General features: G+C 47.4%; 3 protein-coding genes across 3 annotated transcripts; all 3 read right to left on the bottom strand.

The window, feature by feature from the left end:
• Positions 1 to 41466: 41466 nt before the first annotated feature.
• Positions 41467 to 43610, bottom strand: LOC124707070 (aspartic proteinase nepenthesin-1-like). The gene has a single exon (XM_047238725.1). It carries the CDS (start codon positions 43299 to 43301, stop codon positions 41646 to 41648), a length of 1656 nt encoding a protein of 551 aa, XP_047094681.1. The 5' UTR covers positions 43302 to 43610; the 3' UTR covers positions 41467 to 41645.
• A 4265-nt stretch (positions 43611 to 47875) lies between these two features.
• LOC124648278 (uncharacterized protein C1450.15-like) lies at positions 47876 to 50543 on the bottom strand. Its single transcript, XM_047188069.1, has 9 exons — positions 50493 to 50543; positions 49956 to 50126; positions 49813 to 49878; positions 49682 to 49724; positions 49320 to 49374; positions 49080 to 49128; positions 48810 to 48877; positions 48592 to 48709; positions 47876 to 48144 (listed from the first exon to the last, which is right to left on the bottom strand). Exons 1-9 carry the CDS (start codon positions 50541 to 50543, stop codon positions 48031 to 48033), a joined length of 735 nt encoding a protein of 244 aa, XP_047044025.1. The 3' UTR covers positions 47876 to 48030.
• A 4298-nt stretch (positions 50544 to 54841) lies between these two features.
• LOC124648276 (protein phosphatase 2C 51-like) lies at positions 54842 to 56612 on the bottom strand. Its single transcript, XM_047188068.1, has 3 exons — positions 55869 to 56612; positions 55344 to 55449; positions 54842 to 55191 (listed from the first exon to the last, which is right to left on the bottom strand). Exons 1-3 carry the CDS (start codon positions 56610 to 56612, stop codon positions 54842 to 54844), a joined length of 1200 nt encoding a protein of 399 aa, XP_047044024.1.
• Positions 56613 to 72089: the final 15477 nt, after the last annotated feature.

Here is a 72089-nt window from a genome sequence, read left to right as displayed (position 1 = left end):
AGCTAGGGAGAGGTCGGAACGGAAAGAAACAGATGACGAGCTGCTCATGCATGGGTGATCACAGCTATGAAGAAGAACCCAAAAGCTAACTTTTGGCATTTATGGGGATTAGTTGCGGTGACAGACAGTAGCGTCCTCACAGCGCCACCGTGATCGATAGCCTGACACGTCCTCGGCCCCGCGTATCGCGCCGGAATGATTTTCTTCCCGGGGAAAACGGGCACATGTGCTGTGACGTTAACCCGTTGCCATGTTTCGTGCTCGGGGAAGGACGTACGGTTCTTGCTTGCACAGTTGGGGCAGAGCGGTGCAAGGCTTTGTCAAGCATTTGCATGGCGCCATGTGCCTAGTCGTAGTCAGTTCCCTCCTTTGAACCGTTGATTTTTTCTACTCCCTCCATCTCAAAACTTAAGATTCTTTAAATTTTGCTAATGAGTAACTTAGAATTTTCACCATAATTTATACGTAAACCATGGCCACAAAATTTGTATGAAAATAATTCTAGAGGTTCATAAATACGAACATCACATGATTGCTTCTCACATGACTATGACAAATTTCCGCAAAAATAAAATGATATGACATTGAACTCAAAATTTCACAAGCTTAGAGAACATAACTTTTCTATCATGAACGTATTTGTTTCAAAATTTGCGAGTGCTTCCAAACTTGATTTTCGTTGGCATCTCATCGTAACTTGACTTCCACCGGACATTTTCTCGTGTGTCGGTGATGGAACGTCTGCCGATCGTTAGACGGTGGTGCCAAAAAATAGCGTGATGGTATATAGGTGTGCACTGAGAAGATATGTTTTATTTGCGAGGACACCATGATGACACCGTCCGATTTGATAAGTTGAAAATGAAGCAACATAGGAGAAAATAGAGCATGTGCGTGGCCAAAGATTGTGATTTTCTAGTCAATATACATGAAGTATGGCCTACTTTGAGTACAAAGCTCTTGAAGATAATAATACAGACAAATATAACTTTCAGAAACTAGGTACTCTTGATCGCCGGGTGAACAATAAATTTGAAAAAAATGATAAATAACATCAGAAACAAAAGAACACAGAATAAATACTTTCGTGTTGGGGATATAGAAAGCATGTGTGTGCAAAGTTTGAAAACTTAAAAACAGAACTCTGTATGTGCAAAAAAGACAAAGTGATCAAGGAACACGCAAGAACTTAGTAGTTCACTACGCAAGTTCCATTTCTCTTTTTTGTGTGTAGGTTATACGATCTTATTGTTTCTTGAAAATTTACAAAAGGAATTATCAAGACAATATGTAAGTGTACGATTTATCTTAAATTCCCCTGAAACTTAGAAATACGATTTTGGGCATGTTTTGTACAAGGGTTCACGAGTACCCGAGACTATCTGAGTACTTTACCCACGGAAGTGTGGTTATTGGAAAAACGTGTCTTCCATTTTTTGGGACTAAATTGGCTCTAATTTTAAATATCTTAGATGTACTTGATAATTGTGCGATGAGAAAATTCTTATCGCATTTGGTCTTCTATGAATTTCGTGTTTAGACCAGACAGTTCGTATCGGTGACTTTTTTGAAATGTTGTTTTTGGAAACGGAAAGTTGATAGACAATATATATGACTATTTTCTTTCACGCCATATATTGGCCTGTGAAAATATGCGTGTAGACATGTCTACAAATCGCGTGCGCATGTAATCATGAAAGAACAGGTCAGCGCGTTCTAAGCCAAAATTGTACCTTGGTTTTACTTATAGGTTGTTTCTTACTCAAATGAATTGAAAGGTCTAGATCACAATTGATGGTTGTTCCGGCCACCTCATCTCATGGTCCCGTGGAAAGCATGGCGCAGAAGCAACTCGAAAGTACCCGTTTGTGGCCTAGGCATGAAGTCTGTTCACACTTATCCTGTTTCTTATTCGATTTTCATGCTCGGATATTTTTTGTGTGCCACAGAGAGACAAGATTACCTTTTTTTGAACAGGAGAGGTCCCGAAGGACCTAGAGCTTCATTAACAGCGGTGGGGTTACAATTACACAGAGGGTCAAAAAGAAAAGAGAAATTACAAACAGACCCCAACAAATTGCAACCAGGCCCTTTGACCAGCGCGAGAAAACGCGATCAAGGACAGCTCCTAAACCACTACCGACGAACTCGTCGGAGCCAATCTTCATGCCGCCGGGGACGAAGCCACTTGGGGCATGGAGACGGGAGCTAACTTCGACGATGCTGATGAGCCTCCGATTAGTTGATTGGAGGTTGAAGAGAACCATCAGACGACGAACGAGCGCAGCCGGCAGGAGGGGTCGCCCTACGACCATGAGCAACTGCGACTGTGGCGCAGTAGAAAACCTCCTAGGGTGGATGGGCCGCCCTTCGGCCATTAGATCCGGCGACAGCGGCGCCGTGAGGAACCTCCGGTGAGAAGCTTGCAAACTCCCCTGCGGTGGACGCAGCGGGCAGACACGAGCAGTGCATGACTCGGCCTCTCCTCCACCACCACCATGATGACTGGAGAAGAGAGAGCCAGCACTCCCTCGGCTGACGCCAGATCCACCAACTGCAGCCATGACTCCGAATCCGAGATCCAGAGCCCTGGCCACATCTTCAAGCTTATTCGCGAGACGGGGAGAGGAAGATCTTGAGCGGCGACCACCGGCACCACGCCGGCTGTCACCCATCTGGATCTTCATCACCGGCCACCCGGCGCCGCTTGGAAGCGCGGGCAGATCTCCATCCGTCGGCATATCGCCAAACTCCACTAGGGAGACGAAACGAAACCTAAGCTACTATCTACAAGGAGGGACCGGTCTCCCTCTCCCGATCCTCCGGCCGGCGAGGCCGCCGGAGGAGAGGGAGAGGGGAGCCGGCGGAGAGCAGGAGACTCTCAAGGTACTGTTTACACACGAGAGAGAGGGAGGGGGGAGAATAATAGAATTGTGCTGAGTTTCAGTCTAGCTAGCAGAGACAAGATTACCTGTATGAGCAGTGCACAAGTGCCACGTAGCCACCCAGCAACAAGATAATTGTAGTAGGAAAAATTTCTAGTAAATCAATGTCATAGCCAAACCACAGTCACATCAAGCATCTCTAACCTATCCCTTATAATCCGATTTTACTCCTCTAACCAATACCTAACCGTTCCTTATAAGTATTAGAGGAGTAAAAATTATACTCTAGCGCACCGTTACTCGACCGACCGGCGGTTGAATATAATTTGGGCTTTCATCCATCCACCGGCCTTCTTCCCCCAAAACCCTGCTACACCACCGGCGATGCCTCCGACGACCACCAAAACCCTCCGTTGGCTCCCCACACCCTCCCACACCATGCCGCCCCTCGTCGTCGCCGCTTCATCGATTTTTGCAAACCTGAACTGCAACTACCTTTTTTTTTGTCCAAAATGGAGCCGACGGTGGACGGAGATGCCGTAGTTGGGCACAACCGAGCTCGTGTCGCTGGAATCAAAGGCGAGATCAGTGAAATCCCTACTGACGTATTTCAGCCGCAACAAGTTTTTATGCGATCGGCCACCGAAATATTCATCCACCTACCGCCTCGATGGTCATGTGCTCTACCGCGGACAGTGCCATCGGCGGATTCACCACCAACGTTGAGTACAACTCGAACAAGGTAAAGTGCCTAGGTTTTTGCTGATTTAGGATTGTTTCCCCAAATTGAACCAATTTGATTTTGATATTTTGAAACTATTAGATACAATGTGTGACGGCATGTGGTGCCCGTGGTTGGCAATCGTTGTTGAATCATTGTGAAAATGGCAAGATGACTATTTTAGAAGATTTGTTGTTCATAAATGACCCAAAGAAAAAGGTGGAAGATGAGCTCAAGCTAGCTCGTGAGAAGATGGATGAGTCCTTGAAAAACATTGAAGAGGCCAAGAAGAAAATAGAAGATGAAAAGATGCAATTGGAGTTACACATGGTCGATATTATTGATGACTAAAAGAAGAAGAAGACCCAAAAAAAATCAAGATAAGGAGAATAAAAAAGACATGCCATAGAGAAATAAATGTTCCTTCAATACGCATGTGGCGCAATTGTGATCATAGTCGTGATTGTAATCACAATGATAGGTTTCTTTCGTTCTTTGAAGTAGTGTTGTAGGTGAGTTTGTCGCTGGACCAAATGTGTTCGACGGAATGTATGAGCCAAATGCAAGTTTTGGAAAGTTAAGTTTAGGGGTTCGAGTTGAAACTGTTGTTCTTTACAGGGGCAAATATACCCCTCTAAAGATAGGGAGGCGTTTACTCCTCTAAATTACGAGGGATTGGTTAGAGATGCTCTACACCTTTTGCTAATTAATTTACTCCTTGAAGAAAATGACATCTATTATTCAGAATAAAATTGTGATAAAAGTAATTGAAGGAAAAGGACCATGATTGCCAATTATGCATCTGGATTGCACACACTTGTCTGTAGGCCCATTGGTAGCGAAATGGCAGTGCTTGCCAGCCAGCTGAACGGATGATAGGTTGCCAAGTCAAAGGGGTGGCCATGTACTGTGCACGGCCGGGTCCAACACTGCCACACATGAGCCGACATCGCTGTACGCTACAGCAATCCTTCGACCGACCACAACCTACCTCCCATGTCATCTTGTGAAGAACGTCAAGCTCCCCATAGTGACATGCACCATGCATGGTGTCCACCCATGACTGACCCATCTAGAGAACATGCCTGGCTCGGGTCATGACTCATGAGATCGATCGGATCTGATGATCCCTTGCCCATTCTTGATTCTTCTATATGTTCACATGGTGTTTAGCTTGTAGCATCTGTTATGTGAAGTGTTAGCATCAGACATCAACTCAATTTCACATTCGCAAGAGGTGTAATATATTGGCTTCTTTTCGATTGTCTGCCTTTTGTTTTAGTAAGAAATGCTGAATTTTATTGAAGGGCGTATGAACCAGTCATGCATGCATGCACCGGTACCATGCAGTTCTCTGGTTACTCAAGAAAACAAGCTCATCTTCATCGGAGGTGTTGTTGGCTTCCTCTTCCATAAAATAATATATTATTATCTTGTTTTCGCTATCCATAGTCTAAGAATAAAATTGTGAAGCAATCAATCAAGTGAACGGGGACGAAAGCAAAACAAAATCAGGGAAGAAAAAGTTGAACGTGCGAGCTCGCTGCGAGTACATGATCGGCGAGAGGGGCAGCCAAGGCTATGGGAGCCGGTGGGGGATTGATGTAGGCGATGTTGAACTATCGGCATCGAAAGAAGGGCGGCCCTGGGGGCAGCTATGGTGGCGGTTTGGCCGGTGTGGGAGGAATCTCGAGTCAAGAAGAAGGCCAGTTAGCATGGATAAATATGCCGGATCGCTGGTTGGTGGCATCCATCTGTCGGTGTCCTATGTGGCATGAGCAACACCTTTTGTTTGATGCCCCCTATAAGTTGTTGCCCTGGGGACGGCAGACAGTTTTTTTGAACCGCGCTAGATCCAAGGCTTCTTTGGGGGTTCGCGGTAAGGTAGCGAAAGGTAGCTGATGACACTTACATCACACAACGAATTGTATATATATGCTTGTGAGTTGTGCATCACTTGAACCTTCACACCTGTTAGATTAACCACCACCGTCCTATTAAGAAGACTAAGGAGGAATTAGTTTGAAATGCATGTTAGCAGAAGCGAAACTTGTATCTTTTGTTTTGACCCGACTTTGAGCGAATAAATGACGAGCATTTTATTAACATCTCCCCCCCCCCCCCCCATTTTATTCCTCATCTCCTTTCTTTGATCCCGGATTCAATTCTATAAAAATTCCCTGATAGAAGTGCGGGATGTTTAAAGATAGGGTTGCGTTCGTGCCTCTTTGCTTAAGAAAGGGGTTTTTTTCTCCGTCTTCTTTTATCTTGGCATGTTTCTTCTACTTGAACAGACCCACTTTTAGAGTGGGCTTCACACTCACACCTTCAAAGAAAGATCGGAAAATGGCCTCTGAGTGAGTCAATGTTCTCGCTACTAAAGATAGAGTTTCCGTGGATGTTCTTTCTTTTCGATTGGTCTTTCCGAGTGCTTCACCTCGTAAACTCGGGCCTTCATCCGTAGGGCAAGAATCGGTTTCACTGCTGGTCTATAAATCAGATAGGGAGAATGTAATCTACTCCCTCAACATTAGCAAAATTGGAAGATAAAGCAAATTAAGAGAATGTAAGCGCTTTAACTTTGCTATTTTTTTTTTCAAGCGATCCATCCCCTCAGGGAGATCGATTTTGATTACCATGAGATAACGAAAACATCAGTAGTACCACGGCAGAGCAGGGGGGAAGGGGGGAGCGCCGCCTAATGCTAGCGTTTAAAGAGTTATATATTACATGCCAGTCGACAGAAACAAAAGCTAAGAAAATCTGATCATGCAAAACAAAAAGGCCTTCTCTCTCCAGGAGCATCAGGAGCTTGCCAAAAGCAAATCTTTCCAACATTTGTTCAAAGGGATCAGAGCCTGTCGACATTGTCGATTTGAAGGCAGGAAAATCCCTCATTTTCCTGCATCATCAGTCTCCATATTGTCTTCTTCTTCACGATCAGCTGTCACAGTGTTGGTAATTGCCAGAATTCTTCGACCAGTCCTTCCTCCTTAACTTTGCTATGTTGGCACGCCAGGGCGTTGTGACGCGGAGATGAGTCTCAGTCCTGGAGTAAAAGGCCATTGAAACGCAAAAGGCAGCATCTACAAGAACCGTGCGTGAACGGAGACAGATAGGGAGACGGAGATATAGGAGGTGGATGAGGCAGCGGAGCGATCGACGTGGAAGTCAAATGGCGACTGCGAACGCGAGGGTGGCACGGCGACCACGTAACGCAATGGACGTCCTTCCTCTTCATGTGATGCAGCGCCCGAGTGAACCCTTTCTGTTTCTGCTGTTGTTTCGTGCCGTTGTGCCGTCGCTGTGTGATGCAGCGATCCTGTCTGGAATTCTTTGACTTGTAGGCCGGCGCAGTACCATAGTTCCTAGTTTGCCATGAACTCCTGTATTCAAGTCTGTCATTCATGTACAGTTTCCAGTTGAGTCGTGTTGCTCAAGTTGTGTTTTGTGCTACTACGGATTCGTGGGTTGTGAGAAGACACTCGTCGATTCCAGGTCGAGCGTTCTCCCCGTTACCTAGTTAGACGGGCTCGATGCATAGGCCAAGTTGGCATGGTGCGGTCAGCGAGGTGTCATCTCTGACACGGCCACGAAACAAAGCCACGACACGGATGAACTGACCATTCATCTCTTCGTGGACACCCAGCCTGTGCTGGGGATTAGCAAGTAGCTAGCGACAGTAGTTCAGGGCGGTCAAAAGCGATCGAGCCGACCGACGGGGATGCGCCAGAGCGCAACCGCACAACGTCGCCGTCGCGCCGCGCGTACGTGTCCGTCCGGGCAACCGCCCACGGCCGCCCCGGCGAGCGCGCCGTGATCAGCGAAGCGGTCGTGGCGCAGTGTCGCCGTCGGTTGCGTCGCGGTCGGGCCAGCAGCGGCGCCCGACACAGCCAAAAGATAGCTTTTCCCAAACAAGCCACGATCCCCGACACCAGCCCACATGGACAAAGCCGCATTTACAGCCTCATTTCCCGATCAGGGCGACGACGACACAGCCGAGACGAGGCGGCGAACGGACCACCGGCGGCACCCAACAGGTGTCAGAGCAAGTACAATAGAGTCCAGTCAGCTGACTATAAGACATTAAATAATATATTTTAGATGAGTTGGAGGAAAGAGAAGAGGAGAGAGAAGGGAGGTGGGCTACTATGCGATAGTATAGCTCTCGCGACGTGCTTCCTAGACGACTTTGTGAGAGTGAACGGTGGGCCATATGTTAGTAAAGTGCTTCATTCTTATAGCCAACTATTATACATATTAGCTATAAGATGACTACAAATGATATGGCATCTTGTTATAGCCAGCACTTGGCTATACTATTGGAATTGCTCTCAGGTGCTCGCCCGAGAGGTCGGCTCCATCCCGCCGCTAGCTGTGGCATGGCGCTTTTTGTCAAAACAGGAGAAAACGGTGGCGCCGATGGATGCCGACGCCGATGCTAGTCGATAGCCATCGGGGCATGCCACGTTGCCGGTACACTGCCTCGATCGGCCGTCCCGTCTCAATGATGCACGTCAATACAAGTTTGTTGAGAGAGCTGGGGCCGACAATTAAGTCAGCGAGTGATGTGTGTGCGCGCTGCGAGTCTTATCGGCCGCGGCAGCATGCGTACGTGGCGTCCCGGAGCCGGAGGGGAAGAAGAGGAAGCTGGCGGCAAGCTCAACGATTGGACCTGTGTGTTGCCTGAAAGACGTTCTGTTCTGTGAGCGCACGCAATACGAGTACGATCACATATATGCTGTCTCTGTGTCTCGAAATATGTCAAGGGGGTCTGCTCCAGTACAACCCCCCCCCCCCAAACTCGGTTTGGGCTCCTAAAGCCCAAATCCAAACCCATTATACGTCTACGTATGGATATACCGTATATTTGCCAGTTGACACCAAGAACTCCGCGATCTCCACGTTCGGCCGATCTCCACCTCCACCTTCCTAGACGTCGGCCGCCGTCCAACCGATCCCCATGTTCGCATCTCCAAACCCTCGCAAACCACGTCCAGCCGTCTACCAGTGTCACCTCCGGTCATCTTCGTAACTAAATGGCCGGACAGGCCGGCTACATGTGTGGTGTAGACCAAACACATCTGCTAAGTTCCACCACTTCCCAGGACTAGCTATCTTGCGTTCGTGGCCAGACCCATGGACTGTTGTGCTTAATTAAACATGTAATGTAATGTACACTGATGACATAGACCGCGTAGAGCAATGAGCAATCGTATGTGCTAACACTTTTCTTGACTGTCCGTCAGTATAAACACAAGGCTGGCCAGCAGCCTTCTTTCTCAACAGCCAGACTGTCCGGCGAGTGGGTGGCCGGACAGTCCGTCGGACCACCGCGCCACCGCCGTTTCTGCACACCACCATGCCATCATTACTGTATGCCGTCGGCCATCACCGCATCACCCCTAATACACGCCGTCGTACGGCCTGATCGTGCTGGCCATCACCGCTAGCCGTGTCTACTGGCCGGCACGCCGCTGCGTTGCCGTGGCTCCCGCCGGCCATGAATGCCATCGCCCGTCAAAGCCACCTTGGATGAGATGACGACGGTGTGCTACTCGTACCTATATGTACCTCACAGATTGTACAGTTTATTTGGGCCATACGGGTTTTGTACAGGGTAACGTATATCCGTTGTGTTTTAATAACGAAGGGGTATCGTGCGATCTTAGCCGTTCTTGTGTTTAAGTTTGCTCTGAGTTTGGGGGAGGGGGTTGTACTGGAGCAGATGCCTATGTCAAGATAGCTCAATCACCTTTGCCTGTTCGAACCCTGTCGAGCAGGGAAAATGGATTACACTTAGGTTATCCTTCGCGTTAGTGAACTTCGTGTATAGATGGCTCAGTGTGAGTCATTCTATGGCGTGCACCATCAACATATATATGATAATATGACGGCTGATGACAACTGAATAAGTACTACCTAGATACTATCATGCCATTTGTTCTCGTGATCCCCGAGTCGCTCCCCTCCTGAGCGACTCCGGGGGACCCCGCCGCCAAACCCTAGAAGCCGCCCTCCGCCGTCCTCCTGGCCTGGCGGCACCCACCCGATGGTGGAAAGCGGAGGCGCATCCTGGGGGCCTCTCACGGAAGGAGGTGGGAGTCCGGCTCCGGGGCGCAGGGCGGCGCGGCTGCTCCTGGCCGGCGCTTGAGGTTCTCCGGCGGGAGGCGTCGAGGAGGAGGGGTGAGGCGCCCGTGGCGGTGCCCTGATCCACGAGATCTGGTGGAGGGTTGCGGTCCAATCCAGTGTGACGTGGGCACTACCCTTCGGGTAACCGACGTTGCTCTACCCTATACGGTCCAGCTGGAGGCCCATGAAGGTACTCGATGGCAAGATGGGCCACTAGGACGGTGCAACGGAAGATTCCTTGAAGTACAAGACACGCAAGGAGCCGAACAAGGAAAGTTTAGAGATAGATCTACTGTAAACCTAGTCGTACTCGATTAGACCTCTTGAGACCTGGCCTCCTATATAAAGGCCAGGAGAGGGGCTGTCGAGGGACACAATCAATCTTAGCGATCTTAGCCAACAGAAGCTTAGAGCTAGGTTACCCTAGTACTTAGCCATCTCGACGAGATCTCAGCCGAACTATTCGACACCCCATTGTAACCCATTATCATCATAATCAAGAACAAACAGGCATGACGTAAGGGTTTACCTCATCGAGGGCCCCGAACCTGGGTAAATCGCTCTTCCTGCTTGTCTGTGAACCGATGTCTCGAGTCAGCTTGCAGGATTCCATCAACCCTAAGCCCCTATCGGAGGGCATTGCCGAGGAGCACCCTCGACAATAACCGCGTTGGCAATGGCAAGCAGATTTGCTGAGGGATAACGTGCAAGCACAAGGGCAAGTGTAAACCTGGCCCCTGCAAAATCTTGAGCTCGCACCAAGTCTCGAATCTTCTTGGCATTTCCGAACTCAGACATCAAAGTCAGCAGCGTAGGAGGAATTGCGTTTAAAGGGAACATCGTCTTCCAAACCACCCTCATAGCTTTGTAGCACTTGTCGAAGAAATGGTGGACTTGCTGAACCCGATCCTGAAATTGTGCGACAGCCGAAGCCTTCGAGTGTTCCCGCCAGAAAATCTCTTCGGCTGAGGACAGCTGGGTTAAAGCATGCACACGCTCGTGAATCCGTTTCTTCTCTTCCGCACGGTTCAAAGCTATGACTGGCAAAGGAATAAATAGAGGATAGACAAGGCGTTGTTGACAAAAGGGCGCAGGGATCAAGAAACTTACAGTTCAAACTCTCGGTAGCTTTATGCAGCTCAGTAAGAGCGTACCGCTCCACATCGGCTGCAATCTCGCTCTTCTTATTGACCATAGCAGCTAAGGCATAAGTACTGCGCAGGTCCTTTTCCATCTGAGTGATCCGATCTTTCATACGCTGGATCCGATCACCTTCAGGAAGAGCACCCGAAGAGTCATCGACAAATGAGGGCACTGGGAAAACCTGCAGGAAACAGCGTTGAAAAGGATGACGGATATGGTTAAATTGAGCATCCAAAAAACTCTCATCGGGAGAAGTGCAAGTAAAAATATCATAATAAAGGTGTGCTAGCAATATTGCCAGCACGGAGTTTATTACAAACATAAGTTTTGCAACAGAACAATGTTTCACATCAGCTCGAAGATAAGTTTGTTACAAAAATCAAGGAGCTTGGGTCTGAGTCGATAGACTGGGTCCAGCCGATGTCTTTCTTGACGAAACTAGTTCAAGGAGCTGGCGAGCGCAAGTAAGGGCAGACGTTTTAAAGACGCTTAAGTCAACGAAGTGCCCATCTTGCTCTTTCGGCAGCTCCTTAGTCATTTCTTCGATGTCAGCCTTAAAGCCGTGACCCATCATAAGTTGGAAGGCAAGGAGGGCACCATAGGTACGCGAAGTACGCTTGAATACCTCGATAACCTCCTTGGTGTCAACCGCGAAGGCATCGATCAACTGCCCAGAGTTTTGTCCTGCTTGATCTTGGGGAAAATCATCAAGTGCATCCGCGCCAGGGCACCTTTTCCCTTTTCAAGAAGCTCCCGTGTAAGCTGGTGGGAGGCGAGAGCCATCGACACACCATTTGCAGGAGAGTTGTTTGGAACCTTGTCCAAGGCAGCAGCAGGAATGTTGGCGGCTTCTACAAGAAAATGAATTGGAAAAGATCATTGATAAAGGTACGAATCCATAAGAGTAATAATCGACAGAGGTGTATAAAAGAGCTTACCAAGTAGAGCCAAAGAAGACTAACGAAGGAGCTCATCCTTTTCAGCTGCCCGAGCTTCCTCCTCTTTCAGCCTCTCCTTCAGTTTGCCCAGCTCCTCTTTCAGGGAGTCGACGTCCTGGCGAGCCGTGGCAGCCTTTTTAATGGCGCCGTCCAACTTCGAAGAGGAAGATTTAACTTCCTCCTGCAGTCGAACTTTGTCCGCTTCCAGAGAGGTAAATTGAGAGGCAAAGGCCTCCAAAGAAGATATAACACCTCGCATATCCTTAAGGAAAAAAGGATGTTTTACAAAGAATCGTTAGACAAGGCATATTTCAAGAAATTCGCGTTGTATTCAAAAAGGACTTACAGAAGGAGGAGTCGTGGTGGCGGCAGGAACATCTTTCCCCTTGGAAAGGGAAGAAGCAGTCGATGCCTGAGCCGCGGGAGCTGCTTTAGGAGCCGAAGCTTCGGAAGCTGCAACGGCCGGCGGAACAGCATCAGATCTGGCTTTCTTAGACGGAGGCTCAGCGAAACCCTCGTCACTACAAAAAGGAAATGATCGACGGAAGTTATGAAAAGAATGCGAGAAACAAGGGGACAAAATATAGCAAAAAGGAAGAAGGTACTTACATATCGAGGAGATCATCTTCGTCGGCAAAGCCGCCGGTTGATCTCTTCACGGGTGAAGCCCTGGTCTCCTCCACAGCTGCATTAACAAAGACATCACGATCAGCGTCATCATCACGCACTGATCCCTCTGTGTCGCAAGCGTCATCGGCTGAGGGAGGAAGATCGGTGTGAACAGTTTCGGAATCTATCGGATCATCGTGATCGCTCTCTGGGCCTGTATGCTCGACAGTGTGAAAATCAACGGGTACTGAAGAGCCTCTTCCCTCAGAAGTATCGTTCGGCGAATCGTGCAAATCCCCAGGGACTATGGGGGTCTGTCGAAGAGAAAAACAAATAAGAATAGTGGTAATTATGTTGACTAAGTAAAAATAGCATGATAAGAATTCGAAAGGGAAAGTTACCTCTGGCGGTGGATGGTCGGCATCAAGAGGAGTGTAAGAAGATATCAATGGGATCGAGTCTTCTTGACTAAAGAAAGTAAGGCGACGGACTTCATCGAGAAGTTCCTTTTCCGACAGTTCGGCAACATTAATCCTGGTCTCATCCTTTGGACCTGAATACAACCACATCGGGCGAACTCTGGCCATGACTGGTTGGACTCGACGTTTCAGGAACACTGCTGCCACCTCTGTGCCGACCATGGTTTGGCCATCGGCCTCTTTGATTCGAAGAAATTTGGCAAATAATTCATCGGTCTGCTACTCTTTCGTCGGGGAGAGAATGTTCTTCCAGGAATTCTTAGGCTTGGCTTCAAGGACGTCGGTAAAGCAAGGAAGCTGGGATTCGGGTGACAAGGAATCCTTGACGTAAAACCATTTCAGTCTCCACCCTTGCACAGATTCTCTCATTGGGAAATTGAAGTAATTAACCTCCGAACGAGCTACAAACCCCATTCCTCCGGTGACAAAGGATCCATTACTACTGATGTATCTCTTCACATAGAAGATCTTTTTCCACAGCCCAAAATGAGGTTTGATGCCCATAAATGCCTCGCAAAGGGTGATGAACACAGCAACGTGGAGGATTGAGTTGGGAGTGAGTTGCCATAATTGGATCTCATAAGTTCGCAAGAGATGGAGGAGGAATTCATGAGCGGGGAGCGAAAGACCCCGATATAGGAACGACAAGAACATCACGGTAAAGCCGAGCGGGGGATTAGGCCGAGAAATCGCACTGGAAAGATCACATTCCCCTCGTCAGAGGAGATTAATCCCAGGCTTCGGGATCTCTTCTCGTCACGCTTGGTGACGGTTGACGCTATCCAATCTCCGGGCTTGGCCACCGAACTTGGCGGCGCTGGCGGCGCAGGAGCTGGGGGAGGAGCGTTCGGGGCGCTCCCCTTCGGAAGATTCGAGGAAGATTTGGCGGCGGCGCCTCTGCTAGTAGAACTGGCGGCGGCAGTAAGGCTCTTTTTCTTCACCATTGCGAGATCTGGGGAAGATCGGAAAAGCGGTGGTGGCGGCGCAGCAGTAGCGAAGGGAGGAAGAAGAAGAACGAGAAGATGCTACGGAAAATGTGGGAGAAGATTAGGGATTTTCTCCCTTTGGAGATTTTAAGGAGAGGAGAACTTGAGAGCTGTGCAGGCACGTGTCGTTGCTACCGGTTCATTCAGTGGATCTTTTCTATTAAAGATTGCAGGAATCGAGGAGACGCCTTGGTAACTGTGCGAAAAGGGCCAGACAAAGAAAGAATAGGCCCAGCAGGTTACGTCCTGTCAGTCAAAATCAAGATATTAGTAAAGCGTCATCAATGACGTCATGAGGAAATGTCAAAGGCAGTCGAAGGGATAAAAAGGTATCGGATGATGAACTTGAGTCTATGTATAGATTGCAAACCATCTGCACTTAGACTCGGGGGGCTACTCCCGTCGGGAGCGCTGGACGCGCACCCGACAGAATGAGGACTCGAAGAGAAAAAGGCCTTGAAGGAGGGGATAATTGTTCGACTCGAGTCTGCACCCGGTTGCAAGTACCTGTGCCCAGACTCGGGGGCTACTCCCGTCGGGAGCGCTGGACGCGCACCCGACAGAACTTTTTCGCACTCCAGGATCATGCCCGGGGACTTGATTCTGTGTAGAGTAACGTTGTTTTGCCATCGGCAGTTAACCAGCAAAAGTTGGGCACGTTACTCATTATCCCTTGCATAAGGAAAATATATCGGATGAACTACGAAGACTTGCGGAGAAACTTCGGCAAAGCAAAATGTTCGAGTGGTACAACTTGAGTCTACGCACGGATTGCAAGCATCCGTACCTAGACTCGGGGGCTACTCCCATCGGGACCGCTGACGCGCACCCGATAGAAGAAGATGATGCAGATAGAAGGGAAACAAGAACGATCGAGGAGAAGGACATCGGAAGAAGACATGCTTCAGTCTCTACCCGAACTATGTTCGGCTAGACACTCGGGGGCTACTGACGTGGGCACTACCCTTCGGGTAACCGACGTTGCTCTACCCTATACGGTCCAGCTGGAGGCCCATGAAGGTACTCGATGGCAAGATGGACCACTAGGACGGTGCAACGGAAGATTCCTTGAAGTACAAGACACGGAAGGAGCCGAACAAGGAAAGTTTAGAGATAGATCTACTGTAAACCTAGTCGTACTCGATTAGACCTCTTGAGACCTGGCCTCCTATATAAAGGCCGGGAGAGGGGCTGTCGAGGGACACAATCAATCTTAGCGATCTTAGCCAACAGAAGCTTAGAGCTAGGTTACCCTAGTACTTAGCCATCTCGACGAGATCTCAGCCGAACTATTCGGCACCCCATTGTAACCCATTATCATCATAATCAAGAACAGACAGACAAGACGTAAGGATTTTACCTCATCGAGGGCCCCGAACCTGGGTAAATCGCTCTCCCCGCTTGTCTGTGAACCGATGTCTCGAGTCAGCTTGCAGGATTCCATCAACCCTAAGCCCCTATCGGAGGGCATTGCCGAGGAGCACCCTCGACACAGTGATCGTGGGGTTAGTTCGGTCCTATACTGGATCCCATTTTCTTCCTCTTCTGCCTTTGCTACATCGGAGTCGACCAACGGTGTGGGGACCTGCTAGTCTTGCGAATAATGGCGGCGGTCCTAAGACTTCTTCTCACGCCAAGATGATGATTTGCCGGTGCCTGTCCTCATCGATCTGGCGGATGACTCGTGTTCCGAAAGGCTCCGCCGGTGCTCCATTGGGCGAATCAAGCGTGGAGATTGTCGGATCGGGTGAAATTCTGTCGTGCGCACCCATGTTTTTCTCTGGCCATTTGGTTCAGAGGGAGCGCTTCGAAGCTCTAATAGCGGTTATTATCATGGAACATGTTCTCGTTCCGTGGTGTTGATGGAGAATGACATGGAAGCCAAGATCTGGGGTCTTGCAACGGTGACTCGAGTCTTCGTGCCGAGGAGGAATCGGCTTGGTGATCTGTGCCTTGGAGCAGTGGCATGCGAGTGGGGCGACGGTACATGAGAAGTTTAAAGTCTTACCTTTCAGGGTGAAAATTCAAGGTCTGGCCTTAATTGGTGTTGCCTGACAATGTTCTTGTTGAAGGCGTTGTTTTGAGAGTGAGAACTTTCTTCAGGGTAAAAATCTAAGATCTATGATCGGGCGGCGATAGCGTTTGTGCACTGTTAACTTCTTGTAGGCGTCGCTTTTGGAGAAGCTGAACTTCTAGTGCTATCTTGGTGGTGTTAGTGTTGCTGTTTTAAAAGATTAGATCGTTGTAGCGGGACTTTTTTTTGGTAATTCTTATTTCTTTTTTGAGATGTGTGCACCGTAAGGCCGCTAGGGTAGTGCGTTGTTGCAGAGGCTTGGTGTAATTGATATCTCTACGATATTAATATATGCTCTTTGTCGAAAAAAATGTTCTCGTGATCGATGCCACGGTGAAAACAGAGGGTAGCTTATGTGGGTTTAAGAAGATCACACCGATTTCACATTTTCGTTGTCGTGACAGTTCATGAAGCTGGCATCCGTGTCTAGGCTTGCCAAGGTCGTACGGTGGATAGCTTTCGTTGTTTCTTCGTCGAGACTACTCCATCAATGAAATCCAAGTTCCTGAGATTTTTTTGTTTTCTTTTTAGTCGAAAATGGCATTCCGATTAACAACAGTGGTCAACAGTATCATTGGAACTACGGAAGTTCCCCGAGCTCTGAACTGGACTCGGAAAAGTTGTGTCAACAAAAGCATAAAGTGTTATTTTGGCTATTGACACATAACGGACTCAACAACGGACACTGCATATATGGAACATGGGGGCATGTGAACCAACTTTTTGAAAAGTTCCGTTTGTGATGTCAAAACATGTTTTAAAAATCGAAACACAAAATGATTTCCCAGATGATCTCAAATATGTGCCCTGGACATGAGTTTCCTGACGAAAAAACCTTTTATTTTGTCTCGGCAAAAAAGTGAAATTTTACAGGGCTATATAGCAGTTTATATATATGTGACGTATTTTGTCTTTTTTAGATTCCAAAAAGAAAGTGGTTTTTTCGCGAAAAATTTCTACGCACACGTGGAACATGCGTACGTACCCGGATATTTTTATTTCAGAATTTTTTAACATTTGGAAAATGCATTTCCAACTAAGGTTCACATGCACCCAGGTTCAAACCGGACTTTTCCCTCAACAACGGAGCTATATACTCTAGCCAAAAATAATATTTTGGATGATTACACGTGTCCTGTGTGCAATGATCATAATTTGGAAACAAGGAATCATCTTGATGGTGCCCAATTGTTGTTATGTGTTGGAAATATCTTTGTCCATCTTGGGTGCCTCCTGGGCCAGATCACTCAAATATTTAGATTATTGTTAACAATTTGAAGCTCTCTAGATTCAACAGCCTTTTTCTTCTGGAGATCATCATATTGATTTCTTGGTCAACCTGGAGAACCAGGAATAATTTCATCTTCGCCTAGGAGTGTTTATGGATGCACGAAGAAGTTCACAGATGGGCTGGCTCTCCTTCTTCACAAGGCTACTAGAAAGTATTATTCTGGCATTACAACCTGGGTGAACTCTTTTGCTTAGTTTAACTTAGCTTAGCCATAGGGGCCTACGGACTTGAGTTTTTTAACTGCTATTCTCTAGCACTTAGTTTGTACATAAATTGATTTGAGAACTTATAAACATATGCAGTGGGAAAACCCATTGTTCAGATTCAAAACAATATCTCTCACAACCAAAATAGAGACAAAGTTTGGTGCCTCACCCTCCTTGCCAATACAATCTATATCAGCGTGCAGGCCGTGTTGGCAAGGCAATGAGCCACACTACTACAACTACTAGGATAAAACTGAATTTAAAAGACTCTAAAGAGCCAATGCATATACTTTGTACTCCCTTCAGAAGTATACTGATGGTCGTAGTCTATGGATCACACTAAAAAAGCATACGGTGTAGACATATAGCAGCCACTCCTTCCGATGCCACAACACAAACTTCAGCTTCGCCTTGTAGAAGATCATGTAGGTTCTTTAATTCTATGAGATTCTATTGTTTGCTTTGCTAGACGTTTCTTTTTCGAAATGGAGGGATCCTCTAAACTCTGCATTAGTTAATGAAAATCTTTATTTCAAGAGAGGTGTTGAGAGACTAGGTAGAAGAACTATCCTGAGGACACCATGATTCGCCGTTGATCCACCTGAGCTCGATGAGAACGACAATAATATTGTTGTTGACCTGCATTCACTTGTGTGATCCTGGTACTAATTGTTTATGCTAAACTTTTCTACTTCTTACCGACCATCTAATATTCCATTTGAATGTGTCGGGGGGGGGGGGTATAATTAACGTCGCTGGATATAAATATGGTCAATATATAATTATGTTGTCTACCATTGCAAATACACTTTCACTAAGTATAAAATGATATCAGTTTAGATAGTATTACTCGTAAAGAATTCATTAACAACGGGCACCTAGATATTGAAAAGGCTTATACGGACAAAATCATATGCATTCAGAGATTAATATGTGGTCCGTGGATCGATTATACTGTACCCCCTCTGATCTATTTTTGTCTACATTCTTGAAAAATTCAGACAAATTAGTATTGTATTTATTAGTACTACTTAAATAGATAAACAACCAATTCAAACTACATTGAAAATAGTGACATTCAGTAGATAAAGGAGGACCGCTTTATCTTCTTTGTTCTTGTTGACTAAAAGCTAGAATGTAGAGTATTTTAGAATAAATTTTTAACCTAAAATGTAGAGTATTTCAGAACGGAGGTAGTATCTGTAAGGGTTCATATTGGCGAAGAGCTCTAAACTGTGATGTCTAACAATATCTCAATCGAGGTTTCTAGAGTGCATGCCTATCTTCAAATAATGCACCTAAATTGGATTCCAGAGAAAATTGATACTTGTAATTTAGTTCATGTTTTTCATATGAACATGGGTTCACCAGCTAGGCATGTGGCAACACATGGGCGTTCTTACTTACTACCTGTTTTTGAATACCGCTATCAAATTACATTTTTCACCATTAACACTAATTGATAAAATGATTAGATTTCTATATAGTAGAATGGTGCTTATTAATGTGGATGTCGCATGCAATCATAGAGAAGAAGGCACCACATGCAACACATTAAATTAACCCAAAAACAAGAGCATTTCCATATAATTAATCATGCTATTTATTTGTCAACTTTAATTTCTTGGTACCTGGAATATGAGTTTATGGCCTTGTATACAAGAATGATAAATATTACATTGTATAGATTGTATGTATATACATAGGCATGTATTTGTACCTTGTACTACTGTATATAAGAGAGAGAGGCTAGCTCTATTGGGCTATCCAATACCCTACCAATACTTTTGTCATGGTATGAGAGCCCACGATCGGCTCCAACGTTTCCGCGTACCCTAGCTAGCGCCGCCGCCGCCGACTCTGCCTACCTCGATGATCGGCCGCCGCCGCCTCTCTCCCTACCACCAAAATCGCACCGCCCTCTACCTTCTGGCCTCGCTGCACCATGTCTCCCCCGAACACCAACGCCGCTCCCACCAACAGCTCGTCCTGCGTCACCTTCCGTGTGCCCCTGGCGGATCGAGCAGCGCCGGCTCGGTCATGAGCAGGCGAGGAGTCATGGCCTCTCTGTGTGACACCAAAAGGCACCATGTACAGCAACCGCGCCCAGGGAGACGAGGCGGTCAGATGGCAACTGGGAACGCCAAGGTAGCACGGTGACCACGCAATGGCCGTCCTTCCTCTTCATGTACGTGATGCAGCCACCGAGCGAACGATCGATCGAACCCTTTCTGCTTCTGCTGTTGGTTTGTGCTGATGTGCGAGCCGTTGCTGTGTGATGCAGCTAGCGATCGTGTCTCGAATTCTATGACTTCCAGGTCGGCATAGTAAGAGCATCTCTAGCACATCCCGTAAAACTGCAAACTGTAAAACGTGAGTTCAGGCCACTGAACTCGTGTTTACGGGTCGAAAAAGTGACGGAGCAGATCAAAACCCGTAAAGAAAAACTGTAAAAAAGCATATTCCTAATTATTCCACTCGATCCACATGTCAGGGCGTTTTTTCCCTTTCCTCCTCCCTCTTCTTCTTCCTTGCTCCATCCACTGGCCAAGCTCCACGCCGGCTGCCCCACTCCGGCTCCGCCCGCCCCACCCCGACCCCGCCCGCGCCACGCCGCCCCAGGCCCCGCCCCCCGCTCCGCCCCCGCCCCCGGCTCCGCCCGCTCCGCCCCCGCCCCGGCGACCAGGGCCGGCCCTAGTTATTTCGGGGCCCTTGGGCGAAGTCGACAAAAGGGCCCCTTGAGATCAATATGCACACATAACTAGATATACAACTATGTATAGACTTTCACTTCATACGCATATTACAATAGAAGTAATAAAATATAAAAAGTATTTTGTACTAGTTTGATTACGTCAAATAAAAACAAAATTACAGTGATTCCACCGACAATTATGCTTCAATGTTTCTTCAAAAATGGTGAATGAATTGAAACCCTACTGACATGGATTATATAAGAGTTGAGAGATTTAACCTAGAACTTAGAGAGGGACAGGGCGGCCGGACGAGGCAATCGGCCAGCACAGGGCGGCCAGGCGAGGCAATTTGTAAGACGCAGTCACGCACAGGGCCCTGGTCACGTAGATACGTGGAAGAGTCGAAGAGAGACGAACAATCCAGAATTCGATGGTGTGGAGGAACCGAATCAATCAAAGGGCATAATTGTGGCCTCGGGAGACTCGATGTGAGTTGGACCGATCGGCCGTGATCGGCAATACTCTCGCTAGTGTCGCTTTGGTGCGTCCTCTAATCTCTTGTTGGGCCTGCTCCATGTATTTTCTTCAGCCCATATATAGCAAAGAAAAGCTCTGATCTTGGGCCCCTAAAGGCATGGGCCCTTGGCCGCCGCCCATGGTTGCCATGGGTCAGGGCCGGCCCTACCGGCGACGCACGCACTGCCCACGCCTGCGGCGCGCCGCCCCGGCCACGCCCGCCCCAGCCTTGCCCGCGCCGCGCCGCCCGGCTCGCGCCCGTGCCGGCCTCGCCCCGCCCTGGCTCGGCCTCGCCTCGGCCCCGACCCCGCCGGCCCCGTCCCTCGCCGGCCCCGCCCGCGCCGCCCCGAGCCGGCCACGCCCGCTCCGCCCCGAGCTGCCCCGCAGCGAGCTCTTCTCGCCCCGCGCGAGCTCACGCCGTCCACGAGCTCGCCCGTCCAGCGTCGCTCCACGCCGCAGCGAGCTCGCCTCGCCCCGCACCGCCCTATACCACCGCGAGCTCGCCGGAATTTGGTTGGATTCCGGCGAATTTAGTTGGATTCCGGCGAGAGCACCGGGGGAAGCAGTTAGCTCGATCTGAAATTTCAGCGCGCCACGAGTATAGTTTCGCTGTTCAGTTCGCTCTTTTGGCCCCTACAAATACATGCCGAGTTGGGTTTTTCGGTCTCGGCCTGAAAACTTTTTTTCGGTTTTGCCTCGTTTACGGTAACTGATCTGCGCCATTTTCTGAACTGAACCCGTAAATCAGCTGTTATTATTCGGTTTTACCCAGTTTACGGGCTCTGTTAGAGATGCTCTTAGTTATAGTTTACCATCAACTCCTGTTTTCAAGTCGAGGGTCATTCATCTACAGTTTCCAGTTCAGTGATATTGTTCAAGTTGTGCTATGTGTTACTAGTACGGATTCGTGGATTGCGAGAAGACACTCGTCGACTCCAGGTCGTGCGCCCGCGCGCCTCGTTGCCTAGCCAGAAGGGCTCGATGCATAGGCCAAGTTGCACTGGTGGAAAAAGGGGCTTTGGTCGCGGTTGGCAACTGCCATTAGTCGCGGTGGCGCAACCGCGACCAAAGTAGCGCGACTAAAGGCCCCCCTTTAGTCGCGGTTCCTTACGAACCGCGACTAAAGGCCCGTCCACGTGGGCCGCAGGCGAGCGCCGGGGCGGAGGACCTTTAGTCGCGGTTCTTCCGGCCAACCGCGACTAAAGGCCTCCGCAGGGTTTAGGGTTTAGCCCCCCTCCCCCTAAATCTGGTTTCTTTTTAATTTGTATTATTTTATTTCTTTTGGGTTTTAATTTTGAAGGAGTTTCACATATTCTACGGTACCGTATACATACATGCATATGAATGTACAATTTCAAACAAATTTGAAATTAGAACCAAAAAGAATTCAAGAGGAATATACAATATATATTCAATATCGGATGACCATATACAATATATATTCAATATCGGATGACCATATACAATTTTGAACAAGTTAGTTACAAATTCTGGTGCATATAAAGTTCTACGTCATCGTAATAGTGTTCTCCTCTAGGATCGATGACTTCCTCGCCAACCATCCAGCCTAGTTCCTCTTGAAGTGGTCGGAAGCGAGCTTCCGGACTAAGCGTCTTCCGGAGGTTATTCCTCGGGATGTTGTTCTCACACGTCTGGTCCCGCTCATTGCAGTATCTCCGGATCCTCTCACAAACATAGTATCCACATAGATTGGTCCCCGGTGGCCGAGTATCCCCGATCGTCCGCACTGCCATTTTAAAATGTAGCTCTTTTTTGAATTCACCGACCTTGGTATCTACGAACCGTCTCCAAACCCTACGAGGCAAAGAAAATTAAATAAACAAGAGAGTTATTAATTAGTTACTTGATATTAGGAAATGATGAACGAAATAGGCCGATCGATATAGAGCGCAAATGAATGAAAATAATTACTTTTGCATCATTTTTCTCATGTCGCCCCAAAGCGCCGGATCCATATTCAGAGAGTCGTGGACGAGAACCGAGGAGGTCCGAACTTTAATTACCATAAGAATCCAAGTGGAACCTCGCGGACACGATACATGCACAATCATGCATAACTCATCGATTAGCCACATACCATGCATGGAGTAAACAAAAGAGAATGTGCTCAAGACGAAACACTCACCCAAAATGGTAAGGAAATAGAATATCACTTTTCTCTTGCTGTTTTCTAATAAACCGCCACAGGTCTTCCTCCACGTCGGCGGGGTGGTGTTCTAACACATATGAATTAACGATGTGTGGGTCAATGAACCCAACATCATGGATGTTCCTTATTCGCATTTCCCGCTTCTTCATTCTGCATAATATATAGCGTACACAACAAGATAGTTAGGACAAAATATATATATATATATATATATATATATAATATATATATACGTATAGATGGGGTAGAAATTAATAAATCACTTACGTAACGTAGCAACCGATGATAGATTTGTCGAGGTCGCGCAGATTGAACAGACTGGAACAATTCACTCGGAGGAATTTGTACCCAAGTAACGTTTGAAGTGATGCTCATATCTAACTTCCGCATAGATATAGTCTTTGGCGTCTTTATGTTTTATGTAACCCTTGTACCAATTTAGCAGTACCTTTCATTTGTCGAGGTAGATCCTCTTCTCGCGCAGTGCTCGATGAGAGGGCCATTCTTCACATATGTAAATACTACGTCCTTCATTGGCGCCTCATCAAGGCCTAACACTGCACGAAGAGTGATACCTAAGTCGGCCGCTTGTTCTCCGGCACTTGTCTACAGCTCAATCCATGTGCTGCCGCAGCTGCTATGATATCGGGGGCATCCGGACCGGCGGCTTGCACTATGAGCGGGGCGATCGATTGTTTACTTTGTTCCCCGAGCTGGGCAACTTCTTTCCCCTTTCTAATTTTGTCTCGGCCTCGTCCTCCAAGGCTTTCTTCTCCGCCAACTCTTGGTTCCTTCTTGAACGCGAGTGCTTGCCTACGAAGTTCACGTAAATAGTCGTCGTGCAGATTCTTCGCGGCTTGGGACGGTGTGTTCAAAAATGACTTAGCCCACCGCTTTTGCTTGTCGAATATACCGGCTTGGGCTCGCCCTCTCTTTTCTTCTTGCACTCCTCCTTCCATTTCTCATGTCGAGCAGCCACGGCCGCCGCACTTTCCTCGACACTAAGTTCCCAAGGCCTCCGGGATGAGAGGCTTCAGTGATAGCTCCGGTATCTTTGTGGTTCTTAGGTACATAAGGGTCCGGGTTAATAACCCAGGACTGCTTCCGCTTCTTCGCCGGAGGTGGATTGGGGGCGGTACCGGTGTCCGATCACCCGCCGGACGAGGATCGGGGGCGGCGTCGGCCGACGTGAATGAGGTGTATTAGGTGAAGCACCACCGCCACCGTCACCGCCACCGCCACCGTCACCGCCACCGCCACCGCCACCGTCACCGCCACCGCCACCACCACCACCGTACGGGGTGGACTTGTTGGCGCCTCGCCCGGAAACTTGATAAATTTCTTCCGCCATAGAATGAACTCGGCGCTTGACATCTCCAAGTCTTTTCACCCCTTCAGGTGTAGCAATGTCAATGTCCAGTGTCCTCAAACCCTTGGACTATCTCCTCCACCGTGACACGAGCATAGCCATCTTGAATGGGGTTGTTGTGGTGGAGTGCTCCGGTGGTAAAGCACCGCCGATGGCTACCTTCATGGACATGTTCCCGATAGGATAATACAGATGACATGCTTTCATCTCCTTTATATCGTCCACGGGGTAGCGAGGAGGCTCCGGTGCAGTAATTTCGACCACCGCAGGCTCCGGTGCAGTAATTTCTATCGTCGGTGCACCAGCCCGGTGAGGCCTCCGTGGAAGCCACGCCGCTTCTTCTCCGCTGCTGGCTTCCGAGATCCATTGGATGATCTTCATGCTGCGCCCGAGCTGCCTCTCTTTCGGCTACTAGTACACTCACGGTTTTCTTCATCACATCCATTTCCGTTACCAACCGCGCCACAACATCTTTTTCCCGATCCATCTTTCTCTTACGGCTTCGTAACCGTACGGGTCATCGTTCTGGGGCAACCCTATTTTCCACGGAATGGGCCCCATGCCTCGTACACGTCCTCCGTGTTCAGGATTCCCGAGGGCTTTTGTCAGGGCGTCGTTCTCTCTGTTGAACTTGATCCTCCCCTCTTGAGCATCCCTCATTGCCTCAATAAGCTTTTTGGTGGGTGTAATTATTTTGCCCCGGTAAACACACTCCCCTGTCTCCGGGTTCGCCGATCCCCCATGCCCGTACCACCAGCTTTTGGCCCTTGGGTCCCATCCCTCCGTACCTAGACGGATTCCTCGCGCCCTCGCCTCGTTCTCCATCTTCTCCCACCTAGGCTGCCAAAAGCGATACCCTCCTCGGCCCCATTTTATGATTGTACTCCTTCTTGGCCGCATTTTCCTTATTTTTTTTCGATAGTTCAAGGAACTCGCTCCGATTTCTTTTGCTTCACAAATTCTGGCCAATCATGTTGCAGCTTCTCATATTGTCCTTTGAAATCCGGAGTCTTGCCCTGGTTGACAAAGTCATGGGCTAGATATTGCTTGTATTTCCGGAATGCGTTGGCCATCCTAGAAAGAGCGAATCTGTTTGACTAGCTTGCGCCTCTTCTTGTTTTCCGCAATCTTGTTACCCTCCTCATCGTATTTGCGGTATTCCGGAGGTAGAACGAAATGTTCCATAAGCTTGTTGAAGCAATCTTTTTTTCTCTCTTATCGACAAAAGTGAAACCAACACGTGCCTTCTTTGGCTCATTCCACTCCTGGCGGGTGATCGAGACGTTGTCTCTAACAACGGCTCCGCATTGGCCGACAAACTTGGTGGCGTTCTTGCTGGGCTCCAGCGGCCTCGCCGGTTGCTTCGTCGACAACATCGATGGTGCATGTTTCTCCCGCTTTCATCGTCTTGGTTGCGCCACGCTTTGACGACGTACTCGATTTTTCGACGATCCGGCCGAGGGCTAAAATAAGAAAGAGAGTCGCGCGCGTTAGTACACACACATTTATTCAAATCAGCTTAGTTGTATCACCGTACGCTCAATATGTATATATATATATACCTCGGCGCCGGAGGTGGTTGCTACTTCCAATTGAAGATCGTCGTTTATCGACGTTTCTTCGGCATCATCTTGCCGACGGCGCCCTTCATCTTCACACTCAAGGTTCGGATAAGAAGAGATATCATCTTCTTCTTCTCCGGTCGGCACAAATGGAATATCGCCTTTTATGATGCCGAACATATGGTCTTCGCCGTCCGGATCATAGTTGTCCGTAATCGGGTCAGCTCTATCGTCCGCCATATGTCAGTCCTGAAAACATGTAGTCAAAACAAATTAATTGTGTATATGCCAGCATTATCACATCTCTTCTACATATAAAGAGAGAGGGCGACGAGGGAGGCGAGAGGGGGGACGCAGTGATCGCGTGACCGAGAGAACGGTGGTGGTGGCGAAAGGGCGGTGGCGAAAGGGCGGTGGCGGTGACGAGGACACATAACCCTCGCGGTGGCGGTGGCGCGTTCACGGCGTTGGCGTTGGCGCGTTGAATAGAGGCGGTAGCGTTGACGGCGTTACATTTTTATGAATAGGTAGCGTTTGACGGCGTTGACGGTGTTGGCGACGGTACGGCGGCGACACCACGGCGACAACGACGAAGGAGTTATAGTTAATTATATAGTTAAAATTAAAAATAACAAACATAATTACAAAATTACAAAATTTTAAGTTTTTTAAGTTCTTTTTGTTAAGTATATAGTTAAAATTTAGTTCTTTTTAAGTTCTTAAAATTTAGTTCTTTTTAAGTTTATAGTTCTTTTTGTTAAGTATATAGTCCCGAAAACTTTTATGATAAGTTCTTTTTAAGTTTATAGTTCTTTTTGTTAAGTTTACAAAATTTAGTTCTTTTTAAGTTTATAGTTCTTTTTGTTAAGTTTACAAAATTTTAAGTTTTTTTTGTTAAGTATATAGTTAAAATTAAAATAACAAACATAACAAAAAAAAAATCCGACGGCGGCCGGCCCTCGATCTCTCTTCCTCTCCCTTAACAAAAAAAGAAAAAAAACGCGCGGGCGGTCGAACGGGGGGCGGCGCCGCCTCTCTCTGTGGCCGGCGAACGGGGGGGCCGCGGCAGGGGAGCGCGGCGCGCGCGCAGGGCAGGGGGGGCGCCGAGGCAGGGGGCCGGGCGCAAGAGGCAATACGGCAGGGGCGCAAGCGTGCGGCGGCCGGCGGCGGCCCCGGCTAAACGTCGTCGCGCGCGCGCGCAGGGCGGAGAAGGAGGAGGGGCGCAGGGCGGAGAAGGAGGAAGGGCGGCGCGGAGACGAACGGCGGCGGTACGGCGGCGCGGAGACGAACGGCGGTACGGCGTGCGGATCCTCCAGGCGACGATCTCCCTCCTCCAGGCGCGCGATGAAGACGATGGCGAAGTGTTCGACGCGGCGGTTCGGCGCTAGAATTTATAGTCCCCCCCCCTTTAGTCGCGGTTGGGGACGCGACCCGCGACTAAAGGGTACCCTTTAGTCGCGGTTGGCCTCGCCAACCGCGACTAAAGGGTATTTTCGCCGGGTTTTTCCGTTCCCGCGCGAAGGACTTTAGTCGCGGTTGGCGAGGCCAACCGCGACTAAAGGTCTTTTTCAAATCATAATCTTTATCAAAATTCGAAATCTAATTCAATTCAAAATATTAAAATTCAAATTATATATCAAAAAAATCGAAAAATAAAACTAATTCATTTCAATATGTTAAAAATACAAATAATATATCAAAAAATTTAGAAAAATAAAACTAATTCAATTCAAAATGTTTAAAATACAAATTATATATCAAAAAAATCAGAAAAATAAAACTAATTCATTTCAAAATGTTTAAAATACAAATTATATATCAAAAAAATCAGAAAAATAAAACTAATTCATTTCAATATGTTAAAAATACAAATAATATATCAAAAAATTCAGAAAAATAAAACTAATTCAATTCAAAATTTTAAAAATACAAATAATATATCAAAAAAATCAGAAAAAAAAACTAATGCAATTCAAAATCTTAAAAATACAAATAATATATCAAAAAATTTCAGAAAAATAAAACTAATTCAAATAAAACTAATTCAATTCAAAATCTTAAAAATACAAATAATATATCAATAAATTAAGAAAAATAAAACTAATTCAATTCAAAATCTTAAAAATACAAATAATATATCAAAAAATTCATAAAAATATAACTAATTCAAATCAAAATCTTAAAAATACATATAATATATCAAAAAATTCAGAAAAATAAAACTAATTCAATTCAAAATCTTAAAAAATACAAATTATCAAAAATTCATAAAAATAAAATTAATTCAATTCAAAATCTTAAAAATACAAATTATCAAAAATTCATAAAAATAAAATTAATTCAATTCAAAAGTTCGTTGGCCCCCTCTTCCCGCCTCTTTCCGCCGACCGCCTCTTCCCTCCTCGTCTTCCCGCCATTTCTTCCCTGTCTTCCCGCCTCTTTCTTCCCGCCAATTGTTTCCCGCCAATTTCTTCCGGCCTCTTTCTTCCCGCCAATTTTTTCCCGCCAATTTCTTCCCGCCACTTTCTCCCCGCCTCTTTCTTCCCGCCTCCTGTCTTCCCGCTCCCATTTTTCCCGCCATTTGTCACTACATATAGGTAGCCCGGCTTGGCCAGCATCACATCTCTACAATCTCTCATCACTCTCTCATGGCTTCCACCGCACCCACTCTAACCTACCAGCAGGTGGAGGAGCTTTGCGCCTCGAACTACCCTTGCCCTCCGGCTACCGCGTCCCTCGCCGGCCGGAGCCTAAGCGCCGGCGGCGTGCCGGTCCCTCCCGTCCCTCGTGGTACCGCGCGCCGGGCGGCCATCACGAACCACTACTACCTCGACCTCACGCCGGAGCAGCGGATGAATCCCCGCCGGCATCCCGATAACCAGCATACTTGGGACGCCTTCTTCATCAATCGGCGTGAGAGGGCGCTCGCCGTGTATGAGGAGGACGGTCCGCCTCCCGGAAACTTCCACGAGGCCGGCCGTCGGCTATGGTGGTACGGCCGGACTCCGCGAGCGTCATGGACTACATCACGGCCGGCGATATCCCCCGCCCGCGCTACCCTCGCTCGAGCCACGAGCGCCGCCCGACGACAGCCGACGACAAGCAGCGACGACGACGCCGGCAACTTAGAAGGCGACGACTACCAAGCACAACGGCGGCGGCTATGAAGACTACGAGTATGCATATTATACGCCTAGGCAGGAGTATGACTAAATCACTCCAAATTTCATGTATGCAGGAGTATGACTTAGTCACTCCAAATTTCCTATATGCAGGAGTATGACTTAGTCACTCCAAATTTCCTATATGCAGGAGTATGACTTAGTCACTCCAAATTTCATGTATGCAGGAGTATGACTTAGTCACTCCAAATTTCATGTATCATCAGTGCTATCTCGAGTCAATTGAATCATTCGAAAATGGACACCAAACACATCACGGGTAATATAATTCACATGATTCATTCAACAAAGTTTGGTACAATAATAAATTATTACACATCATTTCTTCCCTTGTGTCCCTGCTTGCTTACGATTGTGCCGTATCCATGGAGCATCCTCATCATTTAACTTAATGCTTGGGTCGGTGTTCACTTTGAAGGGCGGAATTTCAGCAAACATATTATAATCTTCTCGACATGTCCGTCTTGTCCTCCACTCCCACGATGTTTCTTTTCCCCGAAAGAACAATGTGGCGCTTTGGATCATCGCATGATGTACCGATCGTTTTCTTATCTTTCCGTTTCCTCGGTTTGCTACTCATGTCCTTCACATAGAAAACCTGAGCGACATCTTTCGCTAGGACGAATGGTTCGTCAAGGTAACCAAGATTGTTGAAATCCACCATTGTCATTCCGTATTGCTGGTCCACCTTTACCCCACCTCCCGTTAGCTTGAACCATTTGCACCGGAACAAAGGGACCCTAAAGGAGGGTCCATAGTCAAGTTCCCATATCTCCTCTATGTAACCATAATATGTGACCTTTTGCCCATTCTCGGTTGCCGCATCAAAGCGGACACCACCGTTTTGGTTGGTGCTCTTTTTATCTTGGGCGATCGTGTAAAATGTATTCCCATTTATCTCGTACCCTTGGAAAGTCGTTATAGTCGAAGATGGTGTCTTGGCCAACATGTACAGACTGATCTACAACCTCTATTGTCACTCATTAAATGTTTTCTCAACCAACCGCCGAAAGTCTCCATGTGGGCCTTCCTAATCCAGGATTCAGTGCTTCCTGTGGTTGTCCGAGCGTAAAATATTCTTGTGTTTCTCAAAGTACGGAGCCACCAAGCTGGAATTGGTCGAACCGTGTGGTGTGCTTCGACCGTAGAATGGCCGTCCATACATATCATTGATTTCCTTCCGATCGTGCCTTTTCCACTTAGTCTCCCCTCGTGCCGCGATTGAGGAAGACCAATCGGCTTAAGGTCGGGAACAAAGTCAACACAAAACTCAATTACCTCCTCATTTCCATAGCCCTTGGCGATGCTTCCTTCTCGGCCTAGCACGGTTACGAACATATTTCTTTAATACTCCCATGAACCTCTCGAAGGGGAACATATTGTGTAGAAATACAGGACCGAGAATGGAAATCTCATCGACTAGGTGAACCAGGAGGTGCGTCATAATATTGAAGAAGGATGGCGGGAACACCAACTCGAAACCGACAAGACATTGGATCACATCGTTCCGTAACCGTGGTAGAACTTCTGGATTGATTACCTTCCGAGAGATTGCATTGAGGAATGCACATAGCTTCACAATGGCTACTCGAACATTTTCCTGACAGAGCCCCCTCAAAGCAATCGGAAGCAATTGCGTCATAATCACGTGGCGGTCGTGAGACTTCAGGTTTTGGAACTTTTTCTCCGCCATGTTTATTATTCCCTTTATATTGGACGAGAATCCCGACGGGACCTTCATACCGCTCGTGCATTCAAAAAAGATGACCTTCTCTTCTTTGGTCGTAGCGTAGCCGGCACGACCTTGAAACCGTTCCGATGCAGTGTCATCGTGGTCTTTCAAACTTTGCCGGTCCTCGCCGTGCTTCCTTTGTATCATTTGACTTCCCATACACGCCCAAGAAGCTTAGGATGTTCACGCAAATATTCTTCGTAACGTGCATCACGTCGATTGCAGTAGCGGACTTCTAGGACTTTCCAATATTCTAGCTCCCGTAATATAGATTTCTTCTTCCACATGGCTACGTGCCCGTCAGCCTCCCTTCGGAACCGATTGTCCGCCAGACCCTTTCCAAAGATGACTTTCAAACCCTTGACCATATCAAATACCTCAAGCACCAGTAGTGTTCCGCAGGCTTCGGCCGGTGATCTGCCTTGCCGTTGTAATGCTTGCCTTTCTTTCTTACTCGGATGACCTTTCGGAAGAAATCGACGATGCCCAAGGTACACGTTCTTCTTACAATTTGGCAAATGTACACTTTCAGCCTCATGTAAGCAGTGCGTGCATGCATTGTATCCCTTATTTGACAGTCCCGAAAGGTTACTAAGAGCAGGCCAATCGTTGATGGTTACGAAAAGCAACGCTCGTAGGTCAAATTCCTCTTCTTTGTGCTCATCCCACACACGGACACCAGGTCTGCCCCACAGCTGTAAAAGCTCATCAACTAATGGCCTTAGGTACACATCGATGTCGTTGCCGGGTTGCTTCGGACCTTGGATGAGCACCGGCATCATAATGAACTTCCGCTTCATGCACAACCAAGGAGGAAGGTTGTAGATGCATAGAGTCACGGGCCAGGTGCTATGGCCGGAGCTCGCTCGCCAAAAGGATTCATGCCATCCGTACTTAGACCAAATCTTATGTTCCTTGCGTCACCTGCAAAATCTTTGAACTCTCTCGTCGATCTTTCTCCATTGCGTTCCATCTCGCGGGGTGTCTCAACTCCCCGTCCGACTTACGGTCCTCTTTGTGCCATCGCAACAACTTGGCATGCTCTTTGTTCCCGAACGTACGTTTCAACCGTGGTATTATAGGAGCATACCACATCACCTTGGCGGGAACCCTCTTCCCGGGTTTCTCGGCCCTCAACATCGTCACCAGTGGTCATCGCCTCCGATCTTATAACGCAATGCAAGGCATACCGGGCATTCATTCAAATTCTCGTATTCACCGCGGTAGAGGATGCAGCCGTTGATGCATGCATGTATCTTCGTAACCTCTAAACCTAGAGGGCAGACAACCTTCTTTGCTTCGTACGTAGTGGCGGGCAACTCGTTATTCTTTGGAAACATATTCTTCAACATTTTCAGCAAGTTTTCAAATGCCGAGTCAGCTACACCTGCCCGTGCCTTCCATCTCAGCAGAATCCAAGTGTGCAGCCCAGCTTTTTCGTACCATCATCGCATCCGGGTACAGCGCCTTCCCCGTGATCCTCTAACATGCGATCCAAATTCTCCCTCTCTTTTTCAGTTTCGCAGCCGTCTCCGTGCATCAGCAATGGTCCGACCAAGATCATCAACGGGATCATCACGTGCCTCTTCTTCACCTTCCCCTTCACCTTCCCCTTCACCTTCAGCATCCTCCATGAAAGTATCACCGAAATGAGCAAGATAGCTTTCATCATTGAAATCATCCCCTTCTTCATCTTCTTCCATTATAACCCCTCTTTCTCCATGCTTGGTCCAACAATTATAGCTTGGCATGAAACCGTGCCGAAGCAGGTGCATGTGAACATCTCTTGAGGAAGAGTAACCATTCTGATTCTTACATTTAACACATGGACAGATAACAAAACCCCCCGCTTGTTCGCATTGGCCACTACGAGGAAATCTTTCAAACCCGCACCGAACTCGCCGGAGAGTCGGTTACCGTACATCCATTGTCGATTCATCTGCATTATTATAATATAAAATATATAATTAACCATCATGCATTTGTTAAACTAACTAGCTACAAACAATATAAATTAAACAATGAACTACACACACATGCACATTTTATCAACGACACATCAAAGGTTCAAGTTGCTAACCGCGATCGAGGAGGAAAAAATAAATGAGAAAGCTCAAGTGTGGCTCCAACACTTCATATCATGTTTGTTTCATGCTCTTGGGGCATTTCATCAAACACCTTATGTGCATAAGAGGAACCAAAAGCAAACCTAACACCCACTTGTGAAGCTTGTGAAGAGAATGGCACCAAATGGCTAAGTGTTGGCTGCCGGGTGGGTATATATAGGGGAGGGGCTTTAGTCCCGGCTGGCCCGGCCAACCGCGACTAAAGGCCTTCGGCACCTTAGTCGCGGTTGGCCTGGCCAACCGCGACTAAAGCCCCCACGTGCACCGGCTGACCACCGAGCGCCCGGGACCAGGCCTTTGGTCGCGGTTCGCCTCCCGAACCGCGACTAAAGGTACCATTAGTCGCGGTTCCTGCAGCATCGCGACTTATGGGGCTCACCCGAAGCCTGTTTTTCCACCAGTGTTGGGACGGTGCGGTCAGCCTGGTGTCATCTCTGACACGGCCATGGAGGAGCTGGCCGTTAATTTCTTGGTGGAGCAAACATGGAGGCACTGATGCCTACACGACTTGCGTCCTCGACACCCAGACCTGTGCTGGGGATTAGCAGGTAGCTAGCGACGGTAGTTCAAAGCGGTCAAAAGCGATCGAGAGCCGACCGACGGGGACGCACCAGAGCGCAACGTCGCCATCGCGCCGCGCGTACGTGTCCGTCCGGGCAACCGCCCACGGCCGCCCCGGCGAGAGCGCCGCGAACAGTGAACCAGTCGTCGCCGTCGCGTCGCGGTCGGGGTAGGAGCGGCGCCAGACAGAGCCAAAAGAAAGCTTTTCCCAAACAATCCATGATCCCCGACGGCAGCCCACATGGGCTCCCCTTGGACCGCATTGATCGCCCGTTTTCCCCGATCTGGACGACGACGAGACGGACGAGACAAGGCGGCGAACGCACCACCGGCGGCACCGCAACATTTGTCAGGTGCTCGGCCGGGAGGTCGGCCCATCCTACCGCTGTGGTCAAAACCGGAGAAAACAGTGGCGCTGATGGAGGCCGACACCGATGCCCGTCGATAGCAGTCGGGGAGTGCCACGTGGTCGTGACAGTGGCTCCATCGGCCGTCCCGTGGATGATCTAGGGGCATGTACATTGGTTTAGACGGATGGTGTTTGTAATACTACTTCATGTCATCTATAGACAATGATATAGACAGTGCATACAATAGTCTGTCTGTAAGTTATCTATTTTTAGTCATAGCTATATGTGAGTATAAATTCTAGACATTCTTCAATTAATAACAAAAATGGTGTCTGTAAGCTGTCTGTAAGAAGCCTACAGACTGTCTGTAACTTTACAGATAGCCTCCTTCTCTCTCCTCATTCTCTTTCCTCCACATCACCAAAATCACCTATAACTACCTCTTACAGACAGATGAGTCATCACCATTGTACATGCCCTAAGTAAGTAGGAGAGTAGAAGTTTGTTGAGATGGTCGGGGTCGATTAATTTGCTTCCCTTTTTTTTTACCCGCAAAAAATATTGATTCCTTTTTGCAAGAGTAAATTTCGATGGAACAAAATATTTCTGAGGACTTATATTGGAGAACCACATCTTTTAGCTAGGTTTTCTTCATAAACCCACGATGTTTGTGCTGATGATCACACAACACCAAATCTGACTTTGTCCTCCAAATAAGCTGAAACTTTTAGGACAAGTAATTTTTTCCAAAGACCTAATATTATATGAAATTTGTCTTGAGATTTTTTGTCCGAAAGAAATAAGTCAATATAATCATAAAAACTATAGAATTATATATGACAGTTCCAGGGGCGGACCCAGGTATAGCTGAGTGGCCCCCACTCAATTTTTTCAAATCCTCTTGAATTTGTTCATATTCGGATGAAAAAATATTAAATTATGTGAATTTACACTGTATGTGCCCCAGTCACATGATTCGCCCCTGCTCAGAATTGTTTCTGGGTCCGCGACTAGACAGTTCCACAACATGTAGCTGAGCTGAAGTATTCTTTCCATTGTTAAGTGAATTTGATCTAAATTAAATACAAATAAATAATAGAATTTGAAAATAACTAAAAAATAACATAAAATCGAGGAGTTATTGCTTCAAAAAAATTATCAAACTTGGTCGAAATTTCAGAGAAACAAAATTATGAAAATATATCTGCCATACAAACAATGACCCGATAAAGCCTAATTATCTAGGCCCATTTTCAGTATAGCATATGACATCCAATTTAGCCCATTTAGCAACCACAACCCATTTGATTTAGCTCAACTTAGCTAACATGTCTCTTTCAATTTAGTACATCATTTTTCTTCAAATTAATTTATTCAAGCTTTAGTGGTCCACGAACTTTCCACGCGTTGAGTACAGTGAGTATCCTAAACAAAATTACAATTTCACAACTACATCACTTGTGGAAGAATTTACAAGGCGTATAGTAAATAATTATAATTCTTTACTTTAAAAAGCTAATTCACACATATTTTGGATGTTGGAGCCACGAGCCACAAAAAATAGAATTATGCTATCGCTTGTTATAATAAACTTTCTTACTTCTAACCTAACATATAATGTATCAGGATGATTAACCACGCAAGAATGCCGTTAAATATTAAGATACGTAATTTCTTGTTGTTATATAGCTCTAATGTATTTTATATGATTCCAAACACACTTGCACTGAATATAAATAGCATATTATACTTTATATTATGGATAAAACATGACAAAATTCATGCCTGAAGAGATTAGTTTGCGTCCCTCATATCAGTTTTAATGTATTTATACTTACAAATTCATGTACACTTTATTATATTTAAACATCACAGAAAAGAACTCAAGGGTATATTGTTTAACAATGTCCCAATTGAGGTTTCTAGAATACGCGGTTATTTTTAAAAACTCTAAATAAATTGAATTTTGTAAAAAAAAATCATTCTAAGATAGTGGTAATATCATGGAAAAATATTTTCTAAGTACCGGGCCTCTTCGATACAGCCGTTCTTTCCATTATTCCTGAAAATGTTCGCAAACAAGAATTAGAGAAAGAAAGCCCATAAAAGGGTGACTCTTGAAAAGGGGCCATGCAAGACCAATAGTGTGAATTCCAGCCCAGTCAGCAGCTTGACCCAAAGCCCGGGCTACAACGAGGAAATTAACCTCAACTTTTTTCTTCGGAAACTACTGCTTATGGCTTTCATAAAACACTCGCTTACCTATTATTTGGACATATCACCAATTGTACGTGTAATTTATTGCACAAAGGAGGGTTAGTTCAACCTATCAGTATTGCCACAAAGATTAAAGTTTATGTTGACTTAATCACCTCACAGCTGGTTTCATCTGACATCGATCACATGTGTGGGACCTCTCGCGTAGGTTCTTGATCTCCGACACTAGAAATGTTTGTGATGATCAATGTGATGCAGCTATATTCGTGTCTTCTATGTGCTTGGGAGCTGGTGTGGTGCTACATAGGTAGGCATTGTCAAGTGCCCATTTCCATCAGGCGGTGTTATTGGCTTCCTCTCCCATGAAATTATGTATCACCGTCTCGTTGTCGCTATCCATAGTTTATGAATGAAATAATAGAGCAATCAATCAATTGGTGCAACAGTAAAAAAAACTAGAAACAATGACTACCAAGGCAATGGCCGAACACCTTGCATGCGAACTTAACGTCCTTGGTCGCCGTGAGTCAACATGATCCGCGAGAGGATCGGTTGGAGGAGCAGCCAAGGCTATGGGTGCCGTCCGGGGATTGTTGTAGGCGGCGGTGAACCATCATTGAAAGAAGGGGTAGCCGTGGGCGCAACTACGGTGGCGATCGACTTGGTTGGTGTTGGAGACGCCTGATTAGGGTTGGGCTGTAGACGCCGGACAATTTTGTGAATCATGGTAGACGCCGGAAATGTAGCGGAAGACACTCAACTTTACATGACAACGAACCGTATATGCTTGTGAGTTCTGACGACTGACGCGGAGCCGAGTGAACGACGGAGATAGGAAGCGGATGAGGCAGCGGAGCGACGTGGAAGTCCAATGGCGACTGCGAACACGAGGGTGGCACCGTACTGACCACGCAACGCAATGTACGTCCTTGCTCTTCCTGCGACCGACCGAGTGAAGCCCTTTCTGCTTCTGCTGCTGGTTAATTCGTGCCGTTGGGCCGTTGCTGTGGGATGCAGCGACCGTGTCTGGAATTCTTTGACTTGGAGGTCGGCATAGTACAATATAGTTCGTTCCTTGTTTGCCGTGAACTCCTGTATTCACGTCTGTCATTCATGTACAGTTTCCAGTTCAGTTATGTTCGTTCAACTTGTGCTTTGTGCTTCTACGGATTGGTGGATTGTGAGAAGACACTCGTGTAAGCGGATCTTGCAGCTGTTTTCATTCCTTTATTTAGGTCTTGAACAGTAGAAGATCAAGCCACTGATCTGATAACATTTTAGAATGAGTAGTTGTGTTACATGAAACGATCCATGAATTACATAGTAAGAAGCTGGATGGATTCCTTTTCAAAATTGATTTTGAGAAAGCGTATGATAAGGTAAAGTGGCCTTTCCTCCTGCAGGTACTTCGGATGAAGGGGTTTGATAACATTTGGTGTAAGCGCATTAGAAGTTTTGTAGAAAGGGGTAGTGTCGGGATTAAGGTGAATGATGATGTGGAACATAACTTTCAGACACGCAAAGGATTAAGGCAGGGGGATCCGTTATCACCTATTCTTTTTAATATTGTCGCCGATATGATGACTATTTTGATAGCTCGGGCTAAAGAGGAGGGTCAAGTTGGAAGCCTTATTCCACATTTAGTCGAGGAAGGGGTATCAGTTTTGCAGTCGCGCCGTCGCGCCGCGCGTACGTGTCCGTCCGGGCAACCGCCCACGGCCGCCCCGGCGAGCGCGCCGTGAACAGCGAAGCGGTCATTGCGCAGTGTCGCCGTCGGTTGCGTCGCGGTCGGGCCAGCAGCGGCGCCGGACACAGCCAAAAGATAGCTTTTCCCAAACAAGCCACGATCCTCGAACAGCAGCCCACATGGGCTCCCCTTGGATCGCATTTACAGCCTCATTTCCGGATCCAGATGATGACGAGACCGACGAGACGAGGCGGCGAAGGCACCACCGGCCGGCGGCACCGCAACAGCTGTCAGGTGCTCGCCCATCCTACCACTGAGGTCCGTCAAAACCGAAGAAAACCATGGCGCTGATGGAGGCCGATGCCCGTCGATAGTAGTCAGGGCGTGCCACGTGGTCGTGACACTGGCTCGATCGGCCGATCATCTAGTAAGTCGGAGTAGAAGTTTGTTGAGATGGTCGGGGTCGATTAATTTGCTTCGTTTTTGCAAGAGCAAATTTTCATGGAACAAAATATTTCCCCTCCAGTCACGACCCTCAAATCGTACGAAAAGAGAATTGGTCACGCTGGACACTTAACACCCCCCTGCGCGCTCCAAAAGTTGCTTCGATCCAGACGTGCCATAAATATGTTCCATCCCCTGTGTATTGAGGCTCTATCAGGAACGCCGAACATGACTTTTACACTTGCTTTTTGTTTGGTGGTCACGTTTGGAGGACGCGGCTAGAAAGAAGAGCCCCCCAAACGTGACACCACGCCGCGGCGTCCCCAAACGACCAATTCGGCGCTTTCACCGGACATCGTTTGGGGGATGCGACTGGAGATGCTCTTATATTAGAGAACCACATCTTTTAGCTAGGCTTTTTTCATAAAACCATGATGTTTGTGTTGATGATCACACAAGACCAACTCTCACCTTGTGCTCCAAATAAGCTGAAACTTTTAGGATAAGTAATTTTATTTCCAAAGACCTAGTATTCAATGAAATTTGACTTGAGATTATCTTTTCCCAAAAGAAATAAGTTAATATAATCTTAAAAACTATAAAATTATATATGACCGTTCGAGAAAATGTAGATGAGAAAAGTATTCGTTCCAACGTTCAGTGAATTTGATGCAAATAAAATACAAATAAATAATAAAATGTGAAAAAAACTAAAAAGGAACATAAAATCAAGGAGTGATTGCTTCAAAACATTTAGCAAATTTGGTTGAAATTTCTGACAAAATAAGTATGCAAATATATCTGACATACAAGCAATGACCCAATGAAGCCTAATTATCTGGGCTCATTTTCAATCTACCATATGGCATTCAATTTTGCTCATTTAGCAACCACGGCCCATTTGATTTAGCTCAACTTAGCTAACATGTCTCATTCAATTTAGTACATCATTCTCCTTCAAATCAATTCATTCAAGCTTGAGATGTCCATAACCATTGAACGCATAGAGGACACATTGCATCCTAAACAAACTTACAATTTCACAACTACATCACATGTAGAATGGTTACAAGGTGTATAACAAATAATTATAATTGTTTACTTTAAAAGTCTCATTCGTACATATTTTGCACGTTGGAGCCACGAGCCAAAATAAGATCAAATACACCACCATGATCAGAGATTTTATCACTTGCAAGAGCATTGTCCCAACTATTGATTTCCTCCACTATAATTATGCTATGGATTGTTATAATAAACTTTCTTACTTCTAACCTAACATATAATGTATTAGGTGTAGGATGGTTAACCACACAAGAATGCCGTTAAATATTAAGATATATAATTGCTTGTTTTTTTTGCGAATGATAATTGATTGTTGTTATATAGCTCTAATGTATTTTATATGATTTTAAACACACTTGCACTAAGTACAAATGGCATAATATACTTTATATTAAGGAGATAAAACGGACAAAATACATGCATGAATAGATTACTTTCTGTCCCTCACAACAGTTTTAATGTATTTATACTTACAAATTCATGTACACTTTGTTATATTTAAACATCACGGAATATAACTCGACGGTATATTGTCTAACAATGTCCCAATTGAGGTTTCTAGAATACACGGTTATCTTTAAAAACTGTAAATAAATTGAATTTTGTAAAATCCTTTTCATTCTAATTTAGTGGTAATATCATGGCAAAATATTTTCTAAATACTGGTCCTCTTCGATACAGCCATTCTTTCCCCTGTTCCTGAAAATGTTCACAAGAAGAAATATAGAAAGAAAACCCCATAAAAGGGCGACTCTTGAAAAGGGCCCATGCAAGACCCATAGTGTGAATTGCAGCGCACTCACCAGTTTGACCCAAAGCCCGGGCTACAACGAGGAAATTGATCTCAACTTTTTTCTTCAGCCTATTATTTGCACATATCAGCAATTGTACGTGTATTTTATTGCACAAAGGAGGGTTAGTGCAACCTACCAGTATTGCCACGAAGATTAAAGTTTATGTTGACTTAATCACCTCACAGCTGGTTTCATCTGACATCGACCACATGTGTGGGACCTCTTGTGTAGGTTCTTGATCTCCGACACTAGAAGTGTTTATGATGATTAATGTAGATGCGGCTATATTCGTGTCTTCTATGTGCTTGGGAGCTGGTGTGGTGCTACATAGGTAGGTATTGTCAAGTGCCCATTTCCATCGGGCGGTGTTAACTCTCCCATGAAATGATGTATCACCGTCTCGTTGTTGCTATCCATAATTTATGCAATAATGCTATACTTTGCTATAGGCGCCGTGAACCATGGGCAAAAGAAGGGGCAGTAGTGGGCGCAACTATGGTGGCGACTTGGCTGGTGTTGGAGACGCCTGATTAGGGTTGGGCTGTAGACGCCGGACAATTTTGTGAACCATGGTTGACGCTAGAAATGTAGCGGAAGACACTCAATTTTACATGACAACGAACCGTATATGCTTGTGAGTTGTGACAACTGACGCGGAGCTGGGTCTCGGTCACTTGGGTGGGGGGGGGGGGCATTGAAACTATGTACATCCGCGAGTGAACGACAGAGATAGGAGGCGGATGAGGCAGCGGAGCGACATGGAAGTCAAATGGCGACTGTGAACACGAGGGTGGCACCATGACCACGCATCGCAATGGACGTCCTTCCCTCTTCCCGCGACCGAGTGAAGCAATTTCTGCTTCTGCTGCTAGTTCGTGTCGTTGTGTCGTCGCTGTGGGATGCAGCGATCGTGTCTGGAATTCTTGACTTGGAGATTAGGGTTAGAGTTTAGGGTTTAGGATATAATATAGTTAGTTCCTTGTTTGTTGTGACACTACAGGAATGAGCTGGCATGCTAACATGGGAGATTTGCATGACCTGGCATACTATGATTGCTTGAAGTTGCTTCGTGACGTAGATAGCTTGCATACTGAGAAGTCGTTCGGTATCCATTATTTGGGGCTGGAATCCTGAAATTTATTTTAGAATTTCATAGGTGGGTTGTTTGATGCCACAGAATTGGACCGTCATTTCATTTAGAAAATCCAGCAAAATGACTCCATGGGTAAACACAATTCCGAGCTGAGATTTGCCATTCGTGTTTCTCTATGAAAGCTATTTACAAATTCAATACTGAATTCTGTTGTCATTTGTAATTCCTGTGGCAGCCAAACAAGTGTCCATTTCTGAAATTACAATGTAAATAAAATAAATACATATATTTATTTCAAAATGCTACAAATAAAAGGAAAGTCTGGCTTCCAAAGGATTTATGTGAGAATTCAGTTTGTTGGGTTGCTATTATTTAGATATTCGTTGTCTTAAGCAACAGTACACGTGTGCATAGTAGACATAAATAATTAACCTTAGCTGAGCAACAGATCACATTCAATAGTCCAAAATACACACGGTTAATTTTAGGCAAATAAGGGGAAACCACATACTAGAAGAAGTCCTTTTGTATACTAGACTAGAATTGGAGCAGACATGCATCACACTAGACGAGTGGCGTATCTAGTACTATAAACTGTGATGAGCAGAAGTCTACGCCTAGTCGAATGACAGCGAGCCGCCGTCGCCATTGATGTCGTTGTAGGTGATCGTCCTGCCCGCCTGCAGCAGGCTCCCTAGCACGGACCCGCCATTGGAGGGCAATATGGTGAAGCACGTCTGCCGGCCATCGACGGGGAGGAAGTAGTTGTTGGTGTAGAGATTCATGGTCGCGTCCGCGCCGTCGAACACAAGCGCGAGCCTTGGAACCTTGATGTTCTTGTAGGACCTCGTCATGTAGCACAGGGGGTCATCGTCGACGCTCACCGGAGCCACGCCCTGCGACTGTATCCTTGTTACGAGCTCCTGCCGCAGGACGTTGTACGCCGCCTCCTCTAGATAGGTGACTGGCACAGTGGTGCTCAGGTACACCCCGCCTGAGCCGTCCTTCACCCGGACGTCGAAGGTTCCCGCTGGGATGGCCGTCAGGAGCTGGCCATCTACCTTCACGCCGATGAGGTTGACGTAGTATAGGTAAGGGTTCTGGTTGGCTGTGGGCTGGAGCAGTGGAGTGTAGCGGGTGTGCTTTCCCGGCTGCTGGTGCACGGACACGGCGCAGGCGGGATCGGCCCAAAAACTGAAGAAGCTCTTGCTGCTGTCCTTATGGGAAATGAAGTAGGAAAAACCGGAGATGTTGAGCTGCGATGTGAGGGAAAATGGGCCCCTGTTGAAGCCGAGGAAACCAGATGCTCCGGCGGCGAGGCCAAGCACCGTGATGTTGGCGCTGCAGCCGAACACAACACCGGCGGTGGTCGTGGCCCCGAAAGTGAAGCTCTCCGTGGCGAGGAAGCCAGAGGTGTACTGGTCGCCGCCGAAGAATAGCTCCTGATACATGCAGGCGGACTTGGCTCTGGCATCGCAATTGGGCTGGTGGCCGTTGACCAGACGCTCACAGAGCTTACTACCGCAGCCAACCCTCGCGAAGGAGGGGGAGACATCGGGCAGGAAGGTGTGTGTCCCTCGAGGAGTGAGCCTCAAGCACGTGCGGCAGTGGCCACACTGCACCCATACCAGCTCGCTGGTGATATCCAGGAGGCCCCGAAGAATCCCACCCCCACTCCCGACGGTGATTTGGAGTACGAGGGCGCCCTGCTGTGGGCTGCCCTTCATGTAATGGGTGGCGGACTTCCTGATGATTGTATGGGCCGATTGGACAATGGGATTTGTGCACACGTATGGACTCGGAGTCGGAGGGGCATAGCGATTTGGTGGAGCTAGGTTATCACCACTCGGAGGCATACCCGCAGAGGGGTTAGAATTTGGAGGTGGGTTGCTGTGATTCGGAGCAGGGTTAGAATTTGGAGCTGGGTTATTGGGACTCGGAGTCGGAGGTGTGGCGTCGTGTTTCGATGGGATGTCATGGTCCCCACTTTTCGGAGGCTTGTTGGAGTTCGGACGATTCGGAGGGGTATTTGGTCTCAATGGGATGTCATGGTCCCCACTTTTCGGAGGCTTGTTGGAATTCGGGCGATTCGGAGGGGTATTTGGTCTAGACGTGGCATCATGGTTCGTGCTTTTTGGAGGCTTGTTGGAATTCGGGTGATTCGGAGCGGCATTTGGTCTAGACCGGGCATCATGGTCCGTGCTTTTCGGTGGTTTGTTGAAATTCGGGCGATTCGAAGCAGTATTTGGTGTTGACGAGGCATAATGATTCATCGGGGCATGGTGAACTGGCGGGAAAAGAGAGGGGATTTGGGATCTAGGCGGATGAATTGAAGGATTGGGACGTGTATAGGGAATTCCGGGGACAAATGGTCCTGTTGGGGTATGGTAATTAGGGGGATTAAGGGAAGGAATGGGGTGGGTGGGAGTGGGACTCGGCCGCCTGTTGGGAAATGGTCGCAAAACCAGCGCCGCGGAGACAGATGTGGCGAGAGGGAAGAGAATGAGGAGGAGACACAAATATTATCTGTTTCTGTATCTGTTTTTATCAAGGCGTGCAAAGTACATGTGTTTATCTAGGCATGCAACCAGAGCTCTTGTGTTAGGGAATGCCGCACTTCCTGCGCCTATATATAGCAGTAGCATACGCCTAGCGTTCGCGACATATATATTTTCTAAAGATAAGTTTTACGTGGATGCATGTTGTTCCCGCCTTCATAGGATGCTTTGCCCGGTGAGTGAACTCAAGGGTTGGTTGACCTCAAGTCAAACACCGTGCCAGCACCGTCAGCGATCGGGTCGAACATCCAGTTTACCTATGGACTATGGTATACGGAAGAGGACTTTCGTATCGATGTTGAGGCTACGCGACTTTGTTAATGCTGAGGCCACGCGCATGGGGCGGAGCGATATACTTGAGTATAGGGGCCGTGAAAAACCTCGACTCCGTCAGGGAGGAGATGTAAAATAGCACTGCTCTCTCCGATCTTTGTGAAGTGTAGGTGATTTGGCATAAACGTTTTACTCCATCAACAATTTTTTTTTATGAATTGGAGGGAGTACTACGTTGAAAAATGGTGCGGTGTTTTTAATCTATTATTATACTATAATTTCTAGTTGCATCCATAAGTTTGATCAACAACTTCCAGATTTTATTCAACTGAGATGGAAGCTATTACATCGATTAGGTTGCTACATCGCATCGGTTGTAATTTCACATTCGCATTACATTTGTAGAGTTTGAGGTTGAAGCAGCTACCCTTGTGCAATTCAAATAAAAATAAATTTACTAACTAGCTACTAATATTATTATTGATCTAATAGAAAATGTTCAAATATATAAATTGTAATTAATCTGATAGTACCAACTAGTAATTTGTATAAACTTAGTTGTCCCCGTTTCATTTCCTAGCGGCACTGGATGGCAAGCGGCGGCAGCTGTAGCGGTGGCACATCCTTGCGGCCCTAGGTCAAAGTAGCGAGGCGCCGCAAGGATGTGCCATCTATATGGTACAGGGAAGAGAAACGTTTAACTCCATCCCACCATGGCCTTGAGAGATAAGTCTATTGGGGGAAGCCAATATTCCACAACTAGTTGCGGGTACATCCTATTTTTCTTGTGACACTTCCAAATTTCCGAAAAATGTAAATTAAAGTTATAATTGTTAGTTATGCTATATTTTGTTTCAAAATATGATCATATGTGAACTGTGCAGAAAGGAAAAGACATAGGTGAATAGTGTCATGTACTATTTACACATCATTTGTTCTTTTTGTATAGATCACATATGGTCATATTTTTGGATGAAACTTCACAGATACACAAGATACAACATAATGTAGATTCATAATTTTAGTTTGTATTTTTTAGAAACTTGGAAGTATCAAAAAAATAATAGGTTGCACCCGTAACTAGTTGCGGATTTGAGTTTCCCGTCTATTGGGCTTCTAGTTTGCTGCATATTGGTCTAGTAACTCTGTGTGGGCTAATTAATCATGTATTTATATTGGCCATAGGCGCATATATACCTGCTAATACTTTTACCGGTAGCTGCTACTCCCTCCATCCACAAATAAGTGGAGGTGTGGGTTTTTTCAAGAGAAAATATCAAGTAGAGAAATAATTAATTGCATTGGGAAGATGCAAACCAATATCCCTCTCATCTTTAATTATTTCAAGCTAAGCGCGTGTAGAAAATAAATATAACATATGCTAAATATTATTGATTTAATTTCCATGCAATGAGAGAAATGGAATTTTTGCTTATTAGAAATATAAAAATATACTCTTTTGTGGACAAAATTTGAGGCTAAATATCCACTTATTTAAGGACGGAGAGAGTACAAAACGTTGAGCGAGGGCGAACCATTGGAGGGTGTCTAACCCCTTGCTCGTCCGTTCTAGGTCCGTCCGCCTGAGGTTACTAAGTGACCCCCCCCCCTCCTCAACAAATCAATGTGTACCATGTATTGGTTGTGATCATCGACCACAAGCATGAAGTACTTATTACCAGACGAGGTTGCTGTAATATATGGGGTTTCGGATAAAGTTTCGTGAACTCAGTCTCTCAAGGGTGCTCGTAGAGTCAAAATGTACGTGTGCGTCCATATGGGTTAGTATATGTACGTTTATATGAGCGGTTGCGTCTGTACTGTGTTTTGCAACAACAACAAAAAATGGATGAGCTGCCTTTTCAGCAGACAACTTGTTAGTTTGTCTTTTTTGGATGATAGAATTATCAAATTATTTTCAAGATATCTAACTGCACTTCATGAATTATTGGGTCACCCAATATTTAAGAACATCAAATTATTATTCAATACAGTATTTTTTATGGGCCAAACCTATAACCTAATGGTAACAAAACTTAGATGCGGGACGCAGGGCCAACGGGCCGACCCGGACAAGTTGCAACTTGAGCGGGGACGAACCTGTAGCAACTTTTTTGCTCTAATTTATGGTTTTAGAGCATCTCCAATCGCGTCCCCCAAACCGTCCCCCAAACCGCGCCGGATTGAGCGTTTGGGGGACGTGTTTTGCTCGTGCCGCGTTTGGGGGACGTCGCTCCCCAGCCGCGTCCCCCAAACGCCGCCCCTAAATGAATATTTGTGCAGAAAAATAAAGGTTTTCATTCAATTTTGATTATATATTACAAAGTTTGAATGAAAACGGCTAGATTTCATCTAAACCTAGGCTACTGACCGCCCGGCGGCGCGTTCGACGGCCCCGCCCGTCGTCGCCTCCCCTACGCCGCAGCTCCTCCTGCGCGCGCCTCCTCTCCTTGCGTTCGGCGGTGGCCGGACGGTGCCGCTCCCGCCGATAGTCCTCCTCCGCCCTCCCCGCCGGGCCGGCAGGGAGGGAGAGCTCGATGGCGCGACGAATCTCCGCCTCTTCGCGGGCACGGGCGTCGTCCCGGAGCTTCTTCTCCGACTCGAAGGACTCGACGAGGGCGCGTTGCTGATCGGCCGTCTCGTCCGGGTGCGGGGCGTCGTCGTCGGACCAGTCGAACTCGTCGTCGTCGTCGTCGTCGTCCTCCACCTCGGTCTCCTCCGCCTCGGCCTCCTCCTCCATTGGCGCCTCCTCCTCCACATCCGTTGGCGCCTCCATCATCGCCGCCGCATACGCGTCGGCCGCCGCCAACTGCTCCGCCCGCCTCCCCCATAGCGCCGTAAGCGCCGACTCCCGCCGTCGACGCTCCTCCGCCGTCGCCTCGCTGCTGGAGCTCGATCGACTCACGCCGCCGGCGCTCGATCGAGTCACGCCGTTCACGGAACAGCGCACCGCCGCTCATCGCGCCGGCGCCGGCGCTCGTCAGCCCATCGCTGCTCCATCTCCTCCCGGTACCGGCGCCGTCGCGCCTCTTGTCCCGTCGAGGCGTCGAACGCCGCAACGGTGTCGCACTCGCTGCTCCCGCCACGCTGCGCCGCCGCGGCCTCCTCGGCGGCGGAGGCAGGGGCGGAGAACGCCGCAAGATCCGCCGCCTGCTGCGCCTCACGCCGCCGGCGGGCCTCCTCCTCGAGTGCCTCCTCGAGTGCCGCACGCCGCAGCCGGCTCGTCAATGGAGGAGACGGCGGTGGAGGGAAGTGGCCATCGCCGGGGCGGTTCGCCATTGCCATCGGTGATGGAGGAGACGGCCGTGGAGCGACGAGGGCTGTGTTTGTTGCCGGCGGGGTGTGGTGGCTACCATTGATGAGCCGGGAGACCTTTTATAGACGCCGGCGTCGGGAAGAAAGCGCGGGAACGGACGAGAAGAGGCGGGAAGATCGCGCGGGAACGGGCGGTGGCGTGCGAACGCCGGCGACGCGTGGAGGCCGCGCAGCACCGACGAGACGTCTCGCCTGCCCCTCCGTCGCCATTAAGGCAAAGATGCCGCCGTGTGTCACTCGCGCGCGACTAACTTCCGTCGCGAGGTAGGCGACGGTTAGGTTAAATTCAATGTGCCGCTGACGCGTCGGTCTCGCCACTCCCCGCCTCGCTTTTCGTTGTGTCCAACGTCCCCAGAGCGTCCCATGTGTAACGGGAACATGCTTGGGTGCCGGACACCGTATCGGACCACGCCGGACAAAAAGGGCTTTGGGGGACGCGGCTGGAACGCTTTTTTTGTCCGGCGCGCCCCAAATCGCTTTGGGGGACGGTTTGGGGGACGCGACTGGAGATGCTCTTACGCAGGGCATATCGGCGGGCAGCCCGCACCAGCTGCACATATTCATCTTCATCCTCGCGGTCTTCCATGCATGTCTTCTACAGCGTCGTTACCATGGCTAGCTCTCATCCGTCTCAAAGTGAGTTATTTCTGCTCTAATCAAACGCATGTCAGCCGTAGCATTCTGTTCAGGTTTCCAATGGGGAACTGTTCTAATTACAACGACTAAAGAACTTGGAAGGCATCAGTACTTCTATCAACATGAAAGCTAATCAACAAGTAGCCAAGTAGGTAATTTTTTTAGAAGATGACTGTACAGTATAATCTGGACAAAGAAGGCCATTCATCATCCAAATAGGCTAGTCAGCTTTGGCACGAACTCTTCTCTTCTGAGCAACTATCAGGATCAGCGACACTACCATGCCAATCAAATGCCCAGCAATTGCACCATAAGTGACACATATTGGCCATTCCTAGGGAAGACCAGAGAAAAAAAAATCACGAGTTGCAAAAGTGAGGTCAAAACAACAAGATCAGACTGTAAATTACAAGACTGAGAAAAGGAAGCTTTATCCATGTGCTACTGAATACTTCATCAAAAACAAAGATGCATGATACAAAAAATAATTAGTCCAAACAGATGCCATTGGGATGTGGTCTAATTCAGAAGTTCCAACAGCCGCACACAGAACAGAACAACAGAACATTTTGTGTGACAGACCTGAAAATTTAGTGCACGAGCTAGTCTTTAAGTTGCAATGTACTAATGTATGGTATCTACTGAACATGCATAAAAAAATTCCATATTTTAAACATTAAAAAAGAAATTCCATATGACCCTGTTATATCACAATACTTGTAAGTTTGCATAAGTAGTAGTTCACAACATAGTCCCTGAGAGTCACAATCAGTATCCTTACCTGCCAAGGTCTCCCCCAGTCAAGCGGCATAGGCCAAGCACCAAGCCATGCTCCTATCACGGCTCCATGAGATGGCATAGAGATCATGTACTCCACAACATCAGATGATGTGAAATAACTGGCACGCGAAAAAACAAATCAACTATGGTATCAGGTAAGCTTGGACAGTACAAATGAACTCCTCACACCATAAACTTATTTAGTAGTCAGGAATATACATGGAATAAGAAAGCGCATTCTGCCAATCGACTTTGGATGCTCCGAAGACACATGCTGCCGGAACAAACTGCAATGTCACAGTGTCATGCATTTACTTAGTCACGCGGTCACGCACTCACGCCTCAGTTGTACAGGTATCACATGGTAAATCATGAATCATCTGGAAGTACCAGTACAGGACCAGCACATGTGCCGGTTTTGCAGTTGGTAATCTTGTTGTGAACAAGTGGTAGCTATTGAATTAGTATACCAGAGCAAAAGCAACTTACTGTGAACAGCGACATAAGAAGCGACCAGTATATCGTTGCTGTCCAGAGCCTGCAAATGTGAAATATTATCAGGCAATGGTATGTGTTGTTTACGTTTGAATTAAAATATCCCTGTGAAAACCGATGAAATCAGATACATAACATAAACAGTTATTCTAGTCGTGACTCGTAATCGCTACTAATAGCGTGTACCATGGGGACTACCAACAATCAGAAACATCCTTGTCAGTCGACACTTACTTGATTCCAACAGGAGCGCCAAGAACAACCGCACCAAATGCATTTAGGAATGCTCCTGGCAAAGAGAAGTGTGTAAAATAAGAATAAATACATGAAACACATAAAGATGGGAAGATCCTCAATACCGCAGCTTGACTTATTGTTATTCCGAAGAGCAAATTAACACATATATTACTAAGTAGTAGTGAGTATTGGCTAATTACTCAGATATCCAGCATTGAGGTTTTCGTTTGGTATAAGGCATTCAACATGTACTAGTAATGAGGCATCTTATACTATAGGTACTCACATTTTTTCACAGTAGACAAAAGACTCATGCAAATGCGATGGATCAAAGTAAAACTGCAGCACGGAGAGCTAACCTACGGGCAAGCCAAGCAATCCACGTGCAGCCGCCTTTAGGAACTGCAGTTGAAGAAACAAAATCTCCTTGTCACTGAACAGATGGTGAACTTGGGTATGAAAATACTAGGGAGAAACAATTCACACGCACCGAACAGTGTTTGGGATCTCGCCGGAGCAAGCTGAACACCACGATGACAAGTGGCGCTTCACAGACCTAGAGAAAAGCATCCACCGGTTGGGTCAGAAGATACGTGGGAAGCAGTGGTAATGTAAGACTGGAACGAATCCTACCACTAGGAGGCGGATGGCAAGGGCGGGGTCGGATACGAGCGCGCCATGGCCAGCGAGGGAGTGGGCGACAGCAAGGCCCGCAAAGCAGAGCGTGTGGGCAGCCGCGGTGGTGAAGGCGCTGATCTGGGTTGCCTCGGCGACTATGGCAGGGCCGCATGGCGACAGGGAGTTCTGCGGGTGGTAAGGCGCACGGTGTACTCAAGCAGTCGAGTCCGGCACAACTCGCACGGTGAACCAGGCGGTGGTAGCAGAGATAGAGGCCGGAGCTGGGAGAGCTTGGAACCCCGCTGGCCGGAGTTGGGAGAGGGGATGGGAGCTGCGACTGGTGAACGGGTGGAGTCAGACCGTCACCACTTGTCCAAGAGCAAACACGTCTAGACCGCAACAAAATGCTCGGTCGCAATACACACAGACGACACGTCCGACCGAGCCCAAGGAGGGTTTAAAGCGCAAACTAATTCCTCCGGTCCACCTCAGGCTGAGAATGGGGCAAACCCGCACCAAAGAAGCCCGCCGCCGTGGAGTGCGTCGCCAAACAGGAACAGGGGCATCTGCAGCAGCACCAGTTCCAGTTGCTATTACTCCCATCACTCCGTCAGGTCATCGCTGAAGAAGCACATTCAGCAATCAGAAAATTCAGGTTAGAAAATTCAGCAATCAGAAAAGAAATCAGTGCAGATATGATAAGTTAGCTATGGATGGTCAAATAAAAAGCTGAAAGTTGAGATTTGTATGATGACAGTGCACTCTGTTGCACCAACATATGCTCAGACGTGCCTCAGACAGGAGCACGTAATGTAGTTTGTCAATGTACTGTTATTCCCATTGTTAGATGATGAATTAAGATATGTGGTAAATATTCAGGAAAATTTTAATAGTGACTTTTTTGCTTACAACTTGTCATCTGAAAACTGGATAGAATCCATCCCAGGTTACTTCTCAAACTTGACAGTTTAATAATGCCTTTCGGATTTCCTGGATAAGGTCACCTCTCAATTAGTGGCTAATTGGCCATCCCACCATTTGAAACAATTAGTGTTACTTCTCAAACTTGACAGTTTACAATGGTTACTTCTCCAGCAACTAGTTTATCATAGGTGGCGGTCAGTGGACTTCCTAAAAACATCATTCACTAAACAGTGTTATTACTTGTTCCTGAAAGGCTTAATGTCGAAATTGGTGCTCTAGTGGGAACTACGAAACTAGGAAAAATGTGCAGCAGAAGAAGGTGATCTATTTTTTCTTGCGGGAACTTCAAGAATGCAGTGAAATATCACACTTACGCTCAAGTTTATAAAAACTGACAGCTTCTTCAGTTCAGACAGCCTAAAACTCTGAAAGTGCATACTACTTGTTAGTCACACTCATAACAACAAGTAGCGGAGTCCTAAAACACCTTGTATTTTTTAGAGCTTACGTTAGCTAGCTATAGTCCTAACAATTTTTAAATACAGTATAGATCAGTCAAATTTTCCAGGGTGATAGTCATCTCTGGTTCAATACAGTTTGCACTCCAAACCACTTAAGAGTAACATTGCCTATATCGGTCAAATTTCTTATTGTTCTTATTGACCTCAACTAGTAGACTCATAGTGATAGTATAAAATCAACATCTTTTTATATGATAAAAGTAGCATTCTTGCAATACTAATTCGAAGTATGTCAGGATTCCATTTTACATGGTTATTTTCTTCAACCTCAACTTATTAGTTTTCAACCTTTTATTACACATCAGTAATTTAGCACTACAACTGCAGCTAACCACTAATATGCCCTAAATGCAGATGTTCAGAACAAAACCTTGTTCAATTTACAGGGAATGCATATGCTTACAAAGGTGAGACCCTTTGTCTGTAAACTTTCAGAAGAAGCAAGCAATATGTTTGAGATGTATATATACACCATGGGAAAAAAATTAGAAGCAAGCAATATGTTTGAGATGTATATATACACCATGTGAAAAAAATTAGAAGCAAGCAATATGTTTGAGATGTATATATACACCATGGGAAAAATTTAGAAGCAAGCAATATGTTTGAGATGTAAACTTTGAGAAGCAAGCAAGCCACGGAACTGGAAATGCACCCACACGACTTTTTGAGACAAGCCTAAACATGGTTAGCAGAAAACCAATTTAAAACTTACTGCTAGGAGCAGTAGCCCCGTTGATCATTTATCAGGCATTATTCTTACTGAATGTCAAGGTACAATGGAAGCTTCAACAGGGTGACAACTCCCATGCCTATCTTCGGTCGACCATGTTAGCAACCAAGGTAAATCATTCGTAAAATACAATGTAGCCAGACTAATAAACTAGTTTTGCTGAATTACTCAGCCGAGTAATCGAGTAGCTTTGCTGAATGCCAATGGCGTAGTTTTGTGATTAGGAAAATCACTAGCTCAGGTGTTGTACCATGAGATGAACGGGAAAATGAAGAAGCGATGTATGGTGATGAGTTGCTGCTCACGTCTCACCTTGGTGCTGTGAGATTTCCTCCGTGCTGCAGAAGGTCGGGCGGGCGGGAGGGTGGCGGCGACGGAGGTGGTGCAGGCTGGCGGCGATGCAAGAAACCGTACAGTGAAGGGCGTCGGGGATGGAGAGACCGAGGGCGCGCGGCGCTGGCCGGTGCTGCAAGGCAACGGCGGCGGTAGGCCGGTAGTGTTTCAGGGCGGCGGCAGTGGAGGAAGGCTAGCCGCGTCGCATCGGCCATGGCAAAGACTCGAGAAAGGAGGCCAGGTTCTCGTCGCCCCCGAATGGCTCGTGGGTTTCAGCCCGTTTCAGATTCTGCGGTTTGAGTCCAAACCGCACCGATCCAGTCCGCTCTGCTGGTCAGCCTGCAACGGTCCAGTCCGTTTTCTTGTAGCCCCCACTGCAGCCCGTCCCAATTTTAATATTTCCTCTTGTTTCATATAATTGTCTAAAAAAGGATGTATCTAGATATGTTGTAGTGTGTATATATATTTATTTTTGTAAAATTATTTTGCATCGGAGGGAGTACCAACTAGCTAGTTTATCCTCCGTTGGTTATTTAGTCTTGTTGATAAATATGATCCAAGCTATTTATATTAGCTCCCATTTGTATCCTCCATTGGTTATTTAATCTTGTTGATAAATATGATCCAAGCTATTTGTATAGCTCCTATTTGTATGTCTCACTGCAAGAGAGACTAGCTGCCTAGTTTGATATGAACAGATCAACCTGCCATGTATAATTTATGTGCACATAAATTCTGAATTTTGCAACAAGTTCGGAAGCAGATTTGAGAAGTCATCTTTTCTTTTGATATATTTCTAACACTTTAGTCGCTTCCGAATGTGGGCATCTCTATTATCATGTTGGTTGTTGATTAACAATGAACATGTTGCTAGCTTTCTTCTAAACATAGTTAGAGCATCTCTAGCATAGCCTTTATTCTTCGGAACCGAAAAAAGTTAGTTCAGTCTCCCGAAAAAAAAAAGAATGCGAGATGTTTTAAGCGTGACGCACAACAGAACCCGTATTCGAAATCGTAAAACGCCGAATTCAAAAATTGACGGTAAAATTTGCCGGTTCCATTTGCGCCGCTCGGCCTCGGACTGGAAGACGGGGGCGCGGCGGAGAGTTGCTCCCGCCAATCCGCCCGCCTCCCCTGCCGCCGCTCTTCGCCCCAGCCATGCAGTCACGGTGGTGGTAGAGAGAGTGGAGAAGCAGCGGCGGTGGCTCCGCAATTTCTCGCCGGAAGTCCAACCGTGCGCGTGGCGGAGGGGACGGACGCGGCGGAGGGAGTAGGATTTTGGAACCCTACTCCCCTCTGCGGCCTGTATATATACGGATCGACGGTCCAGTTTCTCGGCCCCCTGAACTTCTTATACGGGCCGGCCCACCAATTCGGACTCCATTCTGCGCCACTTTCATCCTGAACCCGTAAATCTGCCGGAAAAATTTAGTTCCGACGAGATTTACGGGCTCTGTTAGTGATGCTCTTACAGTCTTACAGGTGTGCTATACATGATACTTCCTTTTGCTGTGGATGCACCTTCTGCAACACCACATGTTATCCAACTACTGAAGTGTAACAATCCTTCCCTTTTTATTATTTAGGCTATATTGTTTCAATTACTATTTTCCATTTTATTTGAAACTTTAAAATTTCCATCAAACTTTGGCCAAATCTCACAAAAAGTGATAAATTTCAAACGGCATGTAAATTCCTTTACTATCTTCCTGGATTTGTCATTCCGTATTATTTTAGTTACTCGAATTTTTTCATATTGTGTAGAAAATTTTGAAAGATGAAAATTTTGTCAACGAGTTGTTTCAAACTATTCCAGACTGGTTAGTTTATATTAGTTGAATTTTTGGATTGTTTTTGATATTTTTGAGAAGTTTGAACTATAATGGAACATAGAGATTATCAAAACATTGCGAGGCCTTGTTGTCGGATTTGTAGTTAAACAGCGTAATCCCAAATTCTAAGTTCTAGTGACAGGATTACACCAACTATTTGTGGTATGTGAAAAAAGGTAAAATAAGAGTTTTGTGCAGTGGCGACATCTGTAATTTCCTCTGCAACAACGCTAGCAAGTCTCTGCATCTTTTCTGAATGTCCATGTTACCCTCTGCTGCAGCTTGAATCACCCCTCCTACATTCTTGTATAAACTTATTTAGCTGAAAAAGAAGAAATATTAGCTCGCCCAATGTCAGAAGAACATCGGACAACCTTGTTTACACTCACCCATCGACTCATCGTCGTCATCATCGATCGATCCATCTCCGAGTTGAAGCCGTAACGGTGATGCCCGGAGATCTTTTCCCGGCTGCTCACCACTCACCAGGCCCGAATCAATGTCGCCGTTAATGTACATATACTAGCTACCGCGCGTCTACAGCTAAATTAGCTAAAGCTACAACTTCATCTCGCTTCCGGCGGCAGAAGCACGCCGGCTCCCTGCTCTGCTCCTGAGCCGCCTGAGCTCAACGACCACGACGCTGATGTTATCCTTGCTGCCGCGGGAGATGGCGAGCTCGGTGAGGAGCGCTGCGGCGTCAGTGGCGGAGCGCCCGGACACGGACTCCGGGAACGCGGCGGCGAGGTGGCCGTTGAGGCAGCTCCTGGCCACCCGGCAGGCCATCTCGTTGGAGACCACGTCCCACAGCCCGTCGCTGGCGAGGACTATGAACTCGTCCTTCTCCGTGCGCTCCACCGCCGTCACCTCCGGCTCCGCGCTCACGTACGGCTTCAGGTAGTAGTCCCCTGAAATCAAGGAATCCGGAGCATATTATCAGTGTGTATGGTGGAGATGAACTGGACAGTTGACAGTTAACTGAAATAACAGAGACAGTGATGCCCGTGCTAGAGATGGATGGATATAGACATATAGTGGATTTGGAAGAAGGAAGAAGTACCTATGGATCTAGAGGTGGATAGAACTCCTAGGACACGGGATCCGTTCCAGTTGATCACCCGACCGCCGGCGGCCTCCACCCTTTGCAGCTCGTCCGGCCGATCTGGCTGCCATGTCAGAGTAAACTTTTAGAAGAGAAACCTTGGCTGAACATTGCACGTCGATTGGAGAGAAGACAAATGTGATGTTAGCAATGGACCAATGCTGGTTAGTTTGATTGGACTTGTAGCACCAACACTTGAACGCACATTTGCTAGTACTTGATTGCAACAATTTCAATCACTGAAACCAACCAACATATAGGAATATTTGGCATGTTTGTAATTGCAACCAGACAAGATACCAGATCTGGGAACTCACTGCCAGATCTAACACAAAAAGAACACGTGGAGCATAGCATTGGACACACCGGAGGACACGAGTCACATGGGTGGGTATTGATGTTCTTGTTTAGCATTGGGCGGCTACGCTAGTTGGCGTCCGAGGTAGAGTAAAGATTCCGTACGTGTGTGTGTGTAGTTTATACCTTGTGGTCAGTGGAGAGCGGCACGGCGACGCCGCCGCGTGAGAGCACGGCCCGCGAGTCGCCGCAGTTGGCGACGACGATGCGGCGGCGCCCCACAACGGCCACCACGGCGGTGGAGCCCACGGTCCGCGAGCGCGCCTCGTCGACGTCGGCGTCCGCGCCTGCCGCGGCGCCCCCGACCACCTCGCCGTCCACCCTCGCGAAGCTGGCCGCCAGGGCCTCCTTTATGCCCCGCGCGTCGGCGCAAGCCCCCGCCGCGGTGGGAGAAAGGCGGCGGCGGAGCTCCTCCGCGAGGACGACGTGCATCCGGTCCCTGCACGCCTCCGCTACCCGGGAGCCGCCGTGGCCGTCGTACACCGCGAAGAAGTCCTCGTCGCCGCCGCCGCACCCGTCCACGGCTTCTGTAGTCGGCGGAGAGGAGAGGAAGGTCCGCTTGATGGCGACGGCGTCCTCCATCTCCCGACGCCGGCCGATGACGGAGACGGCGCCGTGCGACAGGCAGGGCGGGAGGAGGATCCCTTGGCCCGCGTCCGCCGACGACGAGTCAGAGGACGCCCCGTCATCCGTGCCTGGCCGGACCTTACTCGCCGCCACGACGTCGTCCTCCCGCGGCGTTTTGCGGCCGTGCCGCCGGTGCTCGAGACGGCGCCGACGCCGCGCGGCCCTGACGCCGTCGCTGTCGTGCCCGGCCGCGACGGCTCTCCGCACGAGCCCCTGGTCACCGTCGCCCGCCGCCTGCCTCATATCATCACCCTGGGTCTCCGTCCGGAGATTATCAGACGAAAGCACGGAGAAGGGCCCGGCCACGGCACGGAGGGTGGCGAGGGCGGGTTTAATACGGCGAGAGGAAAAGGTGGGAGACGGAACGGGAGCCGTTGGATCCTAAACGGACGGCCATATGGGCGACAGCGGTGGGGGCGTCGTACCGGGACGTGGAGGCGGGCGACTCGTCGGTGGCGCGTGGCGTGGAGCTCCGGATGCGGAGGGGTTACGTGGAGGTGGGTGGGGGCCGTGCGATTTGACCGCTCCCAGGACAAATGTTAGGGGCGCACAAACCTTACGTGTAGGTGCAAGGAAGCACGAGAGAGAGAGAGATTCTAGCCAAACACAACTGTTCCTAGAATTTGGTTATTGTTATTAGGTAGGCGACACGCTGCATAACGTGGTTGATTTTATTCGGCAGATGTCTCGCTAAAGGTTACCACGGCGACGCCGCAACTCTGTCGAAAAGATAAATGAAATCGACATGCCACGTTTTGCATTAGGCCTTTTATCAAGAGTGGGTTTCACGCAAGATGCTTGTGTGACATTATGGCTACAAAATGAGAAAAGATTGTGGTGCATAACTAGGATTTTCACGCAAGATGCATCTTAAGAGATACTAAGTACCCCCAATGCATTGCTTCTAAGCCATGTGTCCAAATTTGATGACTGGAGACTCATGCATGTATCTAATTGGGCTATTAGGTTCTTTAGTTTGCTAATGACCATGTTCGGAGATAGAACACCGGCCACTCTCTTTCATCACTAATAAGTTGTCACATAAGCAACATACCTGTGGTATTGCATGGAGAAACTCGTATTGTGAAAGGCGTCAACTTTTATACGGAGCCATAGACAAAAATAAATACATTACAAGGTTAATAACATGCATATATGTCCCACAAATCATTAAATGTAGATACAACTTTTTAAAAAATACATTAAAGAGAATGTATCTTAAAATATAGCACTACATAAGTTACAAATTGCAAATACATTGTTCGCGGGAGAATTGAGAAGAGATCATTCAACATCGTGTTATCCAGTTCATCGATAAATCATCACAGACGCAAAATAAACTGTTAAAACCACTAATTCATGCCTACCGCGACCCGAGATTTACGGAAATTCGCCCCAGGGATACCTCACCGGGTCCTGCGGGCACGGTGGACGGCAAGCCCCGCTTCATTATGAGCCATCGGGGTCGATGATCTGCTGCTACACGCGGCGGATGGTGGGCTCCGCTTACTTGGCTTCATAGGCCCCTACCTGGATGACGGGCAAGGCGTGCATCCTCCTTCTCGCGCTTTGGCGTCGCCGCGGCGCTATTGCATCTCCAGTGCTTCGCACTCGGTTTCGTCGCAGTCGAACTAGTCGCGCGAGACAACTTTTCCCGACCTGACTCATCAGTGGAGGGCTCATGCTCCCTCGGAGTATGTGGGAGAGTGAGGACGATGACGGCCACACGAGGAGCAGGACTCGGCCTCTGCATAGTGAACGTAGGAGCGGATGGACGACATTGGGGTTGGCCCGCAGTTGGTTCACCGCTTGGACGCACACGTTTTCGCGTCCTTGGAGCGCACAATGCGCTGGTGCTCCTTGGCGGGGATGCTTCCTCCGTCACGGAGGTCCCACTGCGTAGGAGGAGCTACCGCCTGCGCTTTGATCGCCCCTAGGCTGAATGGGCCACGCCTCAACCACATCATGAGAAGGGGCTGGCGGATCTACTAGAATTGGTCGAGAAATTGCTCGCCGAAGCGGGATATAGGGCGGCGAAGGAGTTGTAGAGGAAACGGTGGGGAAGTAGGGCATTAGCCTTGAACCGCCTCACCGACCGCTAAATATAGCGGGTGCAGGTGCGTGTTTACGGGCCATTGAGAAATGTCCACGGCTCGGATTGAAATTATGTGATTTGTTACGCCTACGAAAACCGCTAGAAATTATAAACCCACTAAAATTTTACGCTTTAAACATATTTAGAGGATCTGTTAGGGGTTGCTCTTGTTGTGTGGCAAAAGATGACCACGGAGACGCCGCTACATCCATGCCATGGAAAAGAAATCAAAATTACGACCACGCGGCCACGCCTGGCGATTTACACAAAAATAACCCAAAAGTGGAAGAAAAGCACAGACTGACCCTCCGGCGAAACTATTTCACCAATCTAACCCTTTTGTGTGGCGCCCCTCTCAAGGGCGCCACACATGCCCATGTGGCGCCCCTGGCGCTGGCGCCACACACCCATCCTACGTGGCCCGTCGACGCTGAGCCGGTGACCCCGATCCGACGTGGCAGCACGAGTGGCGCCGCTCCGGCCGGCGCCACACTTTGAAAGTGTGGCGCCCCGGGAAGGGCGCCACACATTGACTTAAGTTTGGGCGCCGCGCGCGCCCAGCCCGACCCTTCTTCTTTCTTTCTCTTCTTCTCTTCCTCCTCCCCAACCCGGTTCTCTCTCTCCTCCCTCTCCCCCACCAAATCCACCACCAAATCGTCAGATCTGTCCGTGGAGATCGTTCCCCATCCATTTGTCAAGGTAATATCCTTCAAATCTTCTCCATTCATCCACTAATTTCATAGATCGGGCTAGATTTGGACATGAACCCTAGACATGTTTTTTTTTCTTTTGTGCACTCTATATTGTATTGTTTGTGTTGGAGATGGTAGCCTCATGTATGCATGTGTTTGAACCATAGATGTGTAGAAATCTACATATGAAATTTCACATGTATGTGTATGAACTCTATGTATGTATGTGTATGTATGTGTATGAACCCACATGTATGCCTAGTATTTGTGATGGAGTTACTCATATTTGTTAGTTGAATGGATCGTAATATGGTTCAAAAACGTAAACATGTAGGATGGCCGGTGCCGGTGGACGGGGAAGGGGCGGCCGCCGCGGTCCTGGGCGCCCCGGGCCGGGAAGGGGCCGCCGCGGTGGAGCAGCAAGGGCCCCACGATCACCGTCACCCGCATCCTCCTCGTCTTCGCATGACGAACGCCGCTCGAGTTCCTCCTCCGCATCGACGACGACCCACTCGGCATCAAGCGGCTACCGGACAAGTTCGCCGAGTTCGTCGACGGCGTCGAGCCGGCGCACTTGCGGCTACGGGAGGCTAGCCGCAACTTCCGCCGCTGGCCCGTGGAGGTCCTGTTCGACGGGCAGGGCAAGATGTACCGCACACGGGGTGGGACAAGTTCGCCCGTGACCTCCACCTCGAGCCCGGGTGCCAGCTCACCTTCCCGTACGAGGGGGACGGCGAGATGATCGTCAAGGTGTTCGACGACACCGCCTGCCGTGTGCACTACCCCCACACCGGCGAATCCGGCTCCGACACCGATAGTTAGAACGTCGAGTGTTGTCAACTCTATCTTCGTTGCTTCGTGTTGTTTGAATTCTATCTTAAATTGTATGAAACTATGTGCTACGATGTTAGGTATGATGATGTTATGTCGATGATGTGTGTACGAAATGGCTGTTGATATGATGTGTGTATGATATAGCTTTTGACATGATGGCAGTTTTGTTGGAATATGGTAGGATTTTCCATGGTTTTAACACATGTCAATGAGTGGCGCCCTTCCCATCGGCGCCACATTGCACGATGTGGCGCCCGTGGCATCGGCGCCTACGGATGCATGTCTAATTGCACAAAACATCGTCGTAAGACAAATCGTGCGGGACTTAGCCGTTTTGGCGACCCTCTTTGTGTGGCGCCCGTGGCACGGGCGCCACGAGCATGTGTGGCGCCGATGCCACGGGCGCCACACAAAGAGGGTCGCCAAAACGGCTAAGTCCCGCACGATTTGTCTTACAAGATGTTTTGGATCCAATAGTTCATATAAGTTGGCATGTGTGGCGCCGACGCCACGGGCGCCACACAAGCACATGTGGCGCCAGGGGGAAGGGCGCCACACAAAGAGGGTCGCCAAAACGGCTAAGGACTTATCGTCCGGAGCCCCTGGATGTTTTCGACCGAATCGAAGAAGTGGTGGCGCTCCTCCGTCTTTGCAGCTTCCGCTTGAGCTCTCTCCTCCTTGATGCGTTCAGCCTCCCTAGCCACCTCCTCTAGGTGCATCCTATTGGCCCTCTCCCTCGCAATTTGCTCAAGTTGGCAGCTCCTCAGGGATACGGTTGTATGCTTCCTCCCAATCACCATACAACATCTTGAATGCGGCTTGTTTGGCCTTCCATGCCTTCCCGTACTTGACGTCGTAGGCAAACCGGGATTTGACCGTATCTTGCACGGACCTAATGCTCATGATAGGAAGTGATGATATCTCCGCCGAGAGCTTGTATGCAATGAACTCGGATGTGAGTTGACGGTGGTCCGACTGTGCATCCTTGCCATCAAGCTTCGGTCCCCGGCACATGTGAGTGGCTACACAACTTGTTATGTGCCAAGAGGGCCCTTTTTGAAAGGTCGTGCACGGACAACCCATGGGCACCTTTTATCCACACATTTTAGCGTGTACCGCTTCTTCAAGTCCGAGTGAACAACGATGTAAGGGCGATGATGCTTAATGGAGAACTCCTTCAACCATATCTTCAATTCCAAGAAGGTATCAAACGTGAGCCCTTTAGAGATCATAGACGTCGTAGCTTCCACATCTCTCTTGGATAGTGGCCTAGCTCCAAGAAGTAAACTTTTACCACCATCAACCACGGCTCCATCCGCAAGACTAACATCACGGAACAATGGTACCCGGATATCCCGTCCGGTTACCTTCTTGAAGATCTCGGCTCTTTCGGCTTCCTTAGCCGTGAAGCCATCCTCGTCAACCTCCTCTTCGGGTCCATCATCATCCGAGTCCGACGCATAGCATCGGGAATAAGGAATGGAGTGGTCCATCTCCTCTTGCGTCCAATATTTATCCAAATCACCCACATTGTTGCCATTCATCTCGAAACAATCATCACCATCTTCGTGCTCATCATACTCATTATCCAACGGAGGTTGTTGGGCAATGGGAGATTGGACAATGGGAGATTGGGTGGCCTCTTCTTGGCTCATGGGTGGAGGAGTCCTTTCTCGAACGGGGAGGAGGGCCGGTTAAGGTCAAGCTCGATACGAGCCTCAACCGTCTTGGTTGCAAACAACTCCAAAGCCTTATCTTGTGACCCGGCCACCGTCTCCTTGTAAATGGACCAACGTTGCTCGGAGTTGATACGCATTATCTTCCAACGGGTGTGCATTCCAAACCCCACATTATGCCTTCCCTCTAGCTCAATACCATCATTTGGCTCATTCCAATTCAACTCAACCCTAACTTGTGCTACCACCTCCGCAAAGCTAGGGCTAACGTCAAACACCAAGTCAACCTCTTCCGGGTCCGGCTCTATGTTTCCCTTCAAGTAAGCATCCTTGTCCACATGATGAACATGAACAATTCTTTCCATCCCCCTAGCATAATGGGAACAACACATACACACATGTGTTCATTAGATACCATAATCAACATAATCTACCCATACAAACTAGCACACTACCATTTCTTCTACTTCAACAACCCTAACATCCAACCAAATCCATCTCCACCCTCAAATCAACCAAATCCACATCTAGGGTTTCACATATAGATTGGAGCAAATACACAAAATCAATGGATGAAAAGAGGGGAAACGGAGGAGATTACCTCAAGCAACGAGTTGGGAACGATCTCCACGGACGAGATCCGACGATTTGGTGGTTGATTTGGTGGGGTGGAGAGAGGGAGAGAGAAAACCGGGCGCCTTTGGAGGAGAGAAGAGGAACGAGAGGAAGAAAGAAAGAAGAGGGTCGGGCCGGGCGCGCGCGGCGCCAAACTTAAGTCAATGTGTGGCGCCCTTCCCGAGGCGCCGCACTTTCAAAGTGTGGCGCCGGCCGAGCGGCGCCACTCATGCTTGCCACGTCGGATCGGGGTCACCGGCTCGGCGTCGACGGACCACGTAGGATGGGTGTGTGGCGCCGGCGCCGGGGCGCCACATGGGCATGTGTGGCGCCCTTGAGAGGGGCGCCACATAAAAGGGTTAGATTGGTGAAATAGTTTCGCCGGAGGGTCAGTCTGTGCTTTTCTTCCACTTTTGGGTTATTTTTGTGTAAATCGCCGCCACGCCTACGTGCGCAGAGACCGGAAGTGAGCGTCCACTTCGGTGTGAAAAATATCTCGGCGCAAAAAGAGGTGGCAGAGTTGCTGTTTTTTTTTTTTTTTTTTTTGAGCAAAAGAGTTGCTGTTGTTTGGGAGTTAACTTTTGGCTGCGCTGATCAGGGGCGCGTGCCGAGCTGCCTGCCCCGGGCTTGGGAAGTAGCGGGCGGAGGGAACGCGTGGCGAATGCCGGGGCGCGGTGTGCGAGGTCTTCACCGCCACGGATGCCAACGCCGGCGCCGCTCGCGCGCGCGCGCGGCTCCCGTTCGAACGGAAGGGCCGCGCTCGCCAGCTCCAACGGCCTCGGGACACCCAGCTTCATCACTGACTGACTCTGACTGCGCGCGTGTGCTACGGACGGGGGCGACGTGGAGCGCTGCGCCGGCTTACCGGAGGCATGTCCCTAGCAGAGCTACCCATAGGCACGCCCATAGCTAGGCGATCTCGATCTCTCTCTCCTTGGAGCCGTTCTTCTCTCTCTGTCGACGTGGTGTCTGTGGTGCTGCTCGCACGCCGCTCCAAGCAGGGCCACCGGTGGTACCTTGTACGCCCGCTCTCGCAGGCGAAACACCGGCCGCCGCGTGTGCCGGAGCCGCGCGCCGGCTATGATTTTTCCAACGGCCGGGGACCGGCCTGCGTCGACGTGCGCTTGCTCAGTGACCGGTCACGGCACTGGACACACTCATGGTGGCTCCGCAAAATTAAAACTGAAACCACTCCCTCAGCTCTCTTCACAGATATAATGTTGTAGATACTTTAGAGTAAGCTAGAAGCACAACATAATAGTAAATCTACATATCAAAAGTACACTACACATACATCAAAATAGATGAATTCACTAAAAGCTAAATCATGGGAGCGGTGTTTTAAACATGGGTGCATATGCTCCCTATATTTTGAAATGCATCTTACATACATTTTAATTTTTTTAAAAAATTGAAACTAAAAGTTCGTACGTACATCTTCACGTGCTACATGCTCACAAAGTCGTTTCATAAAAAATCGACTTATCATGTGACGTGTGTAAAAAAGACAAAATTCAGTGCTAAAAATAATGCTTTTCACAAGATAAACTTTCTCTTTTTTATATAGACCACACAAAATATTGGTTTTTCGTGAAACTTGACGAACACACGTATATTATGGAGATGTACATGTAGAATATTTTGTCCAAATTTTTCGACATTTCGAAATATGATTTTTTGGTAGAGGGAGCATACGCACCCGGGAGCCGAATTGAATTTCCGCTAAATCATCTTTTACTAATGAACAGAGGGAGTATTTTCTAAATAAGAAGAATAAAACCTGAAACCGGGACTCTCGCGGACAATACGTCCCAACCTATGAAATCCATATCTTCCCTAATCTCTCTTCCGCACAATCAATCTCACAGCATCTCTGATTCAAAGGGTTTGCATGAGAAATTCGTAATTCATAGATAATTTTTCCCACTATGCTTGTTTGGTTTGTAGGACCGCTTTCCATACGAGTTTTTTTCCTGAGAAATACATTGCACTATATCTTACACTAAATCTAGCATCCACTCGTACCTTTTTTTTTTTGCAGAGTTCTTGTGATTGGGAAGTAAGGATGGCAATAGGTAGGATATGAGCGGGAAAGAGCAATATTATACTCATACGCTTATAGTCAGTAGGTACAAAATTCTACCCATACAATACCTGACGGATACCCGTATCCATTGGATACCCAACGGGTAGATCAAACAATACATAAGTTACTCATAATTTTGAATTTTCCGATAGCACATATGATAAAAAAAAAAGGAATCAATTATCTCAACAAAATAACAAGCAGTCGAGTACATGATAATTATCAAAATACAGAAATCACAATCTTATATTCTAACTCATATGTCAACACATGTAGGCTATGTGGCATGAAGAATTAATGATAAACAGGTAGGATATGGGCCAGCGACTTAATAGGTAGAATATGCGTACTATTTGTGTGCATAAAAGTGTGCATATATCCTGACCACGTACTCCCTCCATCCTCAAATAAGTAGACATTTACTCTTAAATTTTGTCCATGAAAGAGTGTACTTCTATGTTCCCAATGCAATTTAAATTAGCAAAAGTTATTTCTCTCTCATCGCAGGGAAATCAAACCCAATAATATTCAACACTTGTTATCTTAATTTTATACATGCTCTTAGCCTATTGAAGTTGAAATAATTAAAGAAGAGAAAGATGTTGGCTGCATTTTTCCAATATAATTTTTCTCTCTCCTTTTACTAATTTATCTTGAAAATCCCGCACGTCTACTTATTTATGGACGGAGAGAGTAGTACGGTACTGGTGGGTAGTACCGGGAGGCTCGCCTATAGCCAGTAGACGTTCCCCATAACCGGCGCAACCTTGCTTCCAAATCGAATCAATCGCGTGGCCGCTGCACCGCAGCCTAGCAGGTAAGCCCGCTCCCGAACCAGGTAACGCGCGCTCGCAAGGATCGGACACGTACAACAAATCGCCCTGCAGGATAGGAAACTGCATGCATGCTCTGTCTTCATGTACGTGGGCTACTTGAGATTTGTTGGGAATGAATAGAGGAACAAATTGGAGAAGATGAATATGGCACGTGGATCCCGTGTCAGTAAGAGTAATCTTTAATCCTGATCGGAATTGTTGCTTTCCAGATGCACCAAACATTTCCGAGGTTGATTTAGTACAGGATTCGAAAGTTTAATTATGATATAAATGACAGGGATTTGTTTTAAATAGACTTTTTCCTTGATGCACTGAGTGACAAATTTTAATCACCGAATGATGTAGTACGTACTTCTCGTGTACTTCCTCCGTTTCTATAAAAATGCTTCCTAACTTTACCTAGATATGAAGGTATATAAACATATTTTAACTATAACTTTATTCGTATCTAGAAAAAGTTACCAAGCTTATTCAGCAAGAGAGGGAGTACTCATATTGAGTTGATACGTACGGTGGAGTACGGTAGGGAGACGCCACGCGTGTGCACGCCAACAGCAGCAGCTAACACCAACAGGACGTATAATATGCTAGCTAACATTACAAAAGCAACATGCTAAGAAATAAGGAGTGCAAAAGAAGCGTATGCGCAGCTAGCTAGCTGCGCTTACGTGGTCGAGTTATGGAGTAGAAAAGGAGGATAATATATAAGCTCGCAATCGACATATAGAGGCCCATGCCTGAACAATCTGGCCGTGCAATTTCCTATGCTCCTCATAGTGCGTGGTACCTTCTTTTATTTATAGACATAGTGCGTGCTAACTTCGTATAGAAGAAAGGAGCTCGCTCATGTATGGGCGTGTCCTCCCGATCACATCATTCTCCTCTGGTTCCGACCATGCATCTCAGCTACTCCAGCACACACCCATGCATGCACTGCACGTTCCGATCGATCACAGACTTTTTTCCCCTACCAAATTCGTCTCGTCTGCTCGTAGCGCAAGAAGGTGGACGCCCACTATTTAAAAGATCATGCACCAAACTAATTAAGACATCACGTTTCGTCTTAATTTGGAAGCAAGCTTGAGACATATTCGACCTAGATTTATTAAAGCAAGACCTGTGAACAATTTACACTAAGGGCATGTGCAATGGTTGATAAGGTCTTATTATCTTAATCCTGACACGTAATCTAGATATAACAATAAAACATGATGTACAATGAGTTATTTTTTGTCTTATCTTTAGTAACGAGCCATCCTAAATATATGGTGAGAGACTAAGACTCTAAGAGGAGGCAAAATCTTTTTTCATCTTTCTCTTTCCTCTACCTCAACGTTTATAATATGTGGCATTGCTAAGAATCATCATTGTACATGTCCTAAGCCACCATGTGCCTTCCGATTAAAAACTCATGCATACCATTCTCCGAGCATGCACATTAGAAGGTCGCAATTCTTGGAAATAAAGAAGTTTTAATGGCGAGCTCCCGCGGTAGCTAACCCTGCCCTACCTCTCGCCTCACCCCATCTCCCTTCTTAGCTCTGAGATTGTGCCCCAGTTCATGGCGATCCTGGCCTGAGTAAAGACCGGAGGAGCTAAGCGAGGGTGCTGATTGAGGCCTTGTTTACTTCTCAGGGTTTTTTTTGGGTGGGGAAGGAAATTTCCAGCCCATGACCAAATCTCAAAAGCTTTCGAACGACCCGTTTACTTCTTAGGTATTTTTAGGGAATTTCCCGGCCCATCCCCAAACTTTCCGACCTGCTAAGCCCCATCCTCGGATAGTTTCACCCACGAGGGTACCTCGTGTTTTTGGTCGTGGAAAGGGAGAGGGAAGCGACAACGGAGACTAAGAACCGACAACGGCGGGGGAAAGAACAAGCAACTTAGAACGGCACCGACGAGATTCTCCTCCGGCGACAGGTCCCTGGTGAGTCATCGTGTCTCCTCCCCTTTTCTCCTCCTTCCTAGGGTTTCTTAGTGTCACCGCCATCCATCGGTGTCAAGGTTGAGAGAGTGGGGGTGGAGATGCCGTTTGCCTCTCGCCTCGTCTCGATGAACTAAACACAAATGTGGCCTCGACTGATGGATCAAAGGCGATCTCCCAGATTGTTTGGAAACCGGGTGACTCACACTTCTGAGCTGGCATTATGGCAATAACAAAGCACTTTTTCCCATTCGGTTCCTTCTCCATTAGGAATGTAGCGGAGATACGGTTTTAGGAGGATCGATGGTTGGAAACAGCATCTTTTCGTGAATAGTATCCAGCCTTATACAATATTGTTCGTTACAAGGGGTACACCTTACAGAAGGTGATGGAATCTTCTCCCCCTCTATAACGTTCAGACGTGACCTTATTGGTCCCCGACTAGACTATTGGAAGGAACTGCTTCAACAGTTTGATTCAATACAGTTGGCTCCGAAGACCGATGAATTCCGTTGGAGTCTTACCAAGAATGGTGTATTCTCGGTAGCCTCTATGTACAAAGCTCTTTGCATTCCTACTTAACCGGTCGTAAATAACAAATCCATCTGGAAGATGAAGATACCACTGAAAACAAAGGTCTTTGCATGGTATCTTCGTCGATGTGTGATTCTTACTAAAGATAACCTTGCAAAACGCATCTAACAGGGTTGTAAGAAATGTGTGTTCTGTCACGAAGAAGAGACAATAAGAAACATTTTTTCAATTGTCGGGTTGCAAGATCTATATGGTCAATCATTCAGATAGGATCTACCCTGTACCCACCCTGTAGTATTGCCAACGTTTTTGGGAATTGGCTAAATGGGGTGGATTCTAGGAAACGATTATCTAAGTGAAAGCGGTTGTAGTTGTATGGTCGCTTTGGCTGTGTAGAAATGACAAGGTTTTTAATGACAAAAATTCTTCTATTATGCAGATTATTTACCGGTGTACAGCTATGATCCGTTTATGGTTTCCGCTTCAACGCTTCGAGGACGGAGACCTATTTATGAAGGTGTCTACACGGTTGGAGAATAGGACCAATGAGTTTATTTCCCAACATGGATGGCTGCATAACCGTAGAATACAAGCCCCGCATGTAAGTGTCTGCTCCTCTCTCTCTCTCCTTCTCATCTGTTCTCCTTTCTTCTTCTGGCTTGAGCTGCGGCTGCTCCTCCTCTTGGAGAGGCCATGCCGTGCTACTGCCCTGTTGTTTACTTCTGCGGTGCTCCTCTGCTGTTGCCATGGATACTAGCTGCTGCTGTTCTACTTGCCCTGTCATATGCCCTACTGTTGCATGTTCTATGCCCTGGCTTGCCTATGCTTGTATGGCTTGTCTGCAGCTATTCCTGTTACTGCTACTAATGTTATGCCTTTGCTATGCATCCCTATATCTACCCCTGGCTTGATCCCTGTGAAGAATCCTTGCCAATGGCAAGTGCCAGTGCTCCTGATGTGTTTGTTTATTGTGCTCTGGTTCACTGGAATGCTCTATTGAGCATAGCTGTTGGCTAAACAGCTCCATCCCTTGATGGTGTGCTTCTGGATACAATTATGTATGGTTTATTTGATTATCTGTGATGCAATCAATCATGAGTTGTTGCTATTTAGTATCTGTGGTGCATGTATTAGTGCTAGACTTGGTTCTAGCATGCTCTTGCATGCTCTGCCAAGCCCTGATGATCATATGATTTTAGATGCTTGGTGGTTGTCTACTGACCTATGGTTTGGTGCCTCACTGGTACTCCTCCTGGTGCATGTGTGGCACCCAAGCTTGTGCTGGTGCATGCTCTTGCTTGTTCCAGCACCTGCTGATGCTTGCAGTGATCCATTGGATCATATGCAGTTCCTGATGCATGCTTTATTTGTCTGTCTCATTTATCTGTATAGTTCTGATTTATTAAATGGATAAATGAGGTGAACTGCTTAGCAATGATGATCATATAGATTGATTTAATAGAGCTAGAGGGATGCCAACCACTGGTTGGGTACCCTAGCTCATGTTGAACCCTATTGGGTGATGATGTGATGCTTCAGTAAGCTTCTCTGTGTGTCTAGGTAGCTGTTGTGACCCTAGCAGACTTTGTCTGCTAGAAATGGTTGCTCCTACCTCTATTGGATGCTTCTATGCAATATCTTGGTAGTCTTCCATAGGCTGCTAAGTTATTTGATGTTAAAATCATACTGGAAAGATAACTATCCAATATTCTGATGGCTTTGCTAGCTGTGTGGTGCTAGGTGAGTTTGGGTGGCTAAGTAGGGATTAATTCCATGCTGGATTTCCCTGGTTATGTTACTTATAATCCTGTTGGCTTAACCAGTGTTCCCTTGGATGATTTCTTGATGGCTTTACCCTTATTTTGCTTGCACCTTATGGCTGGTAGCCAAATGATGATACAAACAGGGTATCTCAACCCTTTTGGCTTGTGTGGCTGATGCATATGATGTATTAGTATGAGCAAAACATTGATTACTCATGATTCTTGGGTATACCTCACTTCAGCTCCTAGAAAGTGTGCTGATCTAGAGGTTTTGCTTCTGCTGGATGGTTTTCTGTGCTTGCCTTGCTCCTCCTAGTGGCTTGTGATATTACTTCTGGTGATTTGCTCAACAACACAGTTCCTGTTGGAACTGTTCTGGATAGTTTGGTGAATTTGGATGGATGGAAGAGCTTTGGTGTTCTTCCTATTCTAAGGCTTTGGCTGTGCTTACCCTTGGAGAATCTATCGATGGATTTTCTAGGGTTTGGCTGTGAAAAGTTTATATACTGTCTCCCTTTGCTCCCCTGGTCGACAACTCTTCATTTCCTGGGTACTTCACCCCTGGTTGTGTGTGTGCTGTGAGGCATGCAGTAGGCCTTGTGTGCTGCCTGTGTGTGTGTGGCTTGGGACTTGAGCTTTGGCATGCTCAGCTCGGCAGAGTTGAGATTATCTTCTTAGTTTTCTCATTTCTATACTAACCTGCCAAGTGGCTTTGCCACTTGGCCTAATGTTTGTTCAGTGTGTTTATTCTTGCTTGCAGGGATCAAATGGATGCTCCACGGATTCTTCATCAATTGTTTCTCAAGAATTCATGAAGAAATCTAGCTAGTAGTTTAGTTATTTGTACATCTTTGTAATTTTCATTTTCTTTTTCATTATTTAATTTCTGTAAAGTGTTGTAATATTCATAATTCAATTTGGGATATTGTAAATTGACAATGTATCTTGTGTGGTTATAATTAAAGCTCAAGTTTTCCTTAATGAGAATTATATATGTGATGTACTATTTTATATACTTGATTATCTATTTGTTTAATGAATTATCTAAATTTGAGTTATGGTATATATAATTAATGTTTGAATTTAAAATTCAAACTCAACTTGTTTGAATTCAATCATGCAACTTAAGTTGAGAGGTAGATTGTTCCCCTCTCTTCTCGAAAACCCTAGTTGAGTTTAGATAGGTTCAAGTTTATCGCACTCTCGAAACCCTAACCCTAAGTGGTGTCGAGAGAGAAACTTGTCCCCCTAAGATGCAAGTTTTTATAAAAACGCGAAATTTCCCCAGATTTTACAATGCAATGCACATCCCTTTCTAATTTCTACCCCTCGATCATCTCTAAACCTGGGATATTACAGGCTTCGACCAAATAAGGAGCTTCGTTAAGGAGACATGACCGGTGTCGATGCTCACATCAAGGGTGTAATAGTTAGGCTCGCAACGATACATCCAATAGTCTTTGCCACGGTACAGGGTAGCGCATTCCTGGTTGTAGGAATGAAGGATATCTTGTTGGTCAAAGCAGCTCCGAGGCACGGTCTATCCACGCTCATTAGACGAAAATGTCCGGCGAGTATACTTCCCCCCCCCCCCCCCATGTCAACAATGATCAACACTTTGAAGAAGTCCAATGAGGGTAGTAGTCTGTTGTGTGTGTCCTCGGGGTAGTCTCCACTGGTAACGATGGCACAGCCAGTGATGCGATACTCGCCTCTCGGCAGCGGGGGAAGCCTGTTGCAGGTGCCCTTGAGCAGATTGCACACACCCAGCAAGATGCCGCCACTGAACCAATTACGCACGAGGAGGAGGCCACCGCGCGAGGCGAGTGGCTCCGCTGGCTCTAAGAAATCGCGATCCCCGGGGACGAACTGGTGGAGTAAGCGGCGAGCAGTCGCGAGCGGCGATCGCTGTGTGGGGACGAAGACCGGTGCATGAGTGCGTTGATTCCAAACGACGAATCCGACAAGAGAGGAGTTTGGTACTTGGTCCGGCCAACGGCGATGGAGAAACGGAGGATCGACCACGAGGGCGCACCAGCGCTTGCACCGTTGCACGTCATGGCGCAACGGAAGAGGACGACTGCATCGGCCACGCGTACGAGGATCTCCATCGTTCGGGAGCGTGTCCACGGCGGCGCCCGGCATCCTCGGGTCGATGTTGGTTGGGCTCCGATTGGGCCAGATTTACGTGCTAGGCACTATATATATGCCCCGTATATATATATCATGTACGCTAGGAAAGAAGAATCTGCATATATATTGCCTTCCCGTCGGGGTGCGTGTTGCCGTGTGGGGAGAGGTATCGATCGAAAGGCATTAGTATTATTATTGTAGACGGGCGTGTGGTGCCTGGTTTGTATAGAGTTGGTGTCGGGTATTGTCAAAAAAAAAATAGACTTGGTGTCAGATATATGTTATAGTTGAGTACGTGAGTCCTTCTGTCAAAGGTCACCATGCATGGAATACTCGTACTCAATGCAGGCGACTTCATCTCGAATCGGCTCCAACTTTTGTTCTTTAAATAGCCAGTGCACTGAAAAATGATTATTTGCTCTCTTAATTAACATTTTAATAAGCTAGTCGATGAGAATTATGCAAGTAATACTCCCTCCGTTCCGGTTCACAGGGCTCACATGAATTTGCACCGCGACCAAGAACACACTTG

The sequence above is a fragment of the Lolium rigidum genome, chromosome 4 (assembly GCF_022539505.1).
Source record: "Lolium rigidum isolate FL_2022 chromosome 4, APGP_CSIRO_Lrig_0.1, whole genome shotgun sequence".
Lineage (NCBI taxonomy): Eukaryota > Viridiplantae > Streptophyta > Magnoliopsida > Poales > Poaceae > Lolium > Lolium rigidum.
The sequence above is the reverse complement of the archived record's forward strand: the minus strand, read 5'-3'. Positions and strand labels throughout refer to the sequence as shown.

Bases quoted from the DNA above. Each gene is read 5' to 3' on its own strand.
- LOC124648278 (XM_047188069.1), bottom strand. From the start codon at position 50,543: ATGGGAGTAATAGCAACTGGAACTGGTGCTGCTGCAGATGCCCCTGTT. The intron at 50,127-50,492 runs GTTTGGCGACGC...TACCACCCGCAG, and splicing joins CTGCAGATGCCCCTGTTCCT to AACTCCCTGTCGCCATGCGG. The intron at 49,725-49,812 runs GTGCGTGTGAAT...CTTCAACTGCAG, and splicing joins GAGATCCCAAACACTGTTCG to TTCCTAAAGGCGGCTGCACG.
- LOC124648276 (XM_047188068.1), bottom strand. From the start codon at position 56,612: ATGAGGCAGGCGGCGGGCGACGGTGACCAGGGGCTCGTGCGGAGAGCC. The intron at 55,450-55,868 runs GTATAAACTACA...CTGACATGGCAG, and splicing joins CGCTCTCCACTGACCACAAG to CCAGATCGGCCGGACGAGCT. The intron at 55,192-55,343 runs GTACTTCTTCCT...CCTTGATTTCAG, and splicing joins ATCCACCTCTAGATCCATAG to GGGACTACTACCTGAAGCCG.
- LOC124707070 (XM_047238725.1), bottom strand. From the start codon at position 43,301: ATGAATCATTATGCCTCGTCAACACCAAATACTGCTTCGAATCGCCCG.